This window comes from Mauremys mutica, chromosome 3 (assembly GCF_020497125.1).
Source record: "Mauremys mutica isolate MM-2020 ecotype Southern chromosome 3, ASM2049712v1, whole genome shotgun sequence".
Classification (NCBI taxonomy): domain Eukaryota; kingdom Metazoa; phylum Chordata; order Testudines; family Geoemydidae; genus Mauremys; species Mauremys mutica.
Window position 1 is genome coordinate 35095506 of NC_059074.1, and position 72089 is coordinate 35167594.

The window sequence follows — 72089 nt, forward strand, 5'->3', positions numbered from 1 at the left end:
GCTTTTCTCCTCAGTATATCTCCATCTCCAGAAAGTAACTGCAGACTCTCTCCCTGCAGTTAGGCACTGCCTCCATCCATCCCTTCCTTCCTTTGTTTTTTGTGGCATGGCACCTTTCTATTACAAACTTTCTTTATATTAACTAGCTTCAGGATCAGTTAAGCCTGGCTCCCCCTCCAGGTGCAGCCTGATATGTTAATTGGCCTTTCAGGCCACATTAGCCTATTCAGGTCAAGCATGTGGTACATACCCATATTTTTCTAATTTGAACAACAACAACAAAAAATCATCCTGTTACTCCTAGTCAGACTCTTTTCTATCACGCTAGATTACTCACCCTCCTTGGTGTTCCCCAGTCATTGCTTAGCCAACTGTTATGTATTTAACTATTTTAATCTTGAACTTAATCTTTCCTCAATCTATCTCTGCAGCCCTTTAGGAACTAGTCCTAGCCCCTATTTAGCAAGGATGGGAAGAAGACTTTCTGACAGCAGCAATGCACCCATTCAGCTGTGCAACAGCAGAAGAGATTTGAAGGGGCGGGGGTGTGTGCACAGCCCTTCATGGAGCCCAGTCTGAGGGGGCTCCCTGTGTGTGGGAGTGTAGAGAGGGTTTGGGGGTGGAACTAAGCTGAGCTGAGCTAAGGGAAAAGTGGTGGGAAATCCCTGACATGGTTAGGTGAAGTGAAGCTTTTCTTTCTTCTGCAGAGGTCTCCAGTGCTATGCAAATAGCTGGGTAGTAAGGTGAGGATTTATGCCTTATCCATTTTTTGTAGCACTTCTTTGAATTCCTTCCACTGTTCTATTAGGGTGGTATCTTTCTCACTACATCCTTCCCTGAAGTATGGCTACATACATGCTCTATTGATATTGCTGAAGCTGAAGAGGCGAGGGTGGGAAATCATAGTGTGCTCTAACTATTTCTCATCTTTCCCACCCCTTTTCTATATTTTCTCACCTATATTTTTTCACTGGCAGTGGTGAGAATTGTGGGCGGGACATGTGGCCTACCAATGCTTCCCCACTTTGATCGTTGTACAGTAGTGGCATAATGTGCACATAGGCGGCAGGTTATATACTTTTGTGGTGCTTGGGCACCAGGAATATTCAGGGCCCCCGCTCCCCTATGCATCTCCCACCCCACGCCGCATCCCTGCCTGAAAGAAAGCAGCACATGCTTCTCACGTGCGTGCTTGCTTGTGCTGCCAGTGTAGCACATTCCTATGCAGAGAGGCTCCTGGCAGAACTGCTGTCTGCTGTCCCAGGGTCCTAGCACCCCCCATTCCCTACTGACAGGGCAGGCTTCCCTTACTCTGCCCTTCCGCCCTAGCCCTGAGCCTCTCCAATGCCCCAAACCCCTCAGCCCAAGCCAGAGCCCTCATCCCCCTGCACCCTAATCCTCTGCTCCAGCCCTGAGCCCCCTCCTGCATTACGAACCCCTCATCCTCAGCCCCAACCCTCAGCCCCCTGCACCCTAATCCTCTGCCTCAGCCCTGCACTTCCTCCTATCCCCAAACTCCCTCCCAAAGCCTGCACCCCTCACCCCCTCCTGCACACCCACCCCCTGCCCCAGCCCGGAACCTGCACCCAGCACCCAAACTCCATCCCAAAGCCTGCACCCTGCACCCCTCCTGAACCCTAATCCCCAGCCCAGGACCTGCACCCCAGACCTCTTCCCCACACCCAGAGCCTTAGGCAGGTGGGGGCGCAGTTGGGGGGGCGGGTTCTGGGCACCACCAAAATTTCTACAAACTTGCCACCCATGAATGTGCACCAGGTACTACTGATGTGGCTGGTTTTCTTGTTAGCTGTGATTTTAAAAAATCATGCTATAAGACCCAGTGAAAGTTACACTATTATGAGCTGCTTAACTACAGTGTTATGTATTTGATACCAGTCATTCAGTATAGCTTTTTACGTGGTGCTCGTAGTCATGATGAGTATAGCCAGTCTGAGCCCTGGCACAGGAATTCTGGTGGTCAGCTGCCCACTGTTGGCATGACGTTGCATGGGGGCCAGCCAGCAGCTCTGTTTAATTAATGACCATGAGAATAGGTTTGTAATGGAAATGCCATTAGAAAATAAAGTTCTTTATTATGACAGTTTCTTTTTACCGCTTCTTTTTACTGCTTTTTTCAAACCCGGCATCAGACACTCACAAGGTATCTGCTTTAATTCAGAGCCCCAACATTTTGTGGGAGGAAAGAGGGGAGGAAGGAAAGAGAGCGAGATGGAAGGAAAGAACTTTTGTGTCCTCTCTCAGCCAATACAAGGAAACCAGCAAGAGAACAAGAAAGTGCAGGTGATCCTTCGTATCAGACTGACTCCAAATAAAATGAATGAACTGAGAATCCTGGTCTGTGAGACCAAGTGCCTTATACTTAGTTCCTATTGTGTCTCTCAGCTTTTTCATTTTAATTGAACCTTGTGACCCCAGGCCTACTCTGTGGCCTTCATTTTGGTTTCCTGTGCCTTCTCGCCTTTCCCAATTATTTAAATTTGTAAACTTTTTTTTGCACAATAGGAAGACGTATTAAAATAATTATGACTGGAACACTGGGGCTCAAATGCAGAGTTTTCCCCCTCGTCCACCTGCAGTACATTTTGCAGGGCTTGAGTCACTGTCCAGAGGGCCTGCTGTAACAGCAAATCCACCCAGTGATGAAATGGGCAGTGGTACAAGCTACCTGCAGCACCAACTCTGTGACAGGGCATGATCTGGAAAACACATTCCAGAAAATGGGTGGGATCTGGCAGGGAAAGGGGCATGGCCTCAACACCCAGCCAACAAGGCTGCTGTGGATCATCAGCAATAAACTACAGCTGCTCACTGCTACCTGAGCTCCTGGTACCATTAGGGGTAAAAAAGACCATAAATGTAAGCGAGAATGATTCCCACTGACAGAAAGGGGAGCAATCTGCTGGCACGGAGCAGGAGATGGGTGGCCTTCACCAGAACCTGCACTGCCTGCAGAAAAGAGGAACAGGAAATCAAAGCCTTCCCATTAGGTAGCAGTGTGGAGAGAGAAGACCTCCCCTGGGCCGGTGCAAGGATATTTTGTGCCCTAGACTAAACTTCCACCTTGAGCCCCCTCTCCCCCTTCCCTCCCCATCCCTCCCCCGTAGTATCACTTATTATAAACTTTCAAAAATGAATACTGCATAATGTGGCATTGTTCATTAGAATTAATACAAGGGAGTCAGAGGAGATGATCACAACGGTCCCTTTTGGCCCGGGGAAATCTATGAGCAAGGAGGAGGCTGAGAATGCCCCCAGCTCGCAGGGTCTCTAAACGTTCCCAGGCTCTGAGTACTTTTCCCTCCGGGGAGGGACCCAGGGGCAAGGAGGGCAGAGCTGGGCTCTCCCAGGGAGCAGGTGAGGATTGACACAGTGCCACCGGGGGAGGGGGGGCGGTGTCGGTGTTTGGAAGCGGCACCTGCGCCAGCCCTTTCCCTTCCATCGTGCTGGGGGGGGGGTTAGTTTCACTTTCCCTCATCCCAGGAGGCAGCTGTGCCCAGGGCGAAGCTCACCTGAGCTCAGGACCGCGTCCTGCCTCCCCCGGTGGCTCCGTCCCTCGGCCGTGCTGGTCACCACGCCCGGCTGGCTGTCTCCTCCTTGCTCCGCCACAGGCTCCCATTGACCGTCCTGCACGGTGCCCCTCACTGTGGGGGCGGGTTTGTTATGGAAGCCTCGCTCCCTGCCCTGCCCCGCTCAGCCGACTCCTGTGATGCCGGACACCGCTTTTTGGCATCCCCAAATCTTGGCTCCCTAGGCAGCCGCCTAGTTCGCCTCGTAGTTACACTGGCCCTGGAAGCAACATCTTTGGCTTCCCAGTAAGTGCAATGAAGATGGAGGTGAGAGCAGCGGGCAGCAAGGCGGTGGCAGTCACAGGAGTTGGTGGCTGTGGCCTCCTCACACAGCTAGCAGAAGTACTGAAGAAAGGAAAAGGGGCCAGCCTGCCTCATTGTGGCACAGTAGAGGATGGGAGGGAACCAAACTCGTTCATTCAGGTGATTGGTGGGCTGACACAGGGAGAAAGCGGCAGGTGTTATTTGGCTGGGGATTCTGAGGGGGTAGAGTTTGACTGTGCTGGGAGCTGGAACTGTGTGCCAGCTGAGAATGGAGCTACTCCCTAGTTCGCAGTGCCAGGTATTGCTTACGCTGCTGGAGGAGGGGCCAGACCTGCCCTGGATGAATTTATAGATTACTGCTTTGAGCTTCCATACTTTGCTACTTTTGGTAGTTGACTTTAAAATGTGATGCCAAGATTCACAATAGAAACTAAATACATTTTTGTTCTTTCTTCTAGTTGGGTCCATTTTCCTTTCCCATTTATCTTGTGGTACATATGACACATTAGTAGCCATTATGAGTGTTCTCCTATTGTACAGGTATTAAAAATGAAGCCCTGTATTAGTTGTACAAACTACTAAGTTAAGCAGAGATCTCTTCTCAGCTATCAGCCTAGTCGCCTCACAATGTCCATCTGCAGTTTAAGCATAAAACAGATCAAGGGATGAACAGACCCTTTCAAAGGTCATTCTCTCACCCATCATACCAGATTTATGTACCTGGCTTGAAATTTAGAGCTCTACTGTTACACTATATGGTGCTATGTTTCCTATACATTACGGTACAATGCACAATGTAAAAATATACATCGGTGAGCACTTGGAAATCCTGTGTAGTGTGTTTGCAATCCTCCCCTCTTGTGCACAAACCCACAAAACCTCTCAACCTCAAAGTATCTTAGCTGGTCCCTTTTGTTAACCCCGCCCCCCACGATTGCCTTTGGAATAAGATTTTCAAGACCGAATAGTAATTACAGCTGTTTAGAAAGGTGTGTGTGCGAATCTCCCCTTCTGGAAACAGGGCAAAAGGCAACATACAAAGCCTGATCCTCCTTATTGTGGCTAGCAACTGCAATATTCTATTAATAAGCAATTTACAATCCATAGAAAATAGGGTTACCTGGAACTTTATAATAGTAGTGGGGAGCTGGTAGTGCTTTTCTGAGTTAACCATTACAAATAACCACCTTATATGAAATAAACAAGGCTCATGAAGCAAAGGGAGAACTTAATTCAGTTCTTGTAGATGTTAGTATCTGTACGGGTTTAAAACAAAAATGATTGTTTGAGGCACAATATGTACAGTCATCTCTCCTCTGTATTTTTCCTCTGAGGCCCAGGGCTTGTGACCAGGCAGTTCATTAAAGGGAGCCTAAAACATACACAGACACACACAAAAATCAATAAATGTGAAAGGTCTGGTTCATAAAAAATAGTGGAACAGACTGAAGTTCAGATACTAGTTCTGTAAGTAATTTACCTAGGGTTAATATGAAATCTGTGTCAGAACCAGTGCTAGAACTTGGGTCTCCTTCACTATACTACCTTAATGCCTTATCACCTGCAAAATTTCACTTTTCACTAAATAAATGATTCTCTTGCAAAGATTGGCAATCCTCCCCGCTTGTGCACAAACCCACAAAACCTCTCAACCTCAAAGTATCTTAGCTGGTCCCTTTTGTTAACCCCGCCCCCCACGATTGCCTTTGGAATAAGATTTTCAAGACCGAATAGTAATTACAGCTGTTTAGAAAGGTGTGTGTGCGAATCTCCCCTTCTGGAAACAGGGCAAAAGGCAACATACAAAGCCTGATCCTCCTTATTGTGGCTAGCAACTGCAATATTCTATTAATAAGCAATTTACAATCCATAGAAAATAGGGTTACCTGGAACTTTATAATAGTAGTGGGGAGCTGGTAGTGCTTTTCTGAGTTAACCATTACAAATGAAAGCATAGATTTATACAGAATAAAAGATATAGAACAACAAGAAGTGTTAGCCCACCATCTGTCCTCCCACACTTCTTCTGCAATTTAACAGATCATCTGGAGCTTAAGAGTAAATCAGTAACTGTGACATATGGATGCAGGCTTCCTTGAGCCAATGTTTAGTGAGCAGAAAAGGGCAGGTTGTTAATGCATGTAAGTATACATTTTAATGTATGTGAGTGACCAGGCAACTAATTTGTGGCTTTGTCTGTTTTCCTTAGCACGTAAATATTCTCACATTCGAAATGCCAGAGCAAAGCCAAATCCTTACCCGCAAGCGCTGTCTTCTTGAGAAAAAGGCCTTACATTTTTAAAAGATGCTTTCACTCTAAATTTAATATTTAAATGCAGGACGATGTCTCCTTCTTGTACATTTTTATAGGTCTTTTGTGTTTAGGGATTGGCTGAGAATGGACATTTCTGTTTCGATAATCATGGCTTTTCTTTAGGTGATAGTAACTGAGTCATGCTGTTAACTCCCTGAATGTCTTGGGATGTGCAATGTAAAAAATCCTTTTCAGAGGCAGTTAACCATCAGAAGAGTGGTATTCTCAAGACTGCAGGCCAAATGAATGCATGCAACCCTGTGCTTGGGGAGAGCTATAGTGAAGCTTGCATTCTACAGAGTCATGTTAGTGGCTTATAACTTCATCAATCATTCACGTTTCAAGTGGAATTTTTGAGTGTGTGATCTTAGATTGATAGTAAAAGACTGTGGAAAGTTTGAGCAAAATGGTTCAGCCTTTTTCAAGTAGGAAGAGAACTAAAAATTAACTTTTACCATTATACTTTTTTACTTTATTGTTTAACAACTCTACTGCCTTAGATTTAGGTAGAAACTTAAACTCTGGAAGGGACATGGGCTCCAATTCAGTAAAGCATTTAAGCATCAAATCAACTGGGTTTAAGCATATGTTTAGAGTTAAGCACGTACTTTGCTGAAGAAAGTTTTATTGCTGAATTGAGGCCATAGTCTCTAGTCATAAGTGTGCTTTTCAGTTGTCTAATGAAAATTTTTGCTGATTTTGTCAGGTTTTAAGAGTTTAAAAATATCTGGTTTGCAGATGTGCACTAGTTTCTCTCATGCAACAATTGTTTTTACTCACAATCTTCCACAGTCTAAGTTGAGGGAATTCAATATATTACCTCCCAGAGTTCTGTGTAGCTCTTCCCCCACAAACTACATACAGGTTAAAAAGTGGGAGGCATGGCCCCCTGCCCCCATCCCAGTTTTGACACCACTGATTGGGTCTCAGAAAATGTGGATTGAATTCCTACCTGAGCCACAACGTTACTGTGTGTCAGTTTCCCATCTGTAAAATGGAGAAAATGCCTCCTTACTTCAAGGGGGGGTGGGGGCGCTGTGAGCATAAAATCCATTACATGATTGTGAGGCGCTCAGGTACAACAGTAATGAAGACCTTATAGGCACCTACGCAGGCAGAAACCTAACTGCAGGTAGAAATCAGTAAGTCAGAGTTCCAAATACTCTGATTGTTTCTACAGTTCATATTTCCAGGTGCAAATAGCAGCCACAAACAGGGAGGTTCCACCCTTTGAAAATGTAGCCCAGGTGTCAATCAGTATTCAAAATCATGTATTTAATGAGGAGCGCTTGCTCCTGTTGTCTAGCAAACAGTTGTCTAGAAAACAGTCCATGTGATGGAATAACTTTGTTTTATATTTTTCATTTACAAACCTTTGGAAATTCCATTAAAAAACATACATGACAAGTATGTTACGGTTACAAAAAGAGACAAGTATTCAAAAATCAGGAAAGGCAAAGTCAAGGTTGCCTGTGCAACCTTAACAGCACCCCATTGTTAGATGGTGAATAGTAAATGAGCTGGAGGAGCCACAGATTGAATAGTTGGGATTAAAATAAATCTTGATCAAATGACTCATTCATTATGCACTATCCAACCTGCATCCCAAGGGAGGAAAGGATTCTGCAGGGGAAAACAGTTAATATGTATTTAAATCACGACACACAATGGGGCAGAGTTACAGCTGCAGAGATAAACTTCACAGTAGCATTTCCTGACTGTGTGCTTCACTGTGCAATGTTAATACTCTGTTATGTAATATTATGGATAGAATCTATCTACTGTAGTATCTGTATACTCTCAATGGGATCAAAGTTGAGTATAAATATTCCATATCTCTAACCCTCAGGCAGAAGTTCCACAAGCAATTCCACAATACCAGGACAGTGATGTATGTGGATTCTGGTGTTAGCTACATTCTGTGGCGTGTGTGAGACATTATTCTGAATGAATGAATTCTGAATGAAATTTCCCAAGTATCACAAACTCTTTCAAAGATTTTTCTATAGAATTATTTGTTAGTTGATAACCTGTTTGTGGAATCATTTCTAAAGTAATTTTACAACTTTATTTGTTTATTTTTTATAAGTGACAGTGGGTTTTTAGGCACCAGGTACACAGGGAACTAAGGTACTCTTTATGAAAGCTGGGCAGAAAGGAACAGTATTCTGAAATCTGATAATTGAAAAATGGGCAGAGTGTCAAATTTAATCACATTTGTATTCACATGTTGTTGAGAGCAGATGCTGATTTATGATCTATCAACAGTCACCAGATTTTCATATACATATGAATGGATGGACGGATGGATGGCTAGATAAACAGACAGTGAAATTATGTTGCAAATTACATGGCACCAGACCCAGTTACAACAGATCTCTCATCCAACTGATATTAAAATATGGCAGCTTTTGTCAGAGCAGATCTCTGGGAAGTCTTCATTTTTTAATATGGGAATCTTTCAGAAGAAGATATATCCCTTTGACTATCTAGTGTTCAAAACTACAGTTCAGCAATTCCTGTTTGGATGCAATACATTATTGATATGCTATCAAAGACTGGAGGTAGGGAGCAGTATAATGATTTTTATTTCATGATAATATCATGCAACAAGTCATCACACACAAAAATGTTGCATTAAAAGACTACCTCCCCCTAACAAATATACAGAACTCAGGAATATATATTATTATTATAGATGGGACGCAATGAAAAGGATATGACATCCAAAAGCGTGTATGTGGTGGAGAGAGAGAGAAGCTGAGCATGCAGGGAAAGATAAAGACAGCAACTGAAATAACAGTGAATAAAATGTATTTCTCTTTAATGTATTTACACAGCTATAAAAATGGAAATGACCAAAGCGCACCACCGAAGGCTGGTGTGGATTGCACAGCCCTGATCTTGTTAACTGATCTGCACTCAGTGCTCTAGAGAAAGACAACTCGGAATGCCACTGTCAATGTGCTAATGGGATAAAGAACTGCCCATCCCCAAATTAATATCTAACAAGTTTATACACTAATAGAGAGGAAGAGTGGTCTCAGCAACAAAGCTAATAGAAAGGTGGCAGGGCCAACTGCCCCCGCCCCAGCAGGCGTTTAGGTGTACGTATGGCAACTTTTTCTAGCATACTATGTGATTGACAAAAGGAAGGGTATGACATGAATTTTCACATAGGGCTAAAGAACAAGCCTGCCTTACACTCCCTGGCAGCAGCTGCTCCTGTCCACTGGGGCTGGCACAGAGGGTCACATGGGGTTGTGACCTTGTGCACTATCTTGCAGTGCCACACACTCAAATTTGGCCCAGCTGACACTCCGTCATGACAGAGGGGTGCCCGGGCCAAACCTGAATGGTGCTGCCACCCTGTGCATCTGATTGCAACACCTGGAGTGGGAAGCCAGGCCCAGCCCTCTGGGACAGGAGCTGTGCTGCCAGGTACGTGTCAGGCAGACTCACTTCCCATCCCATCTCCAATGAAAGGATCAGTGGCAAAACCTGGCTCCACCACTGGTCGGTTTTGTGATTATGGCACTGGACTTGGGCTCAGGAGAGCTGAATTCTATCCGTGTCTGTGACACTGAATTCCTGTGTAACCTGGGGGAAGTCACATGGGGCCAGATTTTCAAGTGTTCAAGTGTTCAGCACCCACAATTGAAGGAAGCACCCACAATTGAAGGAAGCATGTCTAAAGACTCTGCCAACTCTGCCCACATATCTACACCAGCAACACCATCACAGGACCTAACCAGATCAGCCACAACATCACCGGTTCATTCACCTGCACTTCCACCAATGTAATATATGCCATCATATGCCAGCAATGCCCCTCTGCTATGTACATCGGCCAAACTGGACAGTCTCTAAGGAAAAGGGCCAGATTTTCAAGTGTTCAAGTGTTCAGCACCCACAATTGAAGGAAGCACCCACAATTGAAGGAAGCATGTCTAAAGACTCTGCCAACTCTGCCCACATATCTACACCAGCAACACCATCACAGGACCTAACCAGATCAGCCACAACATCACCGGTTCATTCACCTGCACTTCCACCAATGTAATATATGCCATCATATGCCAGCAATGCCCCTCTGCTATGTACATCGGCCAAACTGGACAGTCTCTAAGGAAAAGGATAAATGGACACAAATCAGACATTAGGAATGGCAATATACAAAAACCTGTAGGAGAACACTTCAACCTCCCTGGCCACACTATTGCAGATCTTAAGGTGGCCATCCTACAGCAAAAAAACTTTAGGACCAGACTTCAAAGAGAAACTGCTGAGCTCCAGTTCATCTGCAAATTTGACACCATCAGCTCAGGACTAAACAAAGACTGTGAATGGCTTGCCAATTACAGAACCAGTTTCTCCTCCCTTGGTTTTCACACCTCAACTGCTAGAACAGGGCCTCATCCACCCTGATTGATTTAACCTCGTTATCTCTAGCTTGCTTCTTGCTTGCTTATATATACCTGCCCCAGGAAATTTCCACCACTTGCATCTGAAGAAGTGGGTATTCACCCACGAAAGCTCATGCTGCAAAACGTCTGTTAGTCTATAAGGTGCCACAGGATTCTTTGCCATGTCTAAAGAGCTCAGCTCCCACTTACGTATCTAAATAAGGGCCAGTTTTTGAGAAGTGCCAGCACCTAGCAGTTCCCATTGTGGCACTTATAGCCATATTATAAATGGAGCTCAGTGCACTGGGTGCTAAGTTCTATCAAAAACCTGTCCCCTAATTTTTCAGTACACGAGTTTCATCATCTGTTAAAAGAGAATAATACCTCCTTACTTCACGGTTATTAATAGCACTTCAATGCTGTGATAATGGAATCCCATACATTCATAAAATATAAACGTTGTACTGAATTAATCCAGAACTAAGTTATTAGGATTCATTTCTGCAGGCTCTGTGTGAGTAGCTCCAGTGAAGTCAGTGAGACTGTTCACATACTAAGTTTTGCTCATGTTTCTGACTGTTGCAGGATCAGACTCTAAGACTGAATAAAAACTGAATATGTTTCCATCGCTCTACAGAAAGAGGACTGAAGCAATAAGAATAACACAGTCCCCTTCAAGCCTCCCACTCATCTTCCTTTTCTGCCATTTGACAAACTTCTGACTGGTACAGTGCCCACATGTCTCTATTTATTTTCATGAGGCATTTTGCTGTGACAATTTTGTGGGTCTAAAAATAGGTTTATTCTACTTTTGGATGACTTATAAATCTTAGTCCTTTACAACTGTAGATCCAGAAATAAAGACATGAGCTTGTAAAGAAAGCTGCTAGTGAGAAGAAAAGGAGGAATGTTTTCTCAAAGGGTATTTAAATTTGTATTTTGGCTAGATGTAGTGTAAGTTAGTGTAGTTCCACTGAAAACAATGACACTATACTGATTTACATCCACTGGGGGTCTGGCCCATAGTAGTTTATTTTAATATAAAATCGTCACTCCAAAAGGATGCAATCTTATAAAGAAACAGACAGTAGTTGCTACCAGATCATCCTTGAAAGAGAGAGAATTTCATATGGAATGTATGTCTCAATCATATTGGATAACGGACTAATTTCTTGCACTTCTGACATGTAATGGTTGTGCATATTTATTCTGCCAATCTTAATGTAAACTGCTCATCAGCCACTCCCTCACATTAGTCTACTAAGCTTATATACCCTGAGCATTCTAGAACTTTAAAAAGCATTCTTAAAACTTCCCTGCTAGCTTTGTGCCGCTCGTCCCTGGGTCTTTAAATAAGGATCTGCTCAGGGGGATTAGCACTTAAAGGCGATGTGAAGTGTGCCCATTCATTTCAATACACCGTTGACTCTGAAGCATAATGATGATGATGATATATAATTACCAGTGCTAACTATTTCACTGGTGACCATTTTAGCAGAAGCATTTGGGTTTTGGATCAATTTAGAAGGCTAAGTGGGTGGACAAACTGCAACTCAGTGAACTGGGAGAAAGAATAATCTGTTTGAAAAATTTACTCCTTCCCTGGAAACAGGAAGCCCTGAGACACAAAACAGGGGCCTGGTCTACACTTAAAATTTAGATCAACAAAGCTATGGAACTCAGGGTTGTGAAAAATCCATACCCCTGAGGACTGTAGCTATGTTGACCTAACCCTGGTGTACACACAGCTAGGCCAATGGAAGGATGTTACCATCAACCTAGCTACTGTTGCTAAGGGAGGCGGTGTTCCAACAACAATGGAAAAAAACCCTTCCATTGATGTAGACTGTCTACACACTGCAGGATTATTCTGCTGGCATAGCTACATAGTGCCGTAGCTATGCTTCTATAGTCCCCATAGCGTAGACATGGTTGGAGACTTTCAGTGGGAAAAAGCTCAGGAAGCAACAGCAGCGGCAGCCAGCTCTTTGCCATGGGACAGGAGCCCAGCAATAGAGAAATTATTCTGTGATTTGCCGAGTCTCAAAGTGGGGCAGATTAGAATTTGAAAGGTCATTCAGAAGCTAAAAGGAAAAAATCACCACATGACCACTTTACAGCTATGCTGGGCTAAGGTTCTACACATTATATCAGTTACAGCCGTACTCTGCTGGAAAAGTGGACATGGCAAGGAAAACACATTGAGGCCATCTGCTGGTCAGTAAATATTTGTATTCAACTAACTATTGTCTGGCTCCTCTTGAGGAAACGAACCACTATGATTTGAGGTTAGACCAGGGCCCAGTACCGCCCATGCAGAGGAGTTAACCTCGTATGCACAAAGGACTGCATCCTAAGAGCAACATTAGAAAATAGGGGATTGTTTAAAGCCATACAACAGTCAAACCATGGCAGGAACTTAAGCAACTGGGAAGCAGAGATGGCTTAGCTGGAATTGAAGTGTTTCCAGAATCATCCCTATGTTTTGTTTCTTAACTGGAAAACGCCTTTGCCCATCAGCAGAAAATGTGAGTTTCCAGCCTGGGCCTAAGATTCTCACAGTAGCATCAGCAGCCAGAGGGGTGAGTAGGATGTGCAGGAATCAGGCATTTATTTATATTTATAAAAACATGCTTAACAAGCTCTTGGCACATGTAAAAAGAGTTACAGGAAAAACATATACTCAATATTACACACTGCACCAGCCAGATCAAAAACCCCTACAGCCTCTGTTCATCTAGGCTAATATATCCCCACCGCTACCCCCTTACCCCCCGCTGTTACCCCTTTTACTCCATGCACCCTTCAAAAGCCTGGGCTAGAGGGGCAATCCTTGCAACTGGCCCAGAAAGACAGCAGGTGCGAGCTCCGTCAGAGTGCTGAATTTCCAAGTCACATGCTCCTCATTGAAAATACGCTGTGCCCAGATCCCTTCCATGTAAAGCAGGGGGCTGCTAGGTGAAAATCCTGTGCTGACCTCAGCTGCTCAGAATGGCATAAACAGAGAGGCAGCCTCTACCTTTATGAGTAAAAATCAAAATCTTGAATAAAGCATGTAAACATATTAGATGGGTCGGCAACCTTTGGTACACGGCTCATCAGGGTAATCCACTGGCAGGCCGTGAGACATTTTGTTTATGTTGACCATCCACAGGCACAGCCCCCTGCAGCTCCCAGTAGCTGTGGTTCACTGTTCCTGGCCAACGGGAGCTGCAGGAAGTGGCGGCGAGTATGTCCCTGCGGCCTGCATCGCTTCCCGAAGCTCTCATTGGCCAGGAACAGCGAACTGTCGCCCCTGGGTGCTGCGGGGGCCATGCCTGTGGATGGTCAATGTAAACAAAATGTCTCACGGCCTGCTACCGGATTACCCTGATGGGCTGTGTGCCAAAGATTGCTAAACCCTGATATTAGAAATCGGGTCAGATCATTGGGCGTAGGTGCCATTTTGTCCTTTCAAGTAGGGTGACCAGATAGCGAGTGTGAAAAATTGGTACGGAGGTGGTGGGTAATAGGAGCCTATATAAGACAAAGCCCCAAATATTGGGACTGTCCTTATAAAATTGGGAGATCTGGTCACCCTACCTTCAAGCAACACCATTAGTCAAGCAAACATATACATTCTGCAGTTCTACGGTTTCCAAATGACTTTCAAATTTAGCTTTGTGTAGAGTAGACTGCAGTAATCAGATCTGGAGGCACCAGAGGTACAGATCATTGTGGGGAAAAAGCATGCAACCTTCTTGCAAAGCACAGATAGATGATACAAGCAGCCTTGTTATTGGGGCATTCCAGAGCAAGTGAAGATCTAACAAGCCCCCAGGTTACACACCTGACTAACAAGAGGGAGTTATTTTCCATCAGTTGAAGGAGTAACATGTGTTTTCGTCCATTTGTTTCCCCCATCCTGCTACCATAAACGCAGAGTAAGTCTACACTACGAAATTAGTCGATTTTATAGAAGTCGGTCTTTAGAAATCAATTTTATACAGTTGATTGTGTGTGTCCCCACTAAGCACATTAAGTCAGCAGAGTGCATCCTCAATAAAGTGGCTAGCATTGACCTACCTTTGGGTAGGTATCCCACAGTCCCCGCAGTCTCAGCTGCCCATTGGAATACTGGGTTAAGCTCCCAATGCCTGATGAGGCAAAAACATTGTCGCGGGTGGTTTTGAGTACATGTCGTCAGGCTCCCCTCCCTCCCTCCCTCTGTGAAAGCAATGGCAGATAATCATTTTGTATCTTTTTTCCTGGGTTACCCATGCAGACGCCATAGCACAGCAAGCATGGAGCCCGCTCAGCTCACCGCTGCTGTTGTGAGCACTGTAAACATCTAGTGCATTATCCTGCAGTATGTGCAGAACTGTTTGACTGATAGCCTTCTGTTGCTTGGGCCATCCTCTGGAGTGAAGTGGCTGGGTGCCCGGAGCCTCCCATCCCCCCACATTCTTGGGAGTCTGGGTGAGGAGGATATGGAACTTGGGGCGGTGTCTGTGCTCTTGTTGGTTTTCCTCAGCTCCATCAGACGCCTCATCATGTCTGTTTGCGCCTCCATTAGCCTCTGAACTGCATCCTGCCTCTGCTTATCGCACTCACTTAATGCTTTCCTGGCCTCTGCCACTGAATGCCTCCATGCATTAAGCTGCGCCCTATCAGTGTGGCAGGACTGCATGAGCTCAGAAACATGTCATCGTGAGTGCATTTTTTTCGCCTTCTAATCTGCGATAGCCTCAGGGACGGAGATGATAGGTGGAGCATAGAAACATTTGCACCTGCGGGAGGATAAAAAGGGAAAGTAAAATTTAAGATGATACATTTTTGAGAACAAAAGGGAGACTCTTTCACAGTGAATCAAGCAATTCACAGCAGACAGCACATGTGCTTTAGGTACAAGGTCACATTTTGCCTTTTATATTAGGCGCCTGCCGGTATGGTGACACATCACACACGGCTGGGCAACAGAATTTGGTTTTCAGGCAGCCATGGTAAGCCAATGGGTATGCAGGGTTAGCTTCTAATGCCTTCATAACATGTGGGAATAGTTTCAAACTGCAGCACCCTTCTTTCTCACAGCAAGCAATGGGTTGGGTTTCACATTTAACAGGAGGGGCTGCAATTTTTGGGTGGATGTGCAGCACACACCTCCCCCCACCCCACTGCGTGGCTATTTTCTGGGATGAGCCCTTCACCTCTTCCCCCACCATGTGGCTATTCTCCGGGATGATCCCTTCACCCCTCCCACCCGCCGCATGGCTATTCTCTGGGATGATCCCTTTTAGCCAAGCACAAACAGCCCAGCATGAACGGGGTCTTTTTACTGTTCCCTTACAAAAATTCCCCGATTTCAACCAGGTGACCACGAATGATATCACTCTCCTGAGGCTAACACAGAAAGATATAGACCGAATGTTGCTTGAATGCCGCCAAAACCCAGGACTATTTGCTGCCATGCTTTATGCTGCAATGATTCCAGACTACTTGCTATTGGCTTGGTGTGATAAAGTGTCCTACCATGGAGGACAAAATAAGGCAGCCCTCCCCAGAAACCTTCTGCAAAGGCTTTCAGAGTATCTCCAGGAGAGCTTCATAGAGATGTCCCTGGAGGATTCCCGCTCCATCCCCAGACATGTTAACAGACTTTTCCAGTAGCTGTACTGGCCACGAATGCATCCTAATTCTTCAGGGAAAATCAAACATTAAACACTATTGCTTTTAAACCCTGTACTGTAGTTACAAATGTGCACTCACCAGAGGTGCCTTCTCCAGCTTCAGGGTCAGGGATCCCACCTTGGGAGGGTACTGGCTCCTGGCTGCCGGGAAGAACGGATTCACTGCTTGCCTTCTGCACATTCACCTCCTCCTCCTCCACAAAATCCTGCTCCTTGTTGCATGAGACTCCACCCTTGCAAGTGTCCACCAACAGTGGTAGGTCCCCCCGCCCTCGAATGCCATACAGCTGATCATAGAAGCGGCATGTATGGGGCTCTGACCCGGAACAACCATTTTCTTCCTTTGTCTTTTGGTAGGCTTGCCTGAGCTCCTTAACTTTCACACAGCACTGCTGTGTGTCCCTGTTGTAGCCTTTGTCCACCATGCCCTGTGTGATTTTGGCATATATATTAGCATTTCTTCTTTTTGATCGGAGTTTGGCCTGCACAGTTTCTTCTCCCCATACAACAATCAGATCCAGTGTCTCCCTTTCGGTCCATGCTGGAGCTTGTTTGCAATTCTAGAAGGACTGCATGGTCACCTGTGCTGCTGAGCTCACCACGCTGACCAAACAGGAAATTAAATTCAAAATTTCCTGGGGCTTTTCCTGTGTACCTAGCTAGTGCGTCGGAGTTGAAAGTGCTGTCCAGAGTGGTCACATTAGAGCACTCTGGGATAGCTCCTGGAGGCCAATACTGTTGAATTGCGGCCGCACTACTGCAAATTCAGTCCAGCAAGGTCAATTTTAGCGCTACTCTCCTCAGCGGGGAGGAGTACAAAAGTCGATTTTAAGAGCTCTTTAGGTCAATGGAACAAGGTTGGTTGTGTAGATGCATTCATTTTAAAATCGACCTAACGTGGCTAAATTCGACCTAACCCCATAGTGTAGACCAGGGCTCAGTCTTATCCTGACTGAGCTTCGGCCATATTGCTGTAGTCACCCTTGCATGCATGCTGAATGAGTAGGGATGACCAAATAGGACTTTACTGCACAGGAGGGAGCCCTCGGGGCTGATGAAAAGTTGCCTAAAGCTGCTGTGTGCTTCCTCCCTTAAACAAAAGGAGTCACTCAAGAACAGTTCCATCTCTCCCCTTTAGGATCTGCACTGAGCCACAGTAAGAGATTGCTGATGGATGGTTGGGCAGGAAAAATAAGCATGGCCACTTGATTTTCATCCATTGCCAGAGAACACGGTCATCCAGCAAGACTACTGGAGTCTCTGTGCCACATCCTGCCCTAAAATCAGATTGCCAGGGAACAAAATTATCTAAGGACTCTAGATTTGCCAAAGATGCCTTTCTCAGCAGTCATCCCTAAGAGATATATTGGGTGTGATTTTCAGAGGTGAAACAGTGGGAATTGCAGGTGCTCAGACTCTGAAAATCAGGCCCTAAGTGTCACCCTAAAATGAAGGCCTGCATTATTAATAGGTATTTTTGAAAGGCCAGCCTTTTTGAGTTTCCCCTATACCTTGCTCCAAGCAGAATATAGAATTGATATTTTAAAAAAACCAGAATTTTAATTTAGATTAAAAGTATTTTCTTGTTTTAAAAAGAGCTTTGTACAGATTTGAATTTATAAATTTGCTACCATTGATCCAGTAGGCGTGGATAACATCTGACAAACAGTCAATTTATTCTTTCCATGTGAGCTGCTGTCTGTCTGAATGTGAGTCATCTGATCTGTCAGTCAAAAGAGCAGCTGGGGGCTTAGGAACATCTGAGGGATTAGGACTAGCACATTTACCAATCAATGGATGTTTAACATGTTTGAAACCTCTATACAAGCCACTAGTCTAGAAATGCAGTTGCATTTTCCAGTACTGCTTTCTAGCCATCTTCCTGCAAAGGAAGGAGCTAATTTATAATCCCATCAGACAGGAGTTTTACTTGGTAGCAAACTGTATGTGTCACAGACAGATAGCAAGGATGAGTCCTGAAAACCCGACTGTCCTCCCTACACATGTAAACACAGGAGGAATAGTGAATGTAAAAAACACCCCCGGTATCATGAAGAATCTTAACACATCTTACTTTAGTATGAACAAGAGCCATTGCAGAAGGCCAAAGCCACCACTGATGTAACAACAATTGCTGCCCAAATCAGTTCACAGCTTGTGACCTACTGTCAGAGTAGTGATGAGATTTTAGTTACACCACTCTCACTTCTATTAGTAGAGGGTGGCGCTATAAAAGGAGGTAGTTTAACTCTCTGAATTTTTTTGAAATCCTGGTGGAATAATCATGCTTTTACTTCTCCAGTTCAGTAGTTTCTAAGTGTATTTAGTGTTCATAAAAATATCAAACAGGAAGCATCAATGGCTGAAATTCTTCATCTAGTTACAAATCATGTGATTAGTTTTATTGTACTGCTTTGTTACTCTGCTCCACTAGGGAGCACCTTCAGGGAGAAGAGGGCAGTTCAGCTGCCATGTTCAGTCCTTGGCCTCTCTGCTGAGATTACCAACCAAGGTGCTAACAGCTATTATTGGTGGTTGAGTTTCTGGGATATAGAAAGCTATCTGCTGGGCTGAAACTTATTTCTCAGGGTAAAGAGAAGCTGTCTGAACAACTGAGCTCCGGCTTGTTCTTGTTTGATTTCCTGGCATCTGACTTGTGGTTCAGATCTCCAGTTTTTCTCCTGCCTCTGACCCCAGGTATCGTAACCCAGCCTGACTCATGGTTCTGATCTCTAGTTTGTCTCCTGCTTCTGACCTCCTGGTATCTTTACCCAGCCAACTCTTGACTTCTGTCTCATGACTCGGGACTTTGGTGCTGTCTACTAGGTTTGGCTGCCCCCAGCACAGCTGCAACATTGGTGGTCTTAGGCAATATTTGAACCAGGGACAAGGAAGTGAAGAAAAGTCTGAGATAAAGTGGGTCCAATAGGATTGGATCATTTAGGGGCTGGGTAGGAGGAGGCATAATGCAAATTTCTTATTCCAAACGTCAAAACCTCTTGCATCTGTAAAACTGGGATAAATCAGGTGAAACCCCAATGAACCAATATTTCTGATGTGAAGGTCTCCTTTATAGTCACTTTCAACAGAAGTAATTTGCTATTTCATAATTTCAGTAGTGCTATTATTGATAGAACTTCTCCAGTTTAAAATAAATAAAGCAAGCAGTAAAAATACTTCAGAAGGCGAGGGCGGGTGGAAGTCTCCTTTATAAGAAAACCCAAAAGAGCATAAATATTAAACTTTTATCCCTTCACGTCACGGTTAGAAAACAAAACTATAATACATTTTACAAGTTGCCTAAAGAAGAAGCAAGAACCAAAACAGGCTAAACTAATAAAAGGTAAATAGGTAAAACCACTATCAAATTGAGCAATATCAAAACGGTCAATTTCAACTCTAAAATTTGCCTCTACCCTGTAGCTAAACTCCTCACTATATAAACTGATGTCGTGGAGTTAAAATATATGCTGCACAAAGTGGAATCCTGGATTTAAGCCCTACACTGTATAAACTGATATCCTGGAGTTAAAATTGCAGAAGCTGGTACCAAGGCTCTACACTGTGTAAACTGAAATAATTATACTGACTAGCACTTAGTATTTTTAGGCACATTAAATCAAACAGAAATTAATTCTGAAACTTTCTGACAGTGATCCATTATACTGAGGCCTTGTCTACAGTAGGATTTCAGTATAACTATGCCAGTGTACTTGCTCCAGTGCAAACCCCCATTAGAAATAGATTGTACTGGTGCAGTGAGGTTTGGAAGAGTACAATTACTCTGGTTTGAATCTATGATGCACCCCTACAAATGAATCAGTGTACACTCCAGTGGTGAAAAATAATGCTGCATCGTGCACTCTATCTGTACCAGGGGCCTGATTTTTCTGTTGCCCTGCCTTTCGGTACGCTAATTTGAAGTGAAATGCTACCAAATAAGAAAGGTAATTTTTATGCAGTCAAGCAATTGCGCTGCTGACTGAAATCCCATTGTAAATGAGGCCTAATACATTTTAAAGTATGAAATCTCAGCTCAAATGAAATCAGTGGATGATCAATGCGGCCAGAATGGATTTTGCTATAAAATCCTTCAGCTCATTTTTTCCTGTTTTTCCCATTTTTTTTAAAGATTGCCTTTAATCTGTAAATAATATTTGTTTATCCTCACTCTTACTTTTTTACCTACAATAATGGGTTCGTTTTTTTTATTTTGATGTTTTAGAACATAAAATGTAATTAAATTCTCCTCTTGGGTTTTCTACCCTGAGTGAGTTTACAGTTCCAGTTGTACCTGTCCTTCTAAAACATACTCCATTTGCACCATTCGGTATAAAGAACTGTATTGTGATAGACTGAAAAGCAACAGCAGGGATTAATCTGTGACAAGAGCTCATGAGAAGAGCTTGAAATTAGGGAAAGAACATGTATCTATAGGACTGTAAAGGGTCAACTCACCACTTGGCACCTCCTCAGGCCAGAGATGGCAAGACAGCTCTCTGCCCACCTGGCTGCTCTGCCTCTGCAATAACCTGCCTCTTCCTGTGACTTGGCCCTCCAGCCAAGTAACTGCCAAGTCACTCTGTTTAGGGACAACCTTCTGGGGTTGTCCCTAAACAGGGGGCGGGGAAATGCCTCCTTCTCAGGGCATATGGAATCAGACACTCTCTCCCTCAGAGAGTGAGGCAGTAGTTTTTGGAAAGATCCTGCCTTCCCTCAGCCCTTTTCTCAGGAGCTGAGAATTGAAGGTCTGTTCTGCTTCCCTTTGAACTCCTCCTCCAGCCTGTGCATGTCTTGTGGGTATGGCAGGGTGCAGCTGGCTGAGCCCAGAGCATCTCCTTGTTCCCTTGTTGTCCAGGATGGGGTTTGTAAACCCCATTACAAGGACACTGAATTTCCAATTTCTAGTCTGTGTGACTGAAAACAGAAGCCAGTCACCATATGATGGGTGACAGAAGAGACATTGTATTGTATTTCTTGCATTCCTCTATCTTTAATACAACGTCACATGAATTTGAGGATGGAGCTACAGAAATGATCATTTGCTAATGGAGAGAAAAAGAAATAAAGAATGGTGGTGAAATTAAGCTATTCTAGGTTGTTCTTCACTCAAAATATTTGTGGCCATGTCTCAAGTGCAATAATGCTGTGTCTCACCCTTGATTTAAAAAAAGAGCGAGAGAATCCAGTGAGAATATAGATTTGGTAGATGACTTTAATTATATGCTAATCAGAAAAACTAAACTAGGTTTCACTTGATAACTAACCAGTTACAACATCTGACTGTTTGTTTCCTTTTTGACATGGCATTATAGCAGATGGTGCCTGGCGTTCTAAGGACAAAAGACTAACTTCCCTCATGAAGTGTGATTACTTTTGAAGGATCAATTCTTCTGTGTAAGCATTAGGGGCCAATAAAGAACACAGTGCCGGGAACAAGAATGATTTACAATTGGACTTAATCTATTTGAAAAATTCTAGAAACCACATTAAAAAAAACCCCAAATCTCATCAAGCAGCACCTGAATTTCCTCAGTGCCATCTGTCTAAAGCATTAAATGAAGCCCAGGAGACCTGGAGAGAGAGAGAAGCAAAGTTTTAATGATTAACCTAACCTCGTTGTCAGAGTGGATAGCCTGATAAATGGGACCTTGGTTGCCAGTTATCACATACCTAGTTGCTAATGTTGTAGAAAAGATTTAAACCAATAGGAATTCCATCTCTATGTGCAAAACAGAATAAACTCTCCCAGGACAAGCGTCACAGCTTCTGTGTGCAAAATGGAATTTACTCAGCTCTCCACAGCTTCAGGTCCTGTAATTTTCTCTCTAAGAACAACTATATCTGATTTCTTAACTGAAGTGTTAAGCAGTTTGAAGCAGGTGTATCTGGCATTACTAACTGCCAAGGATAATGAAATACCATCAGCACACAAAGAATGCCAGAACTTCACAGGAGCACTGATTCTAGGTCCTGACTCAGAAAGATGTTTATGCATTTGACTGTGTTGAAGTGCTTAAAGTTAGGCATATGTCTAAATATTTACCTGGCTGAATCAGGGCCCTAGAGTTGAAGGAATTACTAGCTTTGATTTTACAATAGATATGTGTGAACACTGGTATTTTCATGAAGATTCACAAATTCGATACACAATAAAGTTTGATCATATCTAATGAGTTACAAACACAGCTTTTCTGGGCAGCAATCTCAGGCCTGGATTTTTATGAATTTGCCTATGGTAGAAAGTTATCATTTCTGGAGAGAAATTGTCATTTTTCAGAACAAGCAGGTTTTTGTGGGGAAAGGAAAGTTTTCCACCTGTATAAAAATACCATTATTTTTAACCTGCTGCTTTTCAGTCACTCATAACTTTCCATAGGTTTCAACTCTGGCTGAATTTTTTGAAAAGTTTAAGAGTTCAACCATTTGGGAATTATGAGAAGAATGGGAAAAATGCACTTTTCCCATTAGAAATAATTGTACCTCCTATTGAGGATCTCATAGTGATTTACAGTCATTAATATATTAGTTCTCACATAATTTTCTGAGGTAGGTAGGTGAGGTTTAATACTTTCATTTTACAGATGAGGAAATTGAGACCCAAGGTATAATTCTTCAGTGCCTTGAGCGATTTACACTTCTGTAAAGTGAGTGTGAAATGGTAGTGCTTTACACGCACCTTGGTGCGTATGTCCTGGTGAACCTCCGGTTCAGGGCTGTGGAGAATTAGTCCCGCAGAAATGTTCAAAAATTGGCAAGGCCATACAGTAATTCAGTGATAGTGCCAGGACTAGAATTCAAGGCTTCCTGGCTCCCAGTCCTGTAAAAAAGACCACTATCTATCTAGGTACCTATGGCTCCCATCACTATAATGATGGATTGCCCCACAATCATCAATGGATTCTACGCTCCCAACTGACCTGTGAGATTGGGAATTACTTCCCCTATTTTTATAGACAGAGAATTGATGCACAGGGTATATTAAGTGACAGGCCCAATGTCTCTCGGGAAGTCAGTGGCTGAGCTGGGAACTGAAGCCATGTCTCCTGAGGTGCAGTGCCCTTTTAGCTAGACCATTTTCCTGTCACCTGTGGTCCACATGTACATCCCTGACAAAATAGGAGAATTCCAATAGCATACATGAAGCTGTTAAATAAGACAAGACATAACTCCAACATCTCCCAACTTAATACACTATTATTGTTTATCAGTGTCCTTTGTTTATTACCCTACAGTCCGTTTTCAGTCCAGTGACAGTGTTCATATCTAAACTAATCTGAATTAATGCTAAATGTAAAATTTCACAAGCTATTGTATCAAAGGGTTTACTAAAAATCCAGCTGTATAAAAGTTTACAACACTGTCTTCATCTATTAATATTTCAATCAAGTTGGTGTGGCATGATCTTTTTTCTTTTTTGGTAACTCAAGCTGCTTATTGCAACTGATTATGTTATCCTCTGGATGGTTTAATTTTCTCCCACTAGGGCAAAGAAGGTGATAAGATGGTTGTAATGGGCATTGCTGATCCAGAACGATTTGTGCTAAAGCTTCAGTGGGAAGGCAGAGGTATTCGGTTTCCCTGATGTGTGACTCATGAGCAGGAGGATCAGGAGGATATGTGAAGCCTGGCAAGAGGATCAGGCTGTGACGGGTTCCCCCCGGGGTGCCACTTGGAACTGGGGTAACACTGAGCCTGCCTGACCCACCAGCCTGGGCTCCCTTTCACAGTGTGGTGCTGTGACAAGTTGCCCAGCTCTCCAAGCTTGCTCTTTCACCAGCCTCCACACAGATAGGGACACACCCTACTGCAACCTCACACACAGCCGCTGAGATGAGCTCTGCATGGGAAGGCTCAGCTAAGGCACCTCCCAGTTGTGTGCCGCACCCCCCTCTGGAGCGTAAACCCAAAATGATACTGTTTTGTGCTGCACAGGAAACAGTACAGTGTAAGCTCAGAAAATTTGCCCCCTCCCTCAATGTGGAAAGAGATATGGAACAGCTTTCTGCCCCCAGTTATAATTTCCAAACACACTGGTTTTACACAAAAGAAAACAAGCTTATTAACTACAAAGGATAAATGTTAACTGATTATAAATGATAGCTAACAGATCAAAGCCGATTACCTTAGTAAATAAATAAAACCCAAACTGTGCTTAACACACTAGATAGGTAGGATATGAATTAGCAAATTCTCATCTTGAGCGATAAACAGGCTGGCAGATTCTTAAGGCACAAGTTGCCTTGGCTTTCCCAGGTTTTCAGACACAGGCTCAAAATCCCTCTAGCCTGGGACCATCACTTCCCACAGTTCAGTCCTTGCCCCTCAGGTGTTTCCAGGTGTGTTGTTGTAGGGGGAGTGAGGTACTATCATTATGTCATTTTGCTCCTTTTATATCTTCTTCCCACTTGCTGGAAAATTCTTTTGCTGTGGCCTGAGTCAAACAGTTCCCAGTGTGTAGTGCTATCTCTGAGAGGTTTCTATTGTAAACAGTTCCTGGGGTAATCCTTGTGTTGTGTACATTTCCTCAATAAGCCATTAGCATTGTCTGGGCTTTTTACTGTTGTACCTGAAAGGCTGCTTGTGGGTGTTTTCAACCTCACAACATGTTTCAGTAACACATATATAGCCAAACTTCATAACTTCACATATGAGGATAACACATACAACCCAATGAGATATTAATGTCTAGCAGATCAAGACTTTTAGGATGGTATCTCACAAGGCATACTTTATACAAAACATATCCTAATTACATGATAGTGATGAATATTGGGTTGCGAGGGTGTCACACAGGCCCTTGCAGGTTTAAACTACTATAAATGGTGGATTCTCTGTACCTTAAAGTCTCTAAACCATGATTTGAGGACTTCAGTAACTCAGGCAGAGGCTAGGGGTCTGTTACAGGAGTGGGGGAGGTTCTGTGGCCTGCAATGTGCAGGAGGTCAGACTACATGGCTATGATGGTCCCTTCTGACCTTAAAGTCTATGAGCAGTGTTTATTGTAATGTTAAACATGACCACATTCCGTCCCAGAGATATCTTCATTTTAAATGGTTGGCAGGCTTAAAGCAGTGATACTCGGACCTCAATGGTTTAGGAGCCAAAACAGTGATCTATATTACCCAAAAGAGCCACAGTAGTGGGAATTCATTTTTTGAGGGGCCCATTTGGGGATTGAGCTGGGGATTGGTCCTGCTTTGAGCAGGGAGTTGGACTAGATGACCTCCTGAGGTCCCTTCCAACCCTGATATTCTATGATGAGGGTTTCTCCCATTGACATAGCTACTACTTCTCAGGGAAGTGGAGCCCTCCTGTCAGTGTAGGGAGCCGCTGTAAATGTAGACAAGCCCTGTGAGATGGCAGTAGGCAAAGAAACTTGTACAATGAACCTTACTTAGCAGTAATAGAGGCAGTAAGGAGCACTGGAAAGGCCCTTACGTTGATGAGGTGTTTTAAAGGTTCATCGGCTTGCTCTCTTTCCCTCCACTTACCTGTCAGCAGTGGATACACCTGCATGCAGAAGTTTGTGAACTGGCTTGATACATTTCTGGCTGTTTTCCTTATGTCAAAATAATTTCAGTGCTCCTGTCAAGTTTTCTAGATGCTTGTCCTGACAGGTTTAAACAGCGCAATTTGTTACACAGTACGCCCCATTTCCAATAGTACAAACAATCATTCTTTTGCCAATACAAACATACACATTCACTTTCCCTTGAAAACACTGTCTGTAGAACTCTGTATCATGTGTTGAGTTTTTGTTTTTTAAACGTACTCATGTCTAGAGCTGTGAATAATTTTTCTGAGGAAACCTTTTTTTTTCTGAAAAATGAAGATTTGGGTTGACTGAAACATTTTGGTCAAATTTACTAAATTGTTTTGGTCAGAAGGCAACAAACCAGCCAAACATCCCCCATCCCCACAAAAAATCAAAATGTTTCATTTACATTTTTGAAAGGAAGTGCTTTGGCATTTCCATTTGAAATGATCTTACTGAAATTTTGTTGAAAAAATTTAAAAGAAAGGTTAAAAAAGCCTAAAAAAATTAAAAGAAGCATTTCATGCTAGGCTGAGCACAATGTTTTGTTTGACCCAAAATAAAATCCCACCCCCCTCCAAATTTTTTGGTTCAACTGCTGAACTGAAAAATCAGTTCAAATAATCCTACAGATCTTGCTCAGGTAAAATTTCCACTGCCATCAATTTACTTACAAAACCCCCACTGAAGTCCCATATTTTCTATGGATATTATGTACAGTCTTGGTAGGCAATGAAGTTTCAAACACGCTGCTTCTAAACTTCAGTTTTAAATAAGTTTAAAAAAATCATTTTGCTTAGTGCCAACCTGAAGCCCCACCAAGATCCCTCTTTCATTCTTTGTGGAGAACAGATGATTATACTTAAATTGTAAGCATCTTGGAGCAGTGATCCTGTCTTCCTTGGCATTCTTAACAGCACTGTCCGTGCTCAGAGAATAATGTCCAAAGCCTCATTAGGCTTAATCTGGACATTTGCTCTGTTTATTATGAATACCCCAAGGTGTATTATGCATCCAATATTCACTTCTAATGGAAGGTGACTATTACAATTCAGGTGGACGAGAACAGTGATCACCACATAAGCAGGGGCAAAGGTAGGTGTGTGGGCCATAAGACAATCTGTCTAATAAGATGCTCACACAGTGAGAAAGCTGGAGAACCCCTGTTTTAGATAATATATGGTTCTCCATCCCTTTCTGATGCTAGAGTCTTTTCTACACTCCTCTATACTTCCCTGTACTCCAGTGCTTCACTTTTAACCACCCCAAACACAAACTGCTCATAATAAATTATACATTGAGCCTTTCATGGACCTTTAAGCTCAGTACTGAGTAAGGGGTGGCAGGAAGCCCACACCACCCTAGAGAAGCCCTATGAAGGGGTTAAATATCAGAAGGTAACCATGTTAATCTGTATCCACAAAAACAACAAGGAGTCCAGTGGCACTTTAAAGACTAACAGATTTATTTGGGCATAAGCTTTCGTGGGTAAAAAATCTCACTTCTTCAGATGTAGTTTTAAGAATGCAATATTCACTCGGGGAAGTGAAGAACATATTGACAGAGCGAGATGAAAGCTTATGCCCAAATAAATCTGTTAGTCTTTAAGGTGCCACTGGACTCCTTGTTTTTTTTATGAAGGGATTATGACTCAGAGTCACAATTTCTCCTCTTCTCCTTTTTGTACCCTGCCAGGGTATCCAAGGGAATGGAGCAAAAGTTCTGCCCACTCTCTGACCCAACCCAACCATTTGCTTGTAGGGCGGAGCAGCAGCCATGCTGAGGCTACACTTCTCACAGGAACTGCACTGTGAGCAGCCCTCATACAGTTATACAGGGCAGGTGGCCTATCTCCCCACATGGCTGTATTAGAACGAGTCAAAATCTAGCCAAATATTAGCTACAAAACCACCCGCTTTTCTTGGCCTGTCAATCATTTTTGACCTGTTCCTGATGTTCCTCAGTTCTGTTGATTATTGTAAGTATTTAGTGAATAGTTTGTGTGAATAATTTTCAAACCATGAGTTGTTTATGAATTGTTCACTGACTCCTTGCTAGTCTGCTGTTCTGTTGTTGGTCATCTAAGTCACATGGTTTTATTTCTGCGACCTAGCCTGGGCGACTGAATAGCAATCCACAAACACACTTCCAGAAGGAATATTTGGACAAGTCATCACTCATGAAACTTTTGAGACTCATGAACCCTTTCACAGATCCTATTGCACAGATGTTTGATTGCACATGAATAACAAACAAAACGGGCCCATGATTCATTGCAAGTGGAACTTAATGTTTTTATTCACAACAATATAATAAAATCAGTGTTTTATTTGTCTGCTAACGCCAGTTCCAAACAACTGGCTGATGTCTTGTTTCTCTTCCCTTTCCCCCCCCCGTCTTGTTTTCTTTATTCCATTTTACTGATGAATGCAATATGAAGACAGACAGAGAAATGCCATGGAGGTGAATTTAAGACCTTGCTTCGTCTGGCCAAAAAGGATTACAAAGAAATACCTTATGGTCACAGATGCTGACTTTTCCTTTTCCCTGGGGTTGCTCCACCCCTGCTCTGCTCCAAGGCCCGGACTCCACTCTGCCCCTTCCCCCAAGGCCCCGCTTTTGCTCTGCCTCTTCCTGCCCCCACTCCGCCCCCTCCCGGAGGACCCTGCCTGCCTGCCTGCTGCACTGCTCCCCAAAACCTCTCCTCGAGCCACCAAACAGCTGTTTGGTGGCAGTGCTGCCCCCTATCAGTTGTTTGGTGGCTGCATCCCTCTCCCCAGCAGCTGTTGGGTGGCAGCGGTGCTGCCCCTCATTAGCTGATGAGCGAGGGAGGGTGAACAACTGTGGTTGGTGGGTGCTGAGCACCCACAATTTTTTTTTCCATGAGTGCTCCAGCCCCGGAGTCGGCACCTATGCTTATGGTAGCAGAATAATTTTTTTAAAATCTAGTTCTTGAACTTAAACTAAGGCAAAATATCAAGTGATGCAGAGTAAACCTTTCCTATCTTCACTTCAAAATTACATTCTGTCACACCTTTCTACTGCCAAAATCTCTGGAGCATTTTTAAGGATGACTAGCTTGCAAAATGAGTTGTTTTCTACACTTATTTGACAATTTTAGTATTTTATTTCATTCCTAATGGTCCAACAAAGTGAACACATTTTATTTTTCCTTAACCCCATTTTGCCTCCTAACTGCATGTTGTATGGGGAACACAGTAAGACTAGGGTCATGAAGAATTGCTTCTCATTGACCTCCTTCTCTCCTTGCATTTTTAAACTCTCTTTATCTTGTTTTTCTATTTTAGAAGCTGGTGAGGAGCTTTTAGTGTTGAATCTCAAACACTAAGTCACATGAAATGGATACTGCTACAGCAGAATAGGTTGAAAAGAATGATGTTTACTCTTATTTCTAATCTCAGTGGAATAGTTATGATTAGATTTCATCTGATTCTTTCAAATCTCTTTCCACATTTTAAACTAAAAGTATCTTTATGTTTAAACATTTTATCATTATTAGTACAATAGTATAATGTACCTCCCTGATTTGCAGATGATCTTCTGGGGGACAGTCTGTCTCCTGGGGCAGGACTTTGGTTAACAGTCTGGTATAATGGAAACAAATATATTTTTGCCCCTATATAAAATATATATACACACACACAGAGATATACCTATCTCATAGAACTGGAAGAGACCCTGGAAGGTCATTGAGTCTAGCCTGCTGCCCTCACTAGCAGGACCAAATACTGATTTTTGCCCTAGATCACAAAGTGGCCCCCTCAAGGATTGAATTCACAACCCTGGGTTTAGCAGGTCAATGCTCAAACCACTGAGCTAAGGCCTGAAGGGACTGTTGTAATCATCTAGTCTGCCCTCCTGTATCACAAAGGCAATAATTCCTGTTTGAACTAGAGCATATTTTAGAAAAAAAAAAAGAACAAGATTTACTCCCTAGTAAATCATAGCTATTATTCCTTCCCCCAGCTACGCTGATAGGGTTTTGGTATGGGAAAGGCTTGCTGCCTGCAGCAGGCTATTCTGAAAGGGGCACCATTCTGTTGCCACCGGTCCTCCATGATCAGTGGCTTTGCACCGGTTCAGCAGGCTTGCTCTTGGATGAAACCATGTGGGTATTTAGTATGCAAGGGTCCAGCAGCAGGTCATCATCTCATTAAATCTTATAGTCCCATGTTCTGAATACTGCTGGTGCTAGTCATTTATATTAATGTATTCTTTCTTGCAAAGAATACAAGGACTGAGAGACTTCACAAGGGATGCTTGTATTAAAGCAGCACATTAGTTTCCACTGCCCTGAGCATGCTTTATATTTTAAGGTAGATGAAGCATTTTGTCTTTTACAAAATGTTCTGCCTGAAAGGTGACAGGTTCAGGGAGGGAAACCCAGCTTTGTCCCAAGTCTGACAGATGTACTAGCCAACTTAGCAGAAGTATTAGCTCCCATGAAGCTTGACAACATGCATGTAGTATCCAAGCTTGATCAAGAAAAACAGGACATCACTTGCTTATTCTATCTAAAGCATGTTAGTAAGATTTGTTGGAATACTTTTGATGACATTTCATGTCATCAAAATATGCCACTTAGTCAAAGTTGAAATGTTTTGTAGGGATTATTGGTTTTGACAAAGCTGAGGATCTGGCCCATATAAATATATTCCCTCTCTAATATCCTAACAGAGTACTTTCTATCACAAAATACTTTGATCTGTAAGAAGGGTTTTGAATATGTTTGATTTTAAGAAATGGTGTATAGCTAATTTCAACACACTTGAAGCAATGCAGAGTCATAGGAGAGACTTCAATACCAAGGCAGAATTAATTTTTTGTGGAGATCTGGCAAGAAAAGGAAATAGTCTGAATTTGGAAATTGATGAGCTAATATCTCATAGCCTAGTATTATCACACCAAAGTAGCAGACAGGAACACAGATTAGGATGAGTCAGTGGTACATATGGCCTACAAATCAAAGCCAGTTAGTCTGAATGGCACAGACACATGTTCCAGATATTGTTATAAAGGAGAATGGTCTATAATCCCTCTTCTAAAGCATCAATCTTTTCCCTCAAAACTGCTTATTAACTGAGCTGCAAAATACATAAACTATGCTAATAATGTAGTAACTAGAAGCTAAGAAAAAATAAACCACCAAATGTTCATTTGCATTAGGATCACAGCAGCAGCAGCAGCATTCTGATAATTTAACCCCCTGTCCTCTGGAAAACTCTCAGTGTGGCATTATCCACCGTCAGTGAGGATACAGTAATTGAGTTAATTCCAAAAGACAAGTGAAAGTCTGTTCACTTCATCAAAGACCAGATTATAACCAGTTTGATGCACTGAAGGAATGGACAGGAGCTAGCTAGAAAGTTGAGGGTCAGTGAGTCACCGCAAACCATCTTGAAATCTGAGGTTAGAGTGAACACATGGCTTCTCATGCTTTTGAGAAGAATGTCACACTGGAAATGAAATATTACTTTAAACGATAAAAAGGGAATGGGTATTTTGGAAAAGGTTAGTGGTCATACACAAGAAAGTACTGGAATAATAGGTACTTCATACCCACATTTGGAAATAACTATAAGAAACTCCCATCTATTTTCCTTTCTTCTGTATTTTCTTTCCTTCCCCTCATAAGTCATGCATGCATGTGAAATTTCAGAATCCTTATTATCAGCAGAAACAGCTGATCATTATAACAAGATTATTGTTTTAAGTGATACACTGAGTTTGAGTTGATGAATTAAGTTAACCATTTAAATGCTTTTGGATGTATAAACATACATCTAGTGAACAACACTATGAACATGAGGTACAAGATGCTCCACTTTATGTCCCAAATAATTCACTGTTTTAGGCTAAACTTGTTCATTGACATAAGAAATTAGGTGCTAAGAGTCAACATGACTCCAAACCTTCCCAAAAATATTGTAACCTTGTGGCTCATTTTCTACTAAAGGTAAAAAGCCCAAACCCACCACTCTGATCTCACAAATATTCTAAAATTTCACTGAACATACAAGAAGAGTTTCATGTATGACCATCCATTCAAACATACCAACTGAAGCTATTTATTTCCTATTTAAATAAAATTCCAGCAAGAATTTTTCATTAGTCCAGCTTTTAGCTTTAGTAGTATAGGTTTCAAAGAACCCAATTATTATTACAGTACTTTAGACATCTCGTGTGGCACCCATCACTGTAGCAGTGTGATATATTTTATAGGTTCTGATTTAATAGGAAACATCTCAAAAAAGGAACACATGCCTCACAACTCCCTATAGCACCAATTTAGTTAATCTTAGGCTAGAGTAGATTACCAGAGCTAATTTTCCTTTTAAAAGACCATCATATTCTACTTTTTCCATTTTGCAATTTGGCACAGATATATGAGAATCTTTTTAAAAGTCCCAGTCCAGTATAGCTTGTGAGCATATGATTGTCTCATTAACTCCAGTGGGACCTAACTACAGGCTTATGTGCTTTGATGAATAGGGAAGACATTATTTTATCTAGATAACACCCAAATTTAACTAGGTACCTTACAAACAAATAGACAGAGAAAGTCCATGAAAACACTTTGAAAATCTGAAACCAGGAATTAAGCATCACAACATTCCTGGGAGGAAATGTTATGTCCATTTTACAGGTGAGAAAACCGAGGCATACAGAAATGATGCGCATTGCCCAAGGTCACACAGCAAGTCAGTGGAAGAGATGGGTATAGGAACAGGTCTCCTGATTCCTAATACAATGCCTAAATGCCTTGTCTTGCAAGGTGTTGCATGTTCTCAATTACCATGCACTTCAGAATCTAGCACTAATTCACTACACCACACCATTTTGGTGTTTTATTTTGGCCATCTACACTAGATAAATAAGAAAACATGCATTTTTCCAGCAAGAATACTTATTTTGTTGGTTTGAAGGTTAGTGAATTTCTCAATCTGTTGAGATGTTGTAGTTTGAGATTGAGTTGGCTTTAATTTTGCACCTGGCCCCATAGCTTGAAATCACAGAAGTGTGACCATTTTGATTGTCTACTATTTCCATATCAGCTTTTCCCTTGTCCTTATCTGCATATCCAACCAGCAAGATGCTACAGTGTGGCAGAGCGCCAGAATTTTGACATCTTTTTTTTGGCAAGTAATTTAATTAAAAGGTATTTTCTCAAAATCAAGTAGGTTTGTAGTCAATGAAAATACTAGTTTGTCACTTGTACATAACCATCTGTCTTTATTTTTTAAAATAATATTTGTGCAATATAGCAATTTTCTAGGATTATTACTTGATTTCTTATCAAGATTATTTTTGGGCAGCAGCAGGATTTATCCATAATTAAAAGTATATACATGCTTTGTCTCTTACCAAAGAGACAGTTTATCCATGTTAAGGTAAGACTTGAGGCTGCGGGAAGCCGCGCGGGCTGAGGGATGTGCTGGCTGCCGCTTCCCACCGCCCCCATTGGCCTGGAGCGGCAAACTGCGGCCAGTGGGAGCCATGATCGACCGAACTAGCAGACACGGCAGGTAAACAAACTGGCCCGGCCCGCCAGGGGGCTTACCCTGGTGAGCCACGTGCCAGAGGTTGCCAATCCCTGGTCTACATCTACATCAGCCCTATGAAGAAGAAGACAACTTAATTTATTTCCACAACAGTCCTGCAAGGTGAGGGGTAGAATATCCCCATTTTACAGATGGGGAACTGAGGCATAGAGATTAGAGTCAAAAGTATCCATTCTTTTTGGGTGCCCAATGTGAGATGAGTAGGACCTAATTTTTCAGAGTGCTTAGCATTATAAAGTACCTCATATGTTCAGAGCACAGCTCCCATTGACTTCAGCTGCAGCTGAGAGTGCTCAGCGCTTCTGCATATAAGACGTTGGGTCTTGAGCCAGGCCAGTACTTGCGTACTTCCCTGTCTCCTAATCTGATGTCAGTCTTCCTCCCGCAGGGGCTCCTAGTCCTCTCTCTCCCAGTTTCCCTCTCTGACTCCTCACCCCAGTCTCTTTGCCTAGCCACACAAAGTCTTTCCTCACTCAACTCCCAGTCTCAATCTCCCCCAACCCTGGCTCCCAATCACAGTGTCTCTCACCACCGACCTCCTGTCACACTTCCAACCCCACGTTACTTGTTCCACTCTATTCAACCCCCTGGTTCAGCTCTTGTCCCTCTTCTACCTTCAAATCAAGCAGCTTTCTCCTCCAAACTGCCTTGTCTTAGCAGGGGGCTCACTGAAGCACAGGAGAGACAGGTTCCCTGCTCTTGACTCCAGTGCCCTGACCTGGCACAGCCCACAGCAACCCAGAGCTGCAAGTGCTGGGAAAGTTCCACTGAGGCATGTGCACGGGAGCATGCCCAGTGCAGATGGAATCTTCATGGAATTTAGCTGTGACGCTCTAGCAAGTCCCTGAGCATGTGCAAACCAAGATTTTGCAAAGGCTTATCACTTTGCCAAATCTGGGTGGAATTTTGCAAGGATGGCAAAAAGCACTTGTCAGATATCAAGTCCCTGCTCCAAAGTATAGGAGCCCCAGAACTTCTCAAATACCAGCTTGTAAAAAAAATGATGATAGGCAAAACTGTGTATTTTTCCCTAGCCTCATCTGAGGAATGGCTAAACCACTTTAGCTGAAACCTTTCAGCCTGAGGCAGATACCCAGCATAGAAAATTTCAGCCTAAATGATTAAAATCTGGGAAAGTTATAAGCAACTGAAAACATATCTTATAATGGGAAGTGTTAGGCAATCATAACAGGCAGTGCTACCAGCTCCACCGATAATTGCTTTGTCTAGAGGTTGAAGCCTGGGGAAGGAAGATATTACATCTGATCTGCTTGTTGAGAGGGAAGAAGCTGCAGAGGCCAAGACAGGGAGTATCATTTTCGGAGGGTGAAGTGTTGATGAAGATGGAAAATCTCTGTGGTGATCAGGTTTATATCTGCTGCGACCTGTATGCTCCCTTACATAAGAAAATAGAGGAGTATTGGGGACATAGTGCTCTCTTCTCACTTTGTAGGTACAGCAGCCCTGTGTGAAGGCCATCAGCCCTGCTCTGCCAACAACGTATGCATTTTTTTGTGGGGAGGAGGGCATAGCCTGGCAGCAGGGATGGAATCAGGGAGCAGCGACTCTAGAGTGGGTTGTGATCACAGCATGCCCTGTGTTGTACATGGAAAATTGTCATGTAAGTCAATGCTGACAGATTCACTTTTTACTCTCTCCCAGCTTCTTCATTCCCCATTGGACTTTGAGCCAGATGTGCTGCTAGTGCTGACAAGAGGTAGGAGGCTTTGCACTGATGTTATCTGTAGATTTGGGGCCCACTTTTCCCATGAAACTTAATGAAGGCTGCACAATATTTAATTTCCACACATTGAACAGGCTATGCAACAACCCTGCTGAGTTTTCACTGTAAGTTTCCCCCTCTTTCATCTTTATACTCTGGGAAAAATATCTTCCTACTCGTATAGTTTAGGAAGACCCTGAACACAGTGGAAGTGGTGCCGTTCCTTTCTCTAAGGGTTTGCTGCTAAGGGATGCACATTAGATGGTGCGAAAAAGTGTTTTACTAAGAAGAACCCTAAATACAATCCTCTCAATATTACTTGCCAAATACAGCACAGCTAGTTTATAAAGATAAGGCAGGTCCAGGCCCGTTGCTGACTGACTACTGCTTGTGTTTCACAGAATTATTTCCCTCACCTATTTCCCTTTCAGTTCTTTACATTGTATGCATACTGTTTAAACACCTGACCATTTTATTCTATTTTCATGTTGGACACTGTGCATAATCTTCCACTTACCTGCACTGGTGTAAATCCAGAGTGACTCCATTGTAATTAACGGCACTCCTATAAGTGAAAGGAGAATCTGACCTGCTAGTTAGTCTCATGCACTGCACTGAATCGTCCGCTCTGCCTGCATGCTGTACAATTGTCTCCAGAGTGATTCAGAGGACAAATTGCTTCTGGAGGTGCTGACTTAGCATGGCTGGAAAATGAGGCCAGCAGCAGAGAGAAGTTGGACTGATGGATGATAGCAGAGGCTCTCTAAATATTATTTAATCAAACAAGTGAACTCATGTGCTAGAAATCGCCCTGACCTTTCTCTGGAAATACCACAAGCTTCTCAACCAGGATATTAAACCACTATTCTGAGGTAAAAAAAAAGAAACAGGAAATTAAATCTGTTTTCTGGTATGGATTGTGAAATCTACAACAATTCAGTCATCATTATCTGACACTGGCTACCCCACTGCTCAGTGAAACCCATGGAGGAGGCACTCAGAGCCAGCAGTTGGAAGGAACAGCATGGAAACACATGCTGCTATGTGGCGGGGGGAGGTGTCCCAAGAAGCTCTGTGAAGACATTAGGTCGCTATGTAGACATCCCAGTCTCAACGTACTTCATTACAAGCACCGTTGCTATAAGCTGAAATCAATACTCTATTCCGGAATAACAGAATTACATAAAATACTTTAAAATGTATTTATATATGAAAATAGTGAGCTAAATGATTTATAACAATGGTTTGCTGTTAAACACTGCACATGTGTGAACAATCCACCTAGCAGAGAGGTTCAGTCCAATAGGCCTGCCTGATGTTTTCTAGTGGGTAAAATGATGGACTAGCTGTTGGAGCTCAGTGTCCATGCTTTTGGCTTTATTCCTTCATTGACAGGGCAGTAGTGGGCAGGAATTATGTAGTATCTGTTTATTCTAGTGGCCCTCATTGTCTTCTGTGTTCCAGAAGCCACCAGAACCCCGCCAGAGCAGCAATGTGTATATGAAGTTAGGACTTGCATGGTTATTTGGACCCTACTGTCCCACTGGGGTTCCTTCATATTATATTGTGTCTTCTGTGCCTTACACAATCACGAAGGAGAATACACACATTGAAAGGAGAACAGACTACTGTGGACAGGCAATAAATAGCTGTTAGGACGAGGGTTGAATTTGTAATTTAATACATGCTGCCAGGGCAGGCTCTAAACCTCCAGAAAGGAGCAAATCAGGCTATAAATCACCTTCTGCTCCTGTCCCACTGCCAGGCTGTTTTCAAGCGCAACTGGCTCAGGTGGGTACTTATTGCCTCTCGCTGTGTGCCCATGGCCAGAGAAGGATATAGGATTTGTCAGTGAGTTGTAGAGGTTGCATGGGATGCAAAGTTCCAAATTTGTACTTGCTGTGATTGTTCATAACATTAGCCCTGTCTGTTGCACCTTCTATTAGTCAGGAAAAGCACTTAGTGAAAAATGTAACCATCTCTCAGCTTGCCTTTCTTATATCATTGATTATTCTGCAACTGGAACTCCCCATTGAAGTCAGTAAGAGTCATGTGGAGAAGGACTGCAGGACTGAGCTTTGACGGTGTCACATTATGTTGTCGTACTTCATATAAAAAGTTAATGGGGGTGTCACAGGCTAAACTAAGCTAATGCATTTCCACAGACACTGTGAATCATAGAATCATAGAATATCAGGGTTGGAAGGGACCTCAGGAGGACTTCTAGTGAGTCCAACCCCCTGCTCAAAGCAGGACCAATCCCCAACTAACTCATCCCAGCCAGGTCTTTGTCAAGCCTGACCTTAAAAACCTCTAAGGAAGGAGATTCCACCACCTCCCTAGGTAACCCATTCCAGTGCTTCACCACCCTCCTGGTGAAAAAGTTTTTCCTAATATCCAACCTAAACCTCGCCCACTGCAACTTGAGACTATTACTCCTTGTTCTGTCATCTGCCACCACTGTGAACAACCGAGCTCCATCCTCTTTGGAACCCTCTTTCAGATAGTTGAAAGCAGCTATCAAATCCCCCCTCACTCTTCTCTTCTGCAGACTAAACAATCCCAGTTCCCTCACCCTCTCCTCATAAGTCATGTGCTCCAGCCCCCTAATCATTTTTCAGAGGGGTAGCCGTGTTAGTCTGGTTCTGTAGAAGCTTTCGTGGGTGAAAGCTCATGCTGCAAAACGTCTGTTAGTGTATAAGGTGCCACAGGATTCTTTGCTAATCATTTTTGTTGCTCTCCGCTGGACTCTTTCCAATTTTTCCACATCCTTCTTGTAGTGTGAGGCCCAAAACTGGACACAGTACTCCAGATGAGTCCTCAACAATGTCGAATAGAGGGGAATGATCACGTCCCTCAATTTGCTGGCAATGCCCCTACTTATACAGCCCAAAATGCCGTTAGCCTTCTTGGCACCAAGGGCACACTGTCGACTCATATCCAGCTTCTCATGCACAGTAACCAGTAGGTCCTTTTCTGCAGGTTTTAATTAATACATTATATCTCACAAGTTCCTTCTATGTATATTTGAATCACAGGCAGTAATAGAGAACTATGAATGTTTAAGTGAAATGCCTGTAATACCTGCATATTTGCACACATCTATAGACATAAGACTTTACACTCTATCTCTATACTCCACATTCCCTTAGGTCACTGCTGATGCCACACGAGGAAGGGATATACCTGATTCAGAGGAAAACAGAGGAGTTAATTATAATAAATTACTTGTGTATGAAGCACTGTGAGTATAAATTACATAAAGAGGCAAACTCTGCCCTGTTCTTGATGATAAAATTGAAATTATAGTTTCTCTAGATGACTGAATCACATAATTGTTTAATGATCACAGTATAGAAAACTGACTACTTTAAACAAGACAGAGCTGAAACTTGGCCACAAACTACCTTCCCCTCTACTACCTCTCATCGGGGGACTTCTGAGTTTAAGAAGTGTCACCAAGGTTAGCTAAAAAAGACTGAAGACGGAGAATGGTAGCACTGAAATAGCTAATGGCCGGCTTTCAAAACCTTGTCTATATTGGATATGTTGCATCAGCGTAACTAAATCAGTTTAAAGATTGCACCACTATAACTAGATCAATGTTTCTAATATAGACAAGACCTTTTGACTTGATCCATAGCTCACTAAAGTCAATGGGAATCTTTCCATTGACTTCAATGGACTTTGGGCCAGGCCTTAGGAATGTAGAGATTGCCATGCTGGATCACATCCAACATCAGTCTAGTCCACTCTCCTGTCGCTGAGAGTGGCCAGCACCAAATGCTTCAAAGGAAAGTGTAAGAGCCCTAAAGTCGGGATAGTCGTCCCCCTCCCTCCCCATAGGTCTGAGTCTGGTCTCTAATAGTTAACAAAGATGGACTAAAGCTAGCGTGATTTTTGAGCCCTTGTGTATCCAAGCTTTTCTAGCCATGGTTTGCCATTTGGGTATGGGAATGCAAGGATTTATTGGTACAATGTGGGTAAGTGTTTCTGCAGGTCTATCTCAGATATATCATAAGCTCTTCATGGTGGTGATCCCATCTTCCTTTGTGATCATATAACACAGAATACAACAGGGCCATGATTATGGGGCTCTGCAATAGAAATTATAAAAATAAAAGGCAATATCCATCCAGCTCTAGTTGTAATGCATACAAACAAGGTAGCAACTTTAAGTCTCCACATTCAGCCACATGCTAGGCATTTCTTGGCTTTTGTGTGGTTAAAGAATAGTAGGAAAAATGTGTCGACATGTAATTTGGCTGCATTATAAAAAACCCTTTCTTGTCTTTGTCGGCCAGTAACCTGATTTTTTCAGGTAACAACAATAATTATAAATAAATGAGGTCAAATAATGCTCTGAGTATGTACAGAGCTCAGTATTAATTATTATATCACATTTCAGTTAATCAAAACAAAGAAAATAAAAAACAGTACGATGGGAACAATAAACCTCATTTTAAATTCACAATGGTTGATTCCCCACTCACACCTACTTTTCATCAGTGCAAGTCCATTGATCTCTGTGGAGTAACTCCCAGTTTGCACTAGTGTATATAAGAGGAGAGACAGGCCCACACTCTCTGTATGGAGTCTTGAAACCAGATTCAATTAACCAGAATTTGCGAAGAAGTAATCCATTGTTCTTCACCTATGGAAACTAGGGGATGTGTATAAGTACTGCTTTGAGACTCGGTTCTTTTTGTTTCAAAACAGATGTCTGGGTGAGGGTTTTTTTTTGTTTTGTTTCGGAACAGGCCCCACTCTGTCAAACAGCACAGCTTTGACAGTTACTTGCTTGAGGGACAGCTGAAATGCAAAGCATTTCTGATCAGAATATCATATTCAGCTGGAAGTTAATTACTGTGTCTGCCTTGCTATAAATAATTAATTATGCAAAACCCACACAGCTGCGGCTGGACAGAATTAAGTGACTTGCTGTCAATGCTTCTCCATTCTAGAAAGGATGAAGGGATTTAGAAAATAAGCTCTTTAACTGTTGGGCCTTGCTATTGTGATGACCCCTTCCTGATCAGATGAGAATATGATTACCACCGAGCATGCTTTCTTACAGAAAGAACATTTCCCAATTTAGGCTGGTTGGGCCCCAATAATAATCTCTTGAAAATGCCACTGTTGCGGTGCACTGAGAAGCCAAACACATCAGATTGTCTTAGGAAAACAGATTTGTAAAACCTCTTTAACTGTGCAGTCACGTCCAGAGGAGTCACAAACCAAAGCAGTGTTTGTATTTGAGAGAGAGAGAGTGTGTGTATGTGTAAGAGGGAGGGAATGAAGGCATATGGGTATAATAATCAATCTGTCTCCTTTTGTATCAGGCTACATGAAGAAAAGGCCATTTTCGCAGAAATTATGAAAACTGATGGCAGCATCATTCTGAAATTCAATCAGACAATGAACATGTACATTGATTCATTCATTTGCCAAATAAAGATTATTTCTCGAAACAGAGAGTGGGGAAATATGACTTTCTATTTGTCCCTTTGCAATGATCCAGTAGCTTTGATGTATCTTTGGTTTTGAATGTACAAGTATAACCATGAGCCTAGACTGATATGGGATAAGTGTTTTTCTCTGCGTAACACCGATTTGGCAAAAATATGTTGTGCCTGCAGCACTAGTAAATTAAACATAAAATAAAGGCTTAGTAAATGTATTAGATACTTTGTTGTATGCAAACATTACTTGCAATAAAATAAACTGCTACAAGCGACGAGATATTTTGTACATACAAAGCATCTAATCTCACCTCAATTCATCAAGATGAGACTAGACCTTACTACATATTTTATTCTTGCCCTTAAGTAAAGCAAAGTAGTGCAGGCATCTATCTACCCAAATGAGTGAAAAGGGCTTTGAAAGGATTAAATGGAGAAAACAGTTCTCTGTAAACCCATTTATGGATTTGGTTGTGCAGCTCCTGTGCTGCACTTTGATCTTGCTGTGTTCCAAATATATTACTACAACATAGTGCTTTGGGATACCTCCGGCATGGAAGGCACATTGCAGAGCAATGAGTAAGTGAGTGGAATGTGTAGACAAATGCAGAAGCAATTACATGCTCAGAAATTAACATTAGACATTATAACCTGTGTAAGAGAAAGAATCCTGCCCAGAATGCCAGGGGTATCCCCTACCCACTGAGGCAAGTTCTATGGGATCCTTAACTATACCTGGAAAGCTACCAGAGCAAGGCATGACAGTACATTGGGTTAATGGTTTTCCAGAGCAAAGTACTTCTTACAATGCAGAAGGTGCCTTTGTGCTGAACTGCAGTGGCAGCATTGGATATGAACAGGAATTCAGCTTATGATTCCTGGCCACAGGCAAGAATGTTGCCAGCTGAGCTACAGGAACATTGTGGGACCAAGTTTCCTTCTACTGAAGCCAAAGGACATTAGTATTTGACTCCAGTGGAAGCAGGATTGGATCCAGCATAGCTGTCAGTGAAGTTATTTTATAGTACAACTGGAATGGTAATAATGTATTAATGCCAAGGGTCAGCTTTACTGTACACTTATTTTAACAGTATAAACAGTTCAGATGTTAGTGTCATCAGGAATCAGTACGAATGGTTAAAAGAGCCATGGCCGGCCAAATTTAATGGATCTGAAAAAAGTGATTCAACACTGCATCTCACAAACACGTATAATGATTTACATAACTAGCCTTTCTTTTACATAAGAATGGCCCTACTGGGTCAGACCAAAGGTCCATCTAGCCCAGTATCCTGACTTCCAACAGTGGCCAGTGTCAGGTGCCCCAGAGGGAGTGAACAGACCAGGTAATCATCAAGTGATTCATCCCGTCGCTCATTCCCAGCTTCACAAAGAAATTCCTGCATGTTTGCACTATGTCATTTCTGGCAATGGCTGTGCCTAAAATCTAAGGAAGCATTGTTCAGTAGCTCTTTTCTAACCTCCTGTGAATTGAATTGGAATAATAGTGAGGAAAGCATTGCTAGAGAGAGAGAGAGAAATATATGAAGGACTAAGACCCATCAACGCAATCACAAGACACTGACAGTGTGACTATATAACTTACTGGTGAGTCTGTGTGACACGTCCCCCCTTCTGCTGAGCATAGAGGAAACAAGTTGTGACAGTTCCCATCTATGTAGGGGTAGCTGTTTTGCTCCAGCTTTAGCAGCTCATGCTTTCAGCTCTGGAGGGTCTGAGTTCAATCCCTGGCATCTCAGCCAAGAGGGAGGCCATGACAGAAACATTCACTTGATCCTAAAAGATGATCTACAGATTACTAAAAAAAATATGAAAACACTCCATTTTATCTGCTAACATGTGGGAAAAAATTGGTAGTGACCCCAATTTGGCAATATGTGGTCAGGGAGCCTAATAAAGGATTTAATTCAATTTTTATCCTGAGAAACCAGATATTTTTCTTGAATCCAGTAACATAGATTCTCCTAATACTTTCTGAGGCAGCAAATTCTGAACAGATTACTTACGTTCCAGTGTATAGTATGTATTCTGAAAATGCTTATTATGTGTACTAAATTAACAACAAATGTCTGTCAGTGAATGGAGGAACAAAAGCTAACATTCGTGTTTCCTGTCCATCCCCCCCGGGTCAGCAACTCAACACCCCATCTGTTTCCTCCAAACCCTTACCTCACCTCCACACCTATTTGCTTGCATCCGGACCCCATCATTTGCTCCTTCAACATCTATTCCTATTCAGCAACCCAAACCCGCCTCCCCAGATGCCCCGCTTCAGATCACAACATCTCCCGCACCCTGCTAACAGGCTCAGCAAACACATCAGGCTCTCTGATCCCCTCTGCCTCGCTTAATTATATATATAAATAAATGTGTGCATGTGTATATTTTGGGTTTTAACTAGTGAGGTTATTCCTTTTTCTGCATATTTTGTAATTTTTTATAATCCATCTGAAATTGCCTTTGTGTTTTTGTTATGTATTGTTTTTCTTCCTTATACAAAATAATAAAGATTTAATTATAAAAATTATGCAAGTTCATCCCAAAATATACTGGCCCCAGCGTATAACAAGTAAATTAATCTGACACCCTGATTTCTATTGTGAATTATGGTTTGGTTTATTTTATGTAATGGTGTTGCATAGAAGTAAACACAACAATCCTCTTATTTGTACTGGTTTCAGAGTAGCAGCCGTGTTAGTCTGTATCCGCAAAAAGAACAGGAGTATTTGTGGCACCTTAAAGACTAACAAATTTATTTTAGCTTGAGCTTTCGACTGGTAATTTTTATATAACATGGATTAAATTAAAATGAAGCATACTTCAGTTTTGTTGCAGAGGAGGTATAGTAGCACCATTTCTTTCAAGGAAAGCTTCCAATTAAACCCCCCTCAAAACCTAACACTGATGCACTGTCTGACAACAGCTGCTGTATGGGGCTGGGAGGAGGTCCTTTTCCTAATCTGTTCTCAAACACAGTGCACAGACTGCAGAGAGACCAAATGCACCCACTTCCTGGGCATGGTTTTTATTAGCATAGAAAAGGAAGGGTGGTGGTTGTTTTTCTTTCCTTTTTAATTTAATTTTATTTTTTGCAAAGACACAGAACTAGGACTTGGGAGATGTGAGATCAATGCTTGGCACTGTCCCATACCTCCTAAGTGTCTTTGGGCAAATCATTTCATTTCTCTGTATCTAAGTTCTTCATCTGTAAAATAGTTAACATAATACTTTCCTACTACTCAGTGAGGTTGAGAGGTGCTTAGATACTATGGAAATGGGGTCATATATATACCTAGTTAGGTAGAAGTGAGCAATAATACAACATAAAATTCAGCTCACAACTCCTCCCCAAAGTGGGGTACACCCACTTGCCTCAGGGCTAAATTCATCTTGGTGTTTCCAGTGAAACCAACATAGTTACCACAAATATGAGTGTAACCTCCAATGAGTCTGAAGAACCTATTTGATGCCCTAGCAGGATTAACACCTGCTAGCAAGGTGGGGTGTTTCAGGCAAACACTGTTATTTTGTAACAGGAACTTGGGCTGAAGACAGTGACACTAATTTTCCTCCATGTATTTTAACCCCCTCTAGATTTCTAGGACATTCTCAGATCCTTTGTAGAAAGTTAAGTTACAAACCTCCACTCAGTCATTATTGGCCCCTTCCATTGTGCTATTCATGTTCTCCCTCAAACCTCTAAGTACATGGAAATTCTACCTCATCTGTCATCTCTGTCCCTAAGGGAAATAGTCTTATCTTTACAGACATCCCCTATTGTACTGTAATTTGAATTCCATTTTCCAGAATTTTGTCATTTGTACACGATGGACCAATTTCATCCATAAAGTTCCACCAGAGATGATCTTGGCCCAATTATCTCTCTGGAATCTTCCCTGCCATGCCAAAGGCATCTCATACTAACACAGTGTCTGAGATTCATGGATAACAGTGTGGGATCTCACTAAGAATAAGTTTGGATTTAATCCCTATTATTATGACAGTTCCAATACCTGTGCATTTCAGGGAGATTATCTTCTCTTTCCAGGAGGCTCTGATAAAGTGACTTCAGCCCCTAATGCATTATTAAGTGAGAAGAATACTGTGTCTTCCCTATTACAAACCTCTGCTCAGAACTCCCAGCAGGAGCAAGGCAGGTCACTGAGTCACTATTAACCAATAGCTGATAGCTAATTGACTTTATACTTGTGTAGGGAAGCTTCTGAACCATAATTTAAAAACTAATTTGCTTTGTACTTTTAGTATCATAGGCAGTTATAAAACCTTACAAAACCTAAGCATGTTATAGTCCATCATTTTTACTGATCTTGGCTTAAAGACTGGTCTTTTGCAAATTCATACTCCATAACACTCTTTATTTCTTAACCAGAATGCAAGAACCAACCCTCCAGCACCAGTTGCCTCATGGAGACATTAATATAGCGTTTTCAAAACTGAAACCACTTTAGGGTAGTTTTAATGAGGTACTATTTGCTAAAGCATGACTGACAGAAATTATAAGTCAGCATTTATGAGGGAACCCTCAAAAATGGAGCTGCAGCAGGCAGAAAGCCAACAGAAATTGTTGTGTGGATGAAATTTCTCCAAAAATAACTCTCCTAACTGAGCCTAATGCAATTAAAGTTAGTGATGTACATAATATGAAAACTGGGAGCTCTTCCTGCTAATAACCACTGTGTAACTGGGGCAATCCATTTAATTAATATACACTTATATAGTCCCCTGATAGTGGATGTATAATTAAAATTACAGGCTTTGCATTCCAAAATAAAATTTTGCAAATGACAGATCTTTAAACAAACAAAAACTTTTGGGGGTGGTTATTGCTCATTGTTTGCACATTTTGTTTTACAAGCAATTAGATCTGAAACTCAAAACCAGCTGTTATTTGAACTGAAACTTTTTTTCATGGATGTCATGCTGTGTCACACAGTACATCTCTCTGTATATCATCTGTCTATCAAGAAACTAACATGAGACCCCAAGAGGATAGGACAGACTTGGATAGGGCTCCTAAGCACTCTGGTAATACAAATAATAAAAATCCATCATGCTGCAACTACTTTTAAAAACCAGAATCAAATGACTTTTACAGGGGTATCTATTTTAGACTGGGGAAAGATAGTTGCTCACTCTCAAACTTCTTGACCACTCTTTAACGAGGTGTTAAAAGCAAAAAAGTCATTGACTGACCAGAAAGGTGACAATTAGCTTAGAAAACCAGGAGGTTTGAGAGAGATGTAACAGATGGAGACTAGTAACTAAGAGCTGATGAAAGAATTGAAATAAAGGTGCTGAGAAGCTTGGGAAAAGAGGAAAAGAGATGCATATTAACAAAATCTGATAATCAAAATAATATGATTAGATTAGATGCAAGATGGTGAAGTTTTGGAAACCTAGCAAAGTAAATCATGCAGTAGCTAAGTAGGCGGCAAGACAGAGGCAGTCTTAATAATTAAATGTGGAGGTCTCTAAAATAGACATTTCCCTTTGAAATAAAAGGGAAGATTAAGGTCCAAGAAAACTAAATACTTCATGGCAGTGGATGAGTGGAGTAATTTATGATGAGAAATGAAATAGACCACACACTGGCCCAGACATCTCAAAGTAGCATTACAGTTACTAGGTATATGGCTTTCAATTAATCATGTCTTAAAATTAAAGGTGCACTATGATGTTCCTGACAAGTGTCCTCCGTGCCTATGTTGCTAGTGGAATAACAGAACCCTAATATAATGCTACAAGATAGATTTGGTGCATTTGGCTTATTCCTTCATGTTTTTCTTCCTATGTGACATCCTGTCTCAGAAGTAAAAACACACATTTCCTTATATGTGATGATTTACTGGTAACAAATCTCATCAGCAACCTCTCGTCTGGTTCAAACTCTGGGAGAAGGTGAGTGAAGAAAACAAGTTGGAAATTAGTGGAAGTAGTGAGATTTGCATGTCATTCAAGAGTAGACTGAGGTGAGTTTTGCTATAACACTTATCTGATATGGGTCCCTTTAGGGGAAACAGAGGGATGAATCATGCAGCTCCCAAGGCTGCTGGTGCAGCCTTTGTACTTGCAGAAGACCAGTAAAATAAAGACACATTGTTCTTCCCTGCTTATAGGCATTATTAGTGTACATTCTGAATTCTAAAATCAGAAGCAAGGTCTTCTTTCATATGCATCACAAGTGGATATCTAAAGTGTTTAGCCATCTAACTGCTACATCATCAAGGGTAGAAAGGCATTGCAGTCCACCATCCAACCTTCTAATTGTGTACTCCTCCACCGCATGTCTCACTATCTGCGCTGCTGCCCCTGCAGTCACACTGTGAAGATTGTGCTAAGCCAAAATTCTGCACTGTGGTCTTTTGGCGGCATTCCCTGGTGAACAGAGTAAAACTAAACAAAAGTAGACAAAAAAATGGAACAAAGGCTCGCATTCAAAGAAGGTAGATATTGCTCTGCAGTGGCCTGAGAATGGGTAAGTGATGTTTAATCATTTCTGCTAAGTTTTGCCCACCTCCAGGTGTGGCATTTAATGCAAATTTTATAATGAATTCATTTGCATATTTGCATACATTTTGCATTTAAACAACAACTCCACCTTTTTAAATTGTGCTGGTGAAAAGCATCAGATTTATCAGAAATCCTAGCCCCAGTGAAGTCAATGGCAAAGCTCTTCAAAATGGGGCCAAGATTTCACATGGTGAATGGAGGAGACCACTCTTCACTGGCAGGAGAGCAGAAGGGCAATTTTCCTGCACGCATTGCTCTGCCAGCCTGCCTCAGCCCTAATCTACATGTAGGCTCAAAATCCAGAAAGTAAGTAAAATTAACCCCAAATTTATTATTTTCTAAAAAATTCTTATAATTTATAAGCCAATCTTGTGATTTTGGTGGGGAGGGGAGACCTGACTCCTGATTTTGTAATGCTTAAGTGTTTGGCTTGGCAATATTCTAACAGGGGTGGTTCAGTCTTCATGATCCTTGCAGTTCTTGATCTGTCAGCTAACTCAGCCAATTAGTGCAAACCCTGGTAGTCAGCTTGATACAAAACTCACTCGATGCATCAAATATCTAGTATATGGGACCAGCTTTCACTGAGTTGTGCTGCATTCAAATTGGTTGCCTACAGATGAAAGTCTGTAGCTCATTAATAATGCCCTGAGACATCCAGTCCCCCAATAAAGTGCTCACTTAAGAAGGAAGAACGGGCAGATGGACACTTACACCCGCAAAATGTGGTATGCAAGTTAAGGTTGCATACCTAACACAACACATGGAAATGAAAAAGTTAAGGCACCTCACAATACCTACCCTCTGCTCCTTCACTGAGTGATATGCACCTCCCCACTAGAAAAGTAACCATATAACACACACTATATGCCACAGTCCTACCTCTGCTCCAGGAGGGATGGCAGCCTTCCAGCACCTCTCGCCTCAAACTCTCCACCACCATAAATGGATTAGCCTGTCCCCATCCTGCTACCCAGTCTGCACAGTTCTGGGGGGAAAAAAAATCACACTCGCTCATGTCTGATGAGTAGGGGGCACCAGAAGTCATGGATACTCAGCAGCTGGCCCATTCATTTGATATGGATTATATAATACGTATTTATACTGGTAACAAATTAAACTAGCTTGACTGTTCTCTGCTTATTTCTGTCATATGGAAAGTATGCTTCATGTACACTAGCCAAGAGCTTTACATGTTTTTGGCTCTGTTCTGATCTGTAAATTTGAATGCATATGCTGAGCACAACGTTGCTGCAGTCTAGCATTACAATGATTCAGAATTGTTTTGTCTCCTTTGACTGCAAAAAGGTTTTGCCATAGTAGTTTTGTGAAATTAATTATGCTGTCAGACTGTCATGTGTTATTTCGTACAGTAGAATTTACTGTGCAGCGCAGAACAGATGCACTCGTATGGGTGGACAGGCTTATGGAATACACAGGAAGTTATTCATTTTGTAGTAAAAAGTACAAGGAGCTATTCAGCACGTGTTAGAGTAGTGAATCACATCAGATGACTGCTTCTGTAGTCCGTGGTTTCAGTGGATGAGGAAAATGAGAAAGTATCTGAAAATTAAGAGTGATTGAAGTGTTGCACTTTTTTGCATCCCCTACACTACAAATGCCATCTCTCCCCCTATGATGGTAAAATGTTGTGATATTCATTAATAAAAAATAAAAAGAATACTGCTAGCCGTCCAGTATATCACTATTAAAAATAAACAATGCAGTTCTAATTACAGGGAAGTACTGCCAACTGTGGATGAACGTTAGTTTAATACTGGCAGCCACTGTATGTTATACAGCAGTTTTGCACATTAGGAACATCAGAATTGCCATACTGGAACCAGTTGTCTATCTAGTCTAATATACTGTTGGACAGTAGCCAGAAATAGATGCTTCAGAGGAATGTGTTAGAACCCTGCAGAAGGCAACATAAATCTCATCCTGATCCCTAATAGCTAGAGATTGCTCCAAAGCATGAGATTTAGTATCCTTTCCAAAATGTTTATATTTGGTAAGTGTGATTTCTCTGGATATTCTTGAAATCCATATAAGTCTCCATTCCCTTTTTGAATCTCACTATGTTCTTGGCCTCAATGACTTCCTGTGGCAACGAGTTCCACAGCTTAATTACATGTGGGTAATTACCAACCATGAACAGTCACTATTACTGAAAACTGAATTTATGGAAGAGTTAGCAAAATTGTACAAGTAAAAATGCCAAGTGTCCAAAAGAGTTTGTCTAGATCAGTTGTTTCATTAGTGGTCTATTGAGCTGTTTCTGTCACAATGGGGAAGTATAAGTTAATCTTCAACCACTGATGATTCCTGCTAGTAGTAGGTCAGTCCAGGACAATCTTTATGGTTTCCAGATCTCTTTCAAATATTCCACAAACTGAAAAAAAACCCTATATGAATTGGATAAATAATTTGCTGACTTATTCAACAAGTTCTGCTTGCAGCATTGCATACCGGCACTGCACAGGACTGAGCCCAGAATCCACACTAGAATAGCCAAATCAGAGAAGACAACTGTCATAAACAGATAGTTAAGGGTTAATGTCTCTTTTACCTGTAAAGGGTTAAGAAGCTCAGTAAACCTGGCTGACACCTGAGCAGAGGACCAATAAGGGGACAAGATACTTTCAAATCTTGGTGGAGGGAAGTCTTTTGTTTGTGCTCTTTGTTTTGGGGGTTGTTCGTTCTCGGGACTGAGAGGGACCAGACATCAATCCAGGCTCTCCAAATCTCTCTGAATCAGTCTCTCATGTTTCAAACTTGTAAGTAGCACAGGCAAGGCGTGTTAGTCTTATGTTTGTTTTCTCAACCTGTAAACGTTTCTTTTTGCTGAGAGGATTTTACCTCTGTTTTCTGTAACTTTGAACCTAAGGCTAGAGGGGGAGTTCCTCTGGGTCATAAGAATCTGATTACCCTGTAAAGTATTTTCCATCCTGATTTTACAGAGATAATTTTTACCTTTCTTTCTTTAATTAAAAGCTTTCTTTTTAAGAACCTGATTCATTTTTTCTTTCTTGTTTTAAGATCCCAGGGAATTGGGTCTGGACTCACCAGGAGCTGGTGGGGGAAGGAGGGGGGTATGTATCACCAGGGACTTGGTGGAAAAGCCTCAAGGCTATCCAGGGAGGGGAAAGTTTTGGGGGGACAGGGAGTGTGCCAGACACTGGAATTCTGGCTGGTGTCAGTGTTACCGGATCTAAGCTTGTAATTAAGCTTAGAAGTGTCCATGCAGATCCCCACATCTGTACCCTAAAGTTCAGAGTGGGGGAGGAAACCTTGACAACAACCAAAAGAAGCCAAAAGCAAAATTTGTCTCTCACTAAACTTAGTTTAAATCAGGAGTGAGGCCAAGTAGCTCATGATATTGCATTGCTGCATAACCAATGTGAGTTTGAGGAGACTCAAGCACTTCTAATTTTCTTTGGAAAATAGAGGCCTTCACCTAATCCATATCTCAGGAATCTATTTCCTTCTTGATTTCAGTAAAGTCACAGGACATGTTATAAAATGCAGTGGATTGCTGAACTTCTCCCCTAATGTGCACACATCTGGTTAACAAGAAAGTGAATGTGCTGAGTAAGTCCTTGTTGACAATACTTCCCATGAGCTGTGTGGCTCATCTTCCTCTTACTGACTCACCAGCACCACAAGGGTCACTGATAGTCTAAATTATCAGTAGACTAGATGAGTTGCAAAGTTTTTCATTTCCATTATAGAACACCGTTCCCAAGAGAGCACATTTATGGTGTCAGACATCAGGGCCGCCCGGGGGGGGGGCAAGAGGGGCAATTTGCCCCAGGCCCCGAGCCCCACAGGGGCCCCCACAATAGTTTTTCGGGGCCCCTGGAGCAGGGTCCCTCACTCGCTCCGGGGGGGCCGGAAAACTCTTGCGGGGCCGGGCGCAGGAGCTTCTGCCGCTCCCGGTCTTCGCCGGCAGGGGGTCCTTCCGCTCTGGGGCGGAAGGACCCCCCGCTGGCGAATTACCGCCGAAGACGGAGCGGGATCCGCCGCCGAAGCGCAGCTCGGTCTTCGGAGGTAATTCGGCGGCGGGGGGCCCTTCCGTTCCGGGACCCGCCACCGAAGTGTCCCGAAGACCCGCGGCGGGGGCCCCTCCGCCGCCGAATTACCGCCGAAGACCGGGCTGCACTTCGGCGGCGGGTCCCGCTTCGGCGGTAATTTGACGGCGGGGGGGCCCCCGCCACGGGTCTTTGGCGCACTTCGGCGGCGGGTCCCGGAACGGAAGGGCCCCCCGCCACCGAAGACCCCGGGCCCCCAGAATCCTCTGGGCGGCCCTGTCAGACATTCATATAATGGCTATTACTGGTGGTCTCAGCCCAGTTCCTAAAAATCACCATTAAAATTGACATTCATTTGCCTACTTGTTGGCATTGTCAGGACTACACACAGAAATGGCACCAATTTAACTAATTGCTTTCTATGCAAGTTCAGTTAAATTGGTGCGAACACTCTGAAATCAGCTTAAGGCGGCATAAAGTCCATAAACCATAATTTGGTTTGTTACGCTGGCCACTTTCAGAAGAGATGGGACTGAGACAAGTAACTTTCACTTCCCTTCACTAGCTAAGCCACCTGCGTTTTAGAATGGATTCACCCCGGAATAGGGGCAGGCAATGTCACTGAGACACCATTTTACTAGGCACTGAACTTATACATAGTAAGACAATCCATGTCCAAAAGAGCAAAGTAGAAAAGTCATTCAGAGGGGAAAAGGGTGAACAGAGGTGCAGAGTTTTGAAATCATTTGCCCATGGTTACTTAGCAGAGCCATATCCACTAGATGATATTACCTCACAGCTCATTTTATGTCACTCTTATGAAGCCACAATCTCATTCCTTGGCTGATAAGTGGTCACCAGAACCCTCTGACAGCATTTATGATGGTATAAAATAGCATAAACCTTTGATGATTCTGGATTAGTCAATGGAATATAGGTACCAGTGTTATATGAGCAGGTATATGCTGACATGAGATGTTAAGGCAGTACTCCATTAACTGCAGGACTAGGGCCTGGCTTTTAAACATTTATTCAAACTTAATATGCAAATACTGCATTGACACAGATTTTTTGGGTTTTTTTTGCCCCACATACCTTATTGAATTTAAAAATTAGTGCTTGGTCAACAGAGAGTATATATTAAGAGTATATAAGGAATATGATATATAATCTTAGTATGAGTATATGAAAAAATAAGAAATTACATCTCCCAGTTTGTGATGATTTTTTAATCCTGTGTTTCTGTACATACACACACTTTATAAATAATCCTATTCAGAGTAAAAAGGCTTGTTTGCAACCACCTGTCTGCATGTAAATAGTTCATATGAATACCTCAGTCTGGTCGTTAATATTGTCAGTCTTGTAGATTTCCTTAAATATCCTTAGCTATACTTGGAGTGAAGTCTCATGTAATTGGTCTATTGTCTATTGTCATGCAATATGTTGCTATTACGGACAATATTTTGAAGGGGTATCATTCTTTGTATGGTGTTTGAGGTCCAGTGAGATACTGGCTGGGGTATAACAGAGGGAGAAGAAATCCTATCCAGTGATCTGTCTGGCATTTATTCCTGTCATTTTTGGTTTATTTTAACTCAAGCACAGATTTCAAGGCACTGTTTCAGTGGAAATTGAATACATTGGTCATGGAAAGTGAGCATGGGGCTGGGAGAGGGAAGAAGAGAGGGAAATATCCTGACCAAATCCCCTTTGTCAGCAAATAAGCAGAAAGAGCAGGGCTAATGAACCCTGGTCTGGTTAAGATGGGTAGCCTGATTACTCACGACCAGTGTGAAGGTGGGAATAGGCAGAAGCTTCTCTGTCTCTCACATTATATATAATATGTTATAGACAATCTCATTTTCAGGTGGTGTGTGTTGTAGATTGGGTACCGAGGTTTCAAACAATGGTTCTTTATGGCAGAAATGTAGAAGCAGTCTAATTTCATATAAAAAGAATGATGCTATTCCAGCAGAGGGGGTGATGTTAGTCAGATCCAGTCATGGGGAAACCCCTGCAATTGCATAATTCACAAGATTCCACTCATTTTCTTTAGCCTTTAACTACAAACCATCCACCAGCCCTATCCCTATCCTTAAACATGCACCGCCCCCCATCCTCCAATGTTATATTATTTATGTACAGGTCTGCAGATCTTCAATGTTTGCGATTGCTTTAGTAGCAGTTTCCACACAAGGTTTCCTTAAAAGAAAAAAATAATAATTAAAATCTGGCATTTTTCACCATCTTGTGTGTTACTTTGAATTTCTCAGGCATTGCTGAAAAGAACCAGTGAGACAACATGAAGAGCATGTCAAACATGGGTTATTCTTCTTTCAATATATAGATATATTTTTAGTAGTTTGCTTATAATGTAATGGACTTCTTGTTTTGGGGAAAGCACTTCCCTGTCAGAAATAGCTATTATGTCAAATCATGTTCAATTTCAAGCAGAAAGAGTGAACAAAGAAAGAAAATGCGCAATCCAGGACGGTTTATCATATTGCTGGTAATAGGACCAGGCGAGCTCTGTGGAACTTGTTGAGTCTATTTCTATCTGGGCAAAGCTTATTATTATTTGCAGTCATTGAACAATGGATTCAGTATTCCCGCACCGTCTCAAGAAGTGTTTTTATATGATGTAAGCTTGCATGATTTAAGCTCTGGACTGTGTCAGGCTATGATAAAAGCTGCCATCACCTCACCAGGAATTTCCTGTAATGTATAAACACTTGACTTCACACTAACCTTCCCTCCTGCCTCTCGCACATCCTCGCATGCATATCAATGACTGCTGAAAAGGGCACTGCTGTGTACCTAGGCCTAGTCAACAGCCTGAATTGATCAAGGCCTAAGGATTGCTGCCCCACTGACTACTAATCGATAAATATTGAGTGCAATCCCCTGCTCTAAATTCAGCAGGGTTAATAAGTGTCTACACAAAACAATGGTCTGAAATACAATCTTCCTATTCAGTGAGCAGAGAGAGGTAGAAATGTTTGCTTCGGCAGCTGTAGATAAAGCCTGTGGGAGGCAAAGCTTTAGCTTTTACCCAAATTTGGCCTGAAGCATTCTTGATTTGCTAAGTGTGCTGTGCATTAGAGGCAGCTATGCTGTTGACAAGAGAAATACCTCATATGATCACATGTTTCTGAGCTCCACAAAGTCTTTGTTTGATCTCCTTTGCACATGGAGAGTATATGAAGCTCCTTAAGGTCCCCTCTGTTAGACCTTTAGTTTTACCTTTTACGTTCAATAAACAACTCTAAACACACTCAGGATGGGGGAAAGAAATCTAATGTAATAGCTGGCAAAATGCCCTCTCTCTTTTACATAGGTGATGATGCTCTCTTGAGATGAGAAGCAGAACTCAAACAGAGAATCAAGAATGGTTGTAAGAAGCCCAATTTCTAATAATTTTGAATGCACAGGACGACCTTAGTGTAAAACCCAGCACAGAGATACAGTTTGCCAAATTATGAATAAATTGGGGCAGTCAACCAGCTGCACTATCTGATAGTTTATGATGAATGGTGATGTCTTCATGTTGGCTCAACATCTGTCTGCCTACTTCATTTCTAATTGCATAACCTTGGCTAGCTGGTATTGGTGGCATGCTAGATTTCAGTGCTGCAATGTGAGACAAATGATGCATGAATGTGAAGGATTAGGTATGTTTATGCTCTCTAGCCAAATCTGCCTTCAGCAAATGCTCAATTTACTACAAGTGGGCATATGCTGTTAATGATGTATTGATCATTTCCAGTGGATTATTGGAAACATCTTCATAGTAATACAGGAGGGTAAGCTTTTACTTACCATTAGGGTTTTACTAAAGTACTCTCTACCAGGAGAGCTGCACCTGCTATTAGATTATGGTGTAAGATGTGTATGATATGTGTCCATTCATAAGGTTTATGAAAAAAGAGTGCCTTTTGCAAATAAAGACATATATTACACTGTCAGGCTGCTGACATATGTACATACCTATCACACATGAAAGAAACATTATTTGTTGAAACCAAATTGTCTGTCATTCTGCTTTTCTGCGTAACTGCCCCTGCTTTTACATTAAAATGGGGGTTTCATTAATTTTTTTATTAAATCCAAGTTTTGTATCTCTTCCGCAATGATCCACACTCCCATGCCAACCTAATGAAATATAAGGCCCAGCTGTGGCACCCTTACTCATTCTGTACTGTACATTTCTCCATCACCATAGTAATCTCAACAACACTAAAAGCAAGAAAAAGGGACCTGTGTCATATGAAATGTAACTTGTTAAAACAAGCAGCTACATGAAGCGGACTTTGATTCCCTCAGGGAACTGATGGGCAGGATCCCCTGGGAAAATAACATGAGGGGGAAAGGAGTTCAGGAGAGCTGGCTGTATTTTAAAGAATCCTTTATTGAGCTTGCAGGAAAAAACCATCCTGATGTGTAGAAAGAATAGTAAATATGGCAGGAGACCAGCTTGGCTTAACAGTGAAATCCTTGCTGATCTTAAATGCAAAAAAGAAGCTTACAAGAAGTGGAAGATTGGACAAATGACAAGTATAAAAATATTGCTCAGGCATGCAGGAGTGAAATCAGGAAGGCCAAATCACACTTGAATGTTAAGAGTAACAAGAAGGGTTTCTTCAGGTATGTTAGCAACAAGAAGAAAGTCAAGGAAAGTGTGAGCCCCTTACTGAATGAGGGAGGCAACCTAGTGACAGAGGATGTGGAAAAAGCTAACGTACTCACTGCTTTTTTTGCCTCTTTCATTCATCCGACAAAGTAGGTATTCATCCACGAAAGCGCATGCTCCAATACGTCTGTTAGTTTATAAGGTGCCACAGGACTCTTTGTCACTTATTAGTCCTTCCTCTGTTAAGCACCATCTACACCTACGGTAACGATATAATAATAATGGACATTAAAAGTCAGACTTTCATATTTAGGACTTCAGATTTGCCAGTTTGATTATGAGTCTGTGAGTAGACAGCTTGGTGCAGATGGTAACCATTTTCACACTGTCAAGGCGGAGATCTGGGTTTCAGTTTTGGATTTGGTCCTCTCGCATCACAATTCAGAGGGATCTGAGAGTGCTATAGGGATGTGAACAGTCATAATGTAGATGATTTAAAAAATGTTGTGCTAAGAAAGGGGGCGATCAAATCTTTCAAGAAGGTGCTGACTTGAACCATGTCCCCATTGCCCAGGCTCTAGTTTTCACAATTTAACTTGCTGTTTACTGATATGGTCACCCTTCTGCGGATGTCAAGACCTTTCAGGTTGGCTTCCCATTGGAGGAGAAACCAGTAACCTGGGGTCTGGGTATTTTCTTAGTGTAACTTGTTTTTTTTTCCTCTACCACACCAATCCTTGAACAGAGGCAACCAAAAACATCACACAGCCAATTCCTTCTTTCAGGGATCTCAGACCAAACACTAGTGCTTCATTCTCAGGAAGCAAATCTGTCTCAATATCTGGCTTTAATTCATCAGATTAAGGCAGAGACTAAATTCCCTTTCTGCTTGCCACAGCTCCTCCTTACAAAAAGATACATAAAAAAAAACCTAACACCATTACAGTGTTTTTTTCAAAGCCTGAATGGTGCTCTCACACTAAAAACTTGTAATACTGTGTGTAACAGCACCACCTGGTTACTCCCACAGGAACAATGTTAAAGCTAGGGCCCTACCAAATTCACAGTCCATTTTGGTCAATTTCAGTCATAGGATTTTAAAAATAGTAAATTTCATGATTTCAGATATTTAAATCTGAAAATTCATGGTGTTGTAATTGTAGGGGTCCTGACCCAAACGGGAGTTCTGTATATGTGTGTGTGTGGGGGGGGGGGCCGCAAGATTTTTGTTGGGGAGGGTGCGGTACTACTACGGCCAGCAGAGCTGGGCAGCTGGAGAGTGGCAGCTGCTGGCCTGGATCCCAGCTCTGAAGGCAGAGCTGCCACCAGCAGCAGCACAGAAGTAAGGATGGCATGGTGTGGTATTGCCACCCTTACGTCTGCACTTCTGCCTTCAGAGCTGGGCCCTTGGTCAGCAGCTGTCACTCTCTGGCCACCCAACTCTGAAGGCAGCAGTGCAGAAGTAAGGGTGGCATGGTATGGTATTGCCACCCTTACTTCTGCACTGCTGCTGGCAGGGCACTGCCTTCAGAGCTTGGCGCCGGGCCAACAGCCGCTGCTTTCCGGCTGCCCAGCTCTGAAGGCAGAGCAGAAGTAAGGGTGGCAATACTATGACCCCCCGCTAAAAATAACCTTGCGACCCCCCCCACAACTCCTTTTTGGGTCAGGACCTCTTATTTGAGAAACATTGGTTTCCCCTGTGAAATCTGTATAGTATCAAGTAAAAGCACACAAAAGACCAGATTTCACCGGGGGGAGACCAGATTTCACAGTCCGTGATGCCTTTTTCCTGGCCATGATTTTCCAAAGTTCCCTCCCTCCATGTAGGCTCATTGACTAGGAATGATTTGCCCCCAGATTTCCTGATCTATAACATGACCACGTTACCTCTTTCCGTCTACATAATTTCACAGCTGCCTATTTTGTGTGGGGTTTTGAACTAGTGCCACATGGTGGCAGCAGTGAGCTGAGGTTAAGTAGCAGTGGAGGTGGTGGTGACAAAAAAAAAATCAACAATTTAAAAAGGGTGGCCAAGAAGGTTAGTCCTTCAGGGCTGAATTTTCAAAGCAGTGCACTGGGGTGTACAGTGATATTAATTGGAATTGCTTGGCCAAATCCCTAAGCAATGCTTTGAATGTTTATCCTTAACTGTTAAGGGTTCAACTGCAGTCCTGAACTTCGTATAATATTTAGCCTGAATATATCGCAAGACGATTGGAACATATTATGAATATTTAATAGTCACAGTGAAGGCATTTTCCAATTACAACCCTCCAGCTGATAAAGTAGCTTCAAAAAAAAAATACCGTGCAGACCCTGTCAATGAACAATTTGGTGCTTGTTCCACATATGCACTGTAATTACCTACAGAATATATTGGCGTTATTTTGATTGTGAAAATTAATTTTTCAGCTGAATTGACGATTCATAGCTCTAGTTAAGATAATGGATATCTGCAATTTTCTCTCAATACCTTACTCTAGAAATAAAGCATGGAACGTGTATAACAGTAGCAGATGCAGAAGACACGCTTGCCTAGGATTTCTGTGTAAGAGATTTTTTGTTCATAAAGAGATTTAAAAATTAGAATTTTATTTCTCCCCCATATTTGTAAGATTATTCTAATAGCTACCAAGGTCCCACTTCACCAAAATAGGTTAGCATGTACTTACCTGCTGTGCTGAACAGGGATGGACATAAGCATGTGCTTAACTTTAAGTGCTTTGCTGAATTGAGGCCTGATTCAGTAATGTGTTGTGCACGCAGCACCTGCGTAACGACTGAGTCCTTGCTCTATGCAGATGGACGGTGGGATGGTTAGAGAGGTGGAGCCCACACCTCACCCCCAGCACAGGGTCAGGTGTGGGACGGTGCAGAGCCCCCTATCCCCAAAGCCTATTCTTCCATCTAAAAGGATGGAATAACATTTGTAGCCCCTCTGTGCCAGAGCCACATTGCGAGACTGCAGCACAGTCCTTTCTATCCAACTCCCAACAGCCCAACTGTTATTCTAACCTGTGGGCTGGAATACCCCCGAAGACTCTCTGAACCAGTTGCACTGGGTACTGGGCCATTGGAGCTGCCTGCATGCGGACCTCCTCTCACCAGGTGCAAGTGTGGCCTTCCACACTGGCCTATACATGTCTGGCACAGAGACCTTTCCCACCGCACATAGTGGGTGTGCAGGTCCCTCTGTGGGACTGCTCTGCCAATGGGAGCCCCACATAGCCCCTATGAGTGTTTAAGTGTTGGCAAGGTCCTTGGCATGGTCCTCAGAACCTTGAATAATTTCATCCTGTCACAGGAACTATTAAGTTAGCCACCATCATCAGGGCTAATGCTCTTCCTCTGGGTAGAAACAACAGGAGTGAAGGCTTTAGCAAAGTGGGGGATTCATCTGTTATTCATGAGAGATAGCAGCAATGCTAATTATTGTTCTGTAAAAGCTAACTTTAAAATGCTGGGATACATTCTCAAAGTGGTGCAAAGGAGGTAGTTACTTGTATGACGCATTAATACATGTTGTTTGGTCATGTGCAGCAGTAGACAGTGGTTTTGAAAGCAGTGCTCTGCTTTCTTGAACACTTGTTTTTCATAGATGAATCCTATCTACTATTAATGGAACAGGGATCCTAAAGAATCCCTCCTTCAGCCATGAATGTGCTGCTGGTAATGAATGTGTAACCTTAATCACAATAGGCTTTTTCATCACATTGTGAATGGCATCCATTTGATGCTATTCAGGGGACTGACCCCAGACTCGCAAATCTGAGGCTCAAGAACCAGTCCTGCTATTCCACAAGGGGGAGTTCTCTGACTTCTACTGCTATAGGCAGAATCTGATCTCCTGACCCTTCCATAAGACTAGATGAAAATGCACAAAGCCTGACTGAACCCACCTGTCTAACACTTTAACCATTTTTCCACAGTGCTGCTGACTGAAACTAATTTATTTAAACAACGCCTCACACAAACACAACTGCATACTGTTTTGCAAAGAGTAAATCATTTCATCCTTCTGCCTTGATCAGGGTGACACATGTCATTCACTTGAAAATCTGAGGCAGATATGGCAGGGTGTGTTTGTATATTTGTCTACTTAATGCCTTTTAAGCTGTCATTTACTACTTATCTGGTTCAAATACCTGGACAAATGTAAAGAAAACATTAAACTAAGTCAAAAGTGCAAAATTATTAATCAAGTTGTGCAAACAAATAAATCTAGCCTCGGTGGTTTGTCCACAGATATATTTCTGGGAGTTGTGCAAATGAAGTCAGGGAGATATACAAGGCTCTGTTGCTTATCAGCCCAGTTTATCTCAGCTTCTTGTTTACTCTTCATTAGCTCCCAGCAAAAGACAAAATTGGCCTGCAAAGGATGCACAAGGCCCATCATGTGCTTTGCTTTTAATTGCTAACACCATTCATTAATCAAACAAAGGAAAGACATGCTTGGAGGTACCACTGGGGAGCTAGCAGGTTTAGGCCTACCTAGTTTAGTATGCTAATAACAACTGATTTGCTTAATATGCCAGTCAAAAGCTCCTTTCTCTAACCTATTCTAAACTGTTGTGACAATCGGAGCATATGGTGACAGCTGTGAAGTCAGAATGCTGCATCCCACTCTGAGGGGCTTGGGGCTTCCTTTCCATATCTCATGGGGAGCTTGGACACATGGTGGATGGAGCCTGAGACTGCACTAGTGTATACTCTCTCACACTCCTACGTTATGAATTTCAATCAATGTGTACTCTCAGTGGCAAACAGGAAAAACTGTTCAGGAGTCAGAAGAGCAAGAAATAATCCATGCTATGATTTAATGGGCGTAATAAACATAAAATTACCAGTTTTATGTGTGATCCTTACAAACAATTTTATATTTAAAATGTGCAGTATTATTTAATCTCAGTAATTTATTGGATCCTCTATTACCTCTCTCACTGCATTCTAGAATTTTTCTATAAAGGCAAATATTAGTAAGTGGGTTTGTAATTTATGAAACCTTAATATTTGGGGGTAGCGATCAATCTATTGGGGATCGGTTTATCGCGTGTAGTGTAGACGTGATAAATCGATCCCCGATAGCTCTCCTGTCGACTGCTGAACTCCATCTTGGCAAGAGGCGGAAGCAAAGTCGACGGGGGAGTGGCGGTCATCGATCCCGCGCCGCGAGGACGTGAAATAAGTTATTCTAATTCGATCTAAGATACGTCAACTTCAGCTACGCTATTCTCGTAGCTGAAGTTGAGTATCTTAGATCGATCCCTCCCCCTCCAGTGTAGACCTAGACCAGACCTTAAACTATTCACAAATTCAGGTCAAATTTAGCAAATAGTTTTGGCTGGGAAAAAAGGGGAAAAATGTGGAAGTGTCAGAATGTTTTGTGTGGCATTTTTTTTTAAATGAACCATTTCAACATTTTGTTTTGAAATGACATTTTCAAAACAAAATGTGGCTCAGCTCTATGTGCTACATGTGACCCCAATATGATGCTTCTACTGATGTACAGGGATTATACACCTAGCCCAAACTGATACTTGGAAATCTCCTGATGTAGAGCCTTCCCAGGGCCAGCAAAACATCTCTGTGCCACCCTCCCTCATAGTCCCCAACATACAGGCATGAGACACATGGCCAGGAGAGGAAGAAATATCAGATCAGGTGAGATACAGGCATTACCAGACTATAACGTGCGCCAGGTACTCCTGCAATGGCTTAAAAAGAACTATTGCAGGGAGCATAAAGCAGCACCTAAACCTGCTCTGCCCCACAGTTGGGACCACATCATAATCTGGGGCGGGGGTTGCAAGGTGGAATACAGACATCTTTGATCTGAGCCATGCTAAGCTCCACTCAGCCTTATCTCAGAATTAGAGCCTGTATCATTTTAAATGAGTTCTGTGCAAACCTCTGTGGTAAAAAGAAGCAAACATATTTGTTAATGTTTTTGAGCATTATTTTAGTACTTGTTTGGAATATCTCAACTTTGGGCCAAATTCATGCTGACTTGAAAACAAACGGTTTTCCCACTGTAACCAACTGATCTGGGCCAATTTATATCCGTTGTGAATTTGGCCCACTGTATGAATTATTAAGAAACATGTATTTATTAAAAATTCTGAGTGCAAAAAAGAAGAGACCTATCTAGTGGTAGCCCCTTCTTTTTTTTTAAAAATTAACAATACTAAATTAGGAAAAGTATTATTTTCTCTAAGGTATCCTTTCTACTTGTTCTCTTTTTTTCTTAACAAGATTTTTTGGGGGGGGTGTGACAAGCTCAGTTGGTTTTTTTAAATGAACTCACTAATTCCCTGTGAAAGGATATTGGAAAGACAACTCAATTCTCTGTGGAATACTACACAGGTGGTTAGTGTGGGAGGCGAACTCTGTCCTTTTCTCGCACCCTCTGGCCCAGGATTCTTCCTCCAAGGGATGAGCTCAACCACAAAAAATGGATCACAAATGACAAACTTCCATAGTGTGTCAACACCAGGGATCCTAGTTTTCTGTGATTAAAAAAACAAAACAAAATTATTCAATAAAATAACCTTAAAATTCTGTGTTTTTCCATGATTAAAATGAAATCTGACAGCCCTGAGCCCTGCCACCCAGCACTGAAGCGTCAATTTCCCCTATTCCTGTGTGTGTGCTGGTGGAACGGGGTTCTACCGTATATGTTTTTATTTTTTCACAAAATCTAAAAACTAAAGATTCCCTGTGAAAATGCAAATTCTGCATTTTTCCATGTTTTTCTGTGACAAACAGATTTCTAGGATCCCTGGTCAACACCAATAATTGAGAGACTGGTAGACAACAGAAAGATTATTCCCCACACAGACATACCTGCTTGTATTGTAAATTAGGCTTTAGAAACACACAAAATGAAAAGACAAAGCCAATTTTCTGCCAGCTGTACCCATTCATTTCTGATAACAACTGTGACGTTGCACCCCATAAGGCTTTATGGAAATATGCTTATAAATGTATATATGACATAACTGGAATATGTTTTATGCTACATATGCCATGTAACATATCTCTGTAAAGGTTATGATCTACTGAATCTATTCCTCCTATTTGTATGCATGTATCATTTTTGTGTTTGAAGTTATGAATATTGGCTGTATACTTGCTTGATTTCTAAGTAGCCTTAGAAAAGCATTTGGTCAGCTTCTTGAGAAAGGAATGTGCAAGTTAAATGCCCAATCAAGAAACACTTAATGGACAATGGATCTTGGAAGGCTCCAATCCACATAAGAAGTCTACTTGAGGACGTTCAAGGTAGCATGTGAACAATGGCTGCTACCTGTAAGTTCTGAGTGATGCATGGACATGTGACTTGCCCATGTGACTCCAAATCTCCATCTTGTAGCTGGGATTCTACACAGGGGGAGGGAGGGGTGTCCACCCACACGAGAAAATCTATTTAACCCCCTGGGAGACCCCTCCATTTTGTCTTCAGCTGGCTCAAGAGATAGCTTCTCCACCCCAAAGGATACGTGAAAGAAACTGGAACAAAGGACAGTAACCACAGGAGGTGTGAGTGATTGCTGAACCCAGCCTAGAAGGAGGCTAGTCTGTAAAGGAGGCTTACTGGAACATCTCTGAGGATGAGATTTTATCTGTATTCAGCTTCTTACTGTATTAGGCATAGGATTGCATGTTTTATTTTATTTTGCTTGGTAATTCACTGTGTTCTGTCTGTTATTACTTGGAACCAAATCCTACTTTCTGTATTTAATAAAATCACTTTTTATTTGTTAACCCAGAATAGGTATTAATAGCGGGGGGTGGGGAGAACAGCTGTGCATCTCTCTCTATCAGTGTTATAGAGGGTGAACAATTTATGAGTTTACCCGGTATAAGCTTTATATAGGGAAAACGTATTTCTTTGGGGTTTGGACCCCATTGGGAGTTGGGCATCTGAGTGTTAGAGACAAGAACACTTCTTAAGCTGCTTTCAGTTAAGCCTGCAGTTTGTGGGACGTGGTTCAGACCTGGGTCTGTGTTTGTGGTTGGCAAGCATCTGGCACAACTAAGCAGGGCTCTGGAGTCCCAAGCTGGCAGGGAAATCAGGGGCAGAAGTAGTCTTGGCACATGAGTTGGCAGCCCCAAGGGGGTTTCTGTGATCCAATCCATGACAACAGCATAGCTGTTTCATGTGCCATCTTTGTTGCCTCATCTGGCAGGAGGATGCTGGTAGCTACTACTCTTACCAATAGGGATGGTGTCACTAAAATCCATGTGACAGTCCCTTCTTGTCTTTCCTCTAATATTTACTGCTAGCATTGACTTTTATATACAACAGGGTACAATGAATCCTAGTAGTCATAGTAGATCATTTGTTTGAAAGCTGGCTGACGGTGCAACATCTTCAGTAAACAGCTCTGGTGCAATGGCAGTTGGCTGCAAGGGGAAATTTTAAAAATCCTTCACAATACAATCCATAAGTCTCTGATGATCATCCACAGGAACTTCAGAGACATTTTTTCTGTTATATGTGATTAATCTTTTTTTAATTGCAACAGCTAAAACAACTCTCAAACTGTCTGTTTTGTGATGGAATTGGACCAATGTAATGCTGTGGTTGATCACTGTCTATGGGCTTATGCGTGAGTGTGCTAAGTACATTTTCAGTGTTGAGGTTACTATTTCTTTGTCTTTTTTGCTGCAAGCCCAAAGTTGGAAGCTAGGATTAATAAAATGCAATTATGTTAGACTATCTGGTGCTTCAGGCAGTCTCATCATTTAAATACTTTTCCTGTGACACCTGTTATTTATTATTTATATTATGGAAATGCCTAGAGGCCAACCAAGAACAGGGCCTCATTGAGCTAGGCACCGATCATCTGCTGTTGTAATTTCTTTTCTAGGGTCAGGGTATTGTTTTCATGCTTCAACTGAGTTTCTACTGTTGATGTAACTGGTTGGTGTAGCACCCCCCAATTTAAAGTCAGGTCTTGCAATTAAATAGCAAACTCTTCGAGGACAGAATGCACAGCGGATTGGAAGCCTCCAAACTCTTGTTCCAACACCATGGTGAGGTTCAGTGTAATTTCTTCCACAATTCTGACCGCAAAGCTATTTTTTCGTTGTCTTAGTGGTGCCTGTGTCTGTGGACATGCTGCTGTTGCTGGCACTATTTTCTTTCTGATCAGTGTTAGGAGGCAGTTCCTTTTTCTGTTTCTGTGCCAGTCTAAGTCCAGGTCTATTTTATTTTGAATAGAAATGTGTCTAGGGATACTTTTGCCATTGTCAAATCGTAGTTTGGTTCAGTTTTCTCCTGCTGTTCCACATTCTCCATAAATGGGATGGAGGGGACTATAGGAAGAGCTGGTTAAAAAAAAAATGAACACCAATTATTGTGAAGAATTTTAAAACTTCAAAGTTTCTTTCATTTCAAAGTGTTTGAAGCAGACCCATTTTTTTCCAAAAATGTTCACAATTTGTTGTCCATGATTTTTTGGGGAGGGAGAATTTTTATCAACATTATAGAAATGGTTATAGCAAAGTTTTGTTGACTGAAAACCTCGATCTTGGATAAGCTAAAAATATCAATAACCATTACATCATGTTTTCATTTTTTCTTTAATTAAGAAAAAAACACAAAACTGTCAAATTTTCATTAGAAATGTCATTTTTTCATGAAAAAAATAATTTTAGAAATGTTTAACAAAAATAGCTTTTTGTTTGCAAAATATGGAGTATGCCCAATTACAGAGCAGTATGTTTTCATTATCTCATTTCCTTCCAATCTCTTGTCTCTTCAGAGGCCCCCAGAGCCTCCCTATTCATATTGAGGCATGGTCCAGAGGGGAAGGGCTGAAATCTGAGCACTTGGGAAGGTTGAGGCAGGAAGCAATAGATGCTCTAGTGCCCAAGGGAGGCTGCAGTGAGCTGATGCAGTAGGGTGGTAAGAAGAAGGAGGGAAGAAGTAAGGAAAGAAACTTATTCCAAGCTGGAGAGTGGTAGTGGTTGAGGCAAGGCCTAGTGAGCAGCAGGGCAGGGCCTGTTTCATTGGAAGAAGCGGCGGCAGCCATGGCTAATGAATGAGGCAGCTAGAGCCACACCAGAGCTTAGATCCACAGAAGTACCTAAGCAGTTTTGTTCTTGCATACTGCCCCCCTGCAGACCTGCTGGCAGAATGTCCCTCAATGCTACTGACATAACTTCTCCACTCTGTGCTTCGCCACAGACATTGGATTGGGAGGAGGCAGGCAAAGCAGGGCTGTGGCTCTTGTCTCCCACTGATAAACAATGCGCTGACAGGGGCAGCGACCAAACCTTAAACTGGTGCTCCTGGACCCTGGAAGCTGGAATAAGCCGGAACTTCTAAGAGCAAAAAAAGCTGAATTCCATTGGCTGGCAAAGCTGCAAGGTAGAAGAGCACAGAAGGTGTATTTTCCCCTGGGGTTTTTCAGGCTTTTCTTTAGGCTCTGGAGTTTGTCAAGCAAGAGGTCTGGCAACTTTCTGTGCTGTTGCCATACTGAACTTTGGGAGAGGTTTCCAGAAAGTGGAACCAAGCTCCCATCCAGTGACGACAGGCCTAGTCTTACCTCCTCAAACTGCAGAACAGAGGGAAAACCCGCCGATGGAGTGACAAGCCCAGATAAGAGAGAGTAGGACAGCCAGTCCCCAAAAACTTAGCCCCTGTCCCTGCTGCAGCTGTTGCTATGGACTCCACAACTTCTCCGTGGCATTTCATAGGAATTGTCTCTAGCTCCTCCTCACCCTGGCTGTCATTCGGCTAAGCAAGGAATGGTAAAGAGGCTGTAAGGTTGACACTTTCCTCACCGAGGGCCCATTGGACAAAGGATTTCCCATGTGTCTGTCCATCAAATTACAACTGGAGACAGCTCACACTCTTGGCTGATTGTGATGGGGGTGGAGTCTCTCTGCAGTCTGGCAAACTTCTGTTACTCTCAATTCAAAGTTTGTTTATTGTTTAAAATTCAGCCTTAACACATCCCATGTCTCCTTGATGGGCCTATCCACGGGGGTTGCTTCTGATCAAGGGCTGCAGTAATTTCAGCAGAGGCACAACCCCAGTGGTTGGGAAAGACCCAGGTCCAAGAGAAGGAACTATGATCTGCAGAAGCAGATCATTTTCAAGAGCGCTACTCCCTCTTCCCCTGCAGCATTGCAACTATACACAGCACTGTTTTCTCCCCCCATCCTCCACTTTGGCCTCTTTTCATAGATTGTGTGTGCAGCTACTGTGTGCAGCCCAGAAACCTCTATCTAAGGGCAGTATTTATATTGGAGATATTCATATATATGAGAGAGAGAGAGAGAGAAAGAGAGTCAAAGAGCCTATGGTACTGTATTTCAGGATCCAACCTTTGCAACAGCAAAATCAAATTCCCTTTTCTTTAAACATTTTATTAGTTGGCTGAGATACTCCAATTTCTCTCAGGTTATTTCAATGTGAATTACAGCTTCTAACTTTTTTAAAGCGACACACTCCTTTTTGTAATTAGATGTAGCAATTAGATTATCTTTCTATATCACTCTGCAGTTTTCTTTTAACCTATCAGGAGAGGAGGTTGTGATTTCAGGTTCCCTCAGGAGGACTAAATCTTCTAAGATTAACTGATAACATCACTAGTGGAATTTTAAGTCCAGCCAGAGGCAAAACAGTCAGGGCACTTTTGAGAGTTTTTCTTTGTTTTCATATTTATTTAATCTTTTCGCTTCTTAAGAAGGTTATCAATGAACTGGTAACTGGTAAGAAGTACTTGCAAGAAGTAGCACCCTGCTGCCGGAGGAAGTTATGTGTTCAGGTCAGATAGGAAGTATTCTTATTGAATTTTCAGTATAAGGGGCAGCAAGCAATAAAGTTTGTCATAATAAATCATCTACGGTAAATATTGGAGTTTGATGCCACTGTGAAGATCACTGCCTGCACCTTTGTCAGCAGCAGGGATTGAACCCAGGTCCATCAGTACCAAAACATACTTTTCATCGGTCATAACACAGCATTGAAAATATGCACCGTAAACAAGTTAACTGGCAGAAGGACTTACACCCGCAGCTGATAATGAGCCATGTTACTAATAACCCTGATACTATGTCCATAATACACTAATACTGTGAGTTTGAGGATAACCCATTCAGTTCTGAGGTCCCAATTCAGGAATCCAACACATTCAAGAGAGCACTAAAATATATCCTTAGGTTTCAGAAAGTGCTAAAACCAATGGATTTAATACTATGCTGAAGTAGGGTGATGAATAGAGATGATGTCCTGACTCAGGGCCCACAGACTTGATTTATAATTATTTTGTACCTTGTGACATCATCAAAACCTGTTCAAAAGGCTGCCATTCTGGTTTGGCTACACAAGGTGAAAAGCAGTGACCAATCAGAGCCCCTACACATCTCTATCTTTCTACATAAGGTGGACAGATAAAGGTTTTTCTGGTGTCTTAAAAGTATTGTGTTACAAGTGACCACACATCGCATACATTTAATGAAGAAATGTGGAAGGACTTACTTGAAATATGAAGTCAGGCACTGATTCAGCACCCCATTTTGTTAAATATTCCTTTTCCTACCCAGGCTCTAGTGAACCTGAAGTTATGGTGCATGACAGAATGTTAGAACGTACACATTGGTATGATGTGAAAACATGCTAGTCAATTCTTAGTGAGCAGAATCCATCTCTCATGGCATTAACCAAGCAGTTCTGATGTTAGGGGCCAGATCCTGGGTCCATCCCCTTTGTATTAGTCCTGCAGGGCAAAGGGGACAGATAGCTGCCCTGAAAGGGCAAGCTGTAGATTCCCTTAACATGGGGGAAATGAACCGATGGCATAAACCTGGGGTAGTGGGTATGGCATCCATTCCTCCTAGACAGGCCGGACGTGACTAGCATGTGTGTGAGAGAGCTGGAGTGCAGTGCAAGCCCTAGCTGGCAGAGAGCTCCCTGCAGGATTGCCTTAGGTAGCATCAGTTAAGAGTAGCCTTCAAACAAGCAAGACTACTTTCTTATAATATTCATTAGTCCCAATTTTAATGCCAAAAAGCCAATGGTCCTCAGATGCTGCTCATTCCCTTCCTCAGACCTACCCCTTTAATTCTTTGATGGTGAATGCTGCTTATAGCACATGCAGTTCATGCTGTGATGTCAGGTTCCCCTCAGGCTCCATCTTAGCCAAAACCTCACCTCTCATAGATAAGTCAGTCAAATTAAGGGCTTGTCTACATCTCCACTACAGAGGTATGATTTCTAAAGCACATTAACATGTTGTGCATTAATTGGACCATGTAGTCCCTGCTGGTGCACATTAACCTAGCGCTGTTCGAAAAAGTACTATGTTAAAATGAGTTAGGGAACCTTTAGCATGGACCAATTAATGTGCAACATGTAGGCACACCCCTGTACTGAGCATTAACCCACCGTGTTGACAGGCCCTAAGAGCTGAGGTTAGCCAGCCCAGACCTCCCATAGGAGGGAGTAATGATGACTGCTGACCTCTGCCATATAACAATAGCAGCTTTGTTAAATAGGTTCTTGCTGTTTTGTTTTTACCCTGTCTTGCTATCAGTCACCAGGGGTGGGCGACTGTTACAACCTCCTCCTCCTTTCTGGCTCTGTTGTACTCCATTTGACTCAGGTTCTTGCCCATGGCATACTCTGAAGTACACATGCTTTTTAAGCAGATGCTTCCATGAACCTCTCTCTCTTTTCTTTTTTGACATACTTGTGGGTGCATTTATTCCTTCTGCATTTATTTTGTATGGCTTGACTCCTTTCTTGCTTCTGTTCTGTGATGATGGCTCTCTTGCTGTGTGCATGTTTGAGTGTATGTGTTTGTGTTCACACATATGCACAGTAAAAGGAAAGAAAAAAGTCTGTGGGGAAAAATAGTATGCCATAAGTGCAACTGAGGAAATGTATGTTATTGGCAGTTTAACAGGGAAGGACAACAAACTCATGTCTGCTAAGGAAGTGGTAGGTCTGACTTTTTAAAATTTATTCAGAGAGACCCACTATCAGTATTTCTGTTGCTACAGTAAACAGGAACTTCGAAATCTTAAAAAAATAAAATAACCCCACAAACATGGGAGGTTGTACCTGTGCTGATCCTGTTAAAGTCCATAGGAGCTGTAAGACTAAAACCCTGGACACCACTTTGAAAATGTAAGGGTTTCCAGGAAAAATAAATTTAGATAAAGTAAGAGACTATATTGAACTATTTCTTTTAAATGTCTGTTTTTTCCTCCCCTCTCTTTTCTTACTACTTTGCCTTACCCTCTAGTATATTTTTCCACCTCAAACAGTAAACATCTTGAAAGTCCTAGCAAAAAACTTGAGACAGATAAAATACCCATTAAAATGACTTGGAATGCTTTGATTTTTACCTGTGGGAAATACAAAAAAACAAGACCTTTTCTGAGTCAAAAAAAGGCTTAGAGGTAAAATGAGAATTAAGAAGGACGTCTCTGGCTATCCAGCTTGTTATTTCAAGTATCTCTGACACTCATACTCCCATTACTCCCAGCTGAAGCAGAATTATTTTTCCTGATACAGAAATCTCAGCCTATCGCCTGCCCTGTACAGAAGGTGGTCTAGCTGAAGGTAAGTAGAACACTAGAGTTATCCTTTGTTATGGGCCCCAACTGGTCTTTTTGACCTGAAGTTGCCAGTTTCAGATCAGTTCCCAGTAGACAAGTGGCAATATCACGCAAACAACCCCCAAGAACCAGAGCAAAAGAAACAAAAACCACTAGAGCAACTGGTACTAATTGGCTCCCTTATTGACTATCAGTTAAGGAAAACCCGAGATTGAACAGGCACAGAAAACTGAGTCAAGTGTCTGCCTAACTTTGATTACAAAATGGTGTATACCACCGAATGTAGAGCCTGATGTAATGCCCATTGAAGGCAATGCAAAGGAGCCCAAACTGCAGGAGCCAGGCATCACAAACTTCAAGATAATGCTAGAAAATCCAACCTGAAAAGCTAGAGCTAGGGGTTAAATCCTTTCCTTGTAGTAGGAAAATGGGCTAGCAATTGAACTGGACAATGTGGAGCCATGTTGGAGCTGCCCCTGGAATGGCTGAAGCCTGAAATTGGGCGGTGCTTATTAGCATTTTCTCATAAAAAAAGCGTATAGAAATGAGAGTTATTTATATTAAACAGTCAACAAGGAAGACAGGGAAAGGTGTTGTTGTTCAGCTCACACTTACTTATTACTTTAATAAGCACTTCATGCTTTTTGAGAGAACAGCATGGATAGACAAGGGATTTTTTTTCCTGCAGTGCTTTAAGTCATTGCCCTGATTTGTAGCCATTTATTGCAGCTATGTAATGACTATAAAACTGGAAAAGACATAAAACATGAAAGAAAAGTGTTGAAGTCAGTCTTAAGGTATTAAATTCCTGACAGCAGCTTGTATAGCAGTGGAGATTTAGCTGCTGCAGAATGACGACAGAAGTTTGGCAGCAGGTGATGAAAGGAATTGAAATGATGAGGCCATGACAGACTGGAATAAGACACGATTGAAAAATGACAACAAAATTGACGTATGAAGGCAGAAGATGACGTACTATAAAATGGGGATAACTAAGCAATATCACATAATGGAGCACAGATTAGATGTTGGCATGTTTCACAACTTCAAATGGGATACAATTCAATGGGAAACTGGCGTTACTTTATATGAAATACTCTGCTTGAGGGTTGAGGTTTTGTGTGTGTGCAAATTACATTTTTCTTTACACTTTGCAGGAGAAAGTTTTGGAGGGAGGAGTGTTAAGAGCCTGATTGTCTATGGACTGGATAGCTTTCAGGAAGATACCTTTAGTCAAACAAGTTATGCTGCTCAGTACAGGAGCAACTAGGCAAAATTACATGGCATATCTTTAGACATGAGGTCAGACTATATGATTTAATGGTCTCTTCTGATCTTAGGAATCTATGAATTCTGCAGCACCCTACACAGGGTTTAATGGGACTGCTAATGTGAGTAAAGAAGTATTGCCAAATGGGCTATAATCAGTTTCTAAAAGTGAAGTGCAGGTCAAGTTTCAGCATTGCAACCCCAATTTGAAGTACATAAGCATAAGCTTAGCTTTTAGCATCTTAATGATCCCATCCCGATTCAACAATGAGTTTTCAGCACAGGTTTAAAGTTATGGACATACTTAAATGCTTTGCTGAATTAGGGCCTTCATGGTTTAAAAAATATCCTTATGGAGATGAGTGATCATTGTAATCAGTGGTAAGAATCACTATCAATTCAAATGATCATCTTGAAATCCACACACTGTAAGGAATTATTTCTGTGAATATCAATACAGTTTCAGCCAACCCTTGTT

At 42.1% G+C, this 72089-nt stretch overlaps 1 long non-coding RNA gene across 2 annotated transcripts; it reads left to right on the forward strand.

Annotated features, from left to right (window-relative positions):
- Positions 1-12418: 12418 nt before the first annotated feature.
- LOC123367562 lies at positions 12419-40549 on the forward strand. Of its 2 annotated transcripts, none has more exons than XR_006578528.1 (3): positions 12419-13153; positions 35021-35075; positions 40424-40549. It is a non-coding gene; the product is annotated as an uncharacterized LOC123367562 (long non-coding RNA). The 2 variants fall into 2 exon arrangements; XR_006578529.1 differs by lacking the exon at positions 40424-40549 and adding an exon at positions 38234-38291.
- Positions 40550-72089: the final 31540 nt, after the last annotated feature.